The sequence below is a fragment of the Perissodus microlepis genome, chromosome 22 (genome assembly GCF_051167445.1).
Source record: "Perissodus microlepis isolate ML-2025 ecotype Zambia chromosome 22, ASM5116744v1, whole genome shotgun sequence".
Taxonomy (NCBI): Eukaryota; Metazoa; Chordata; class Actinopteri; order Cichliformes; family Cichlidae; genus Perissodus; species Perissodus microlepis.
In genome coordinates this window covers 15,800,636-15,861,193 of record NC_140481.1, presented here as the reverse complement: position 1 = coordinate 15,861,193, position 60,558 = coordinate 15,800,636, and the positions used below count along the sequence as shown (strand labels likewise).

General features: G+C 40.8%; 3 protein-coding genes across 5 annotated transcripts; 1 reads left to right on the top strand and 2 right to left on the bottom strand.

Moving 5' to 3' along the window:
- Nucleotides 1–975: 975 nt before the first annotated feature.
- On the bottom strand, nt 976–10,576 carry rp9 (RP9 pre-mRNA splicing factor). The gene is made up of 6 exons (XM_084919630.1): nt 10,261–10,576; nt 10,027–10,057; nt 9,785–9,914; nt 6,775–6,866; nt 6,298–6,359; nt 976–1,747 (listed from the first exon to the last, which is right to left on the bottom strand). Exons 1-6 carry the CDS (start codon nt 10,404–10,406, stop codon nt 1,537–1,539), a joined length of 672 nt encoding a protein of 223 aa, XP_084775756.1. The 5' UTR covers nt 10,407–10,576; the 3' UTR covers nt 976–1,536.
- A 960-nt stretch (nt 10,577–11,536) lies between these two features.
- Nucleotides 11,537–35,990, bottom strand: rmp24 (ribonuclease MRP subunit p24). The gene is made up of 5 exons (XM_084919292.1): nt 35,347–35,990; nt 29,373–29,395; nt 27,998–28,218; nt 13,037–13,230; nt 11,537–12,733 (listed from the first exon to the last, which is right to left on the bottom strand). Exons 1-5 carry the CDS (start codon nt 35,439–35,441, stop codon nt 12,547–12,549), a joined length of 720 nt encoding a protein of 239 aa, XP_084775418.1. The 5' UTR covers nt 35,442–35,990; the 3' UTR covers nt 11,537–12,546.
- Nucleotides 35,991–36,078: 88 nt separating this feature from the next.
- Nucleotides 36,079–45,595, top strand: LOC146362792 (uncharacterized). 3 transcript variants are annotated; one of them, XM_084919293.1, is made up of 3 exons: nt 36,079–36,571; nt 37,377–37,419; nt 45,276–45,595. In XM_084919293.1, exons 1-3 carry the CDS (start codon nt 36,407–36,409, stop codon nt 45,434–45,436), a joined length of 369 nt encoding a protein of 122 aa, XP_084775419.1. In that variant the 5' UTR covers nt 36,079–36,406; the 3' UTR covers nt 45,437–45,595. The 3 variants fall into 3 exon arrangements, 1 of the variants encoding a protein (XP_084775419.1); XR_014799232.1 differs by lacking the exon at nt 45,276–45,595 and adding an exon at nt 37,803–45,243 and having other exon boundaries at nt 36,080–36,571; nt 37,264–37,419; XR_014799231.1 differs by having other exon boundaries at nt 36,094–36,571; nt 37,264–37,419.
- Nucleotides 45,596–60,558: the final 14,963 nt, after the last annotated feature.

Here is a 60,558-nt window from a genome sequence, read left to right as displayed (position 1 = left end):
AAAACATTCATCATTTACACCATACTTGGTGCAAACTCTCAGTTCATTCGCTGCCTGAAATGAGCCTTTTCCTCTCTCCTCCTTGCTCCGTTTAAGGCTTTTGATTTGATGTCTTTCAGGTAGTTTGAACAGTAGGTGGGTGGAGCTTCTGCGCTCAGCTACAGCTGTGGTCTCCGACAGGGTCATATTAAAGACATCAACTCTCACAGAAATCATCAAAAAACAAACAAACAAAAAAAACCAACAACAACCCTGTCCACAGAGCAGGGACAGAAGGAATCTCCCCTTTTTGTCAGTGTAAAGAAGTTGGACTACACATTTAATCCCTCAGATATCTTAATAGAAGAAAAGGGAAGTACAATTTCAAATGAAAGATCTGTCATCACGATTCTTTGGACGAGGAATTGTAAAAAATAAATGTCTAAGACTAGAGAAAAAGTTCTGATACTTCATTGTTTTATAATCAGTTTTTAATTCACAGAAAGTTTTCTGTTATGGTTTTATTCATCTTACTGTGGAGTCATTGTAAAAAAAAAAGTAAAAAAAAAAAATAAAAAAAAAAGAATTTCTATTGGAATTGGTGAAAAAAAATGGGAACTTTTCTGTCATTTAGTTGTTTATTTTTGACATAGTAATTACTTTGGTGTCGTATGAATGGTCATGAGGGAGGATTTTAGCAGTAGGAAATGCAGTAAAATGTATTCAAATACAGTGAAATTTAAGCCCCCCTTTACATTTTCCAAAGCCATCCTGTGGGCCGGATGGGAGTTCTTGCCAGGCCGATTCTGGCCCATGGGCCTCACATTTGAAACCCGATCTAGTGCACTGCAAAGCCTGATGGTTATACTTAAAGATGACTTGAAAACTTTAGTACTGCAGTGCATGTCTCTGTATACGGCTATACAGAGATCTCAAAAGATTCTTTCCACATTTCTGTGGCTTCCTCAGAGCAAATAAGCATAATCCAACCTCAAATCTTTCCAAATGTTTATGTACAGTCACAAGCATTCAAACATTTTGGCTCGTGTGGAAAAACATTCTAACAGCACCCCAACGTTTACATTTTTTCCACCCATTTTCATTTAATGCACTCTACAATCAAAGTTTTTAATAAGAATGCAATGCCAGAGAAAAATACAATCTCTGAATATGACCTTACCAGAATCGATGTAAGAACATTCTCTTAAACCAGAAGGCTCATTCCATACTCGCTGAAGAGTCACCGCCCATGCAGCAAATCCTTTTTGACAAACATATGTAGCAAGGCACACATTCATACTTAAGCTGCTGTTCCATCGGACTCTGTGCTGTGTGAGCCGACAGAGAGGACGTAAAGGCGAGTTGTTGCCCTGGGGGGGAAAAAAAAATGCGAGGGAGAAGTCATCATGCTTGGTGCATAAACAGCTTTTAACCTGAGGGGAAAAAGCTTATGGGGGCGTCTTCAGGGTGCACAGGGTCTCGCTGTGCTGCATTTCAGTCTCTTTCCTTTTTTACGTGCAAAACACGTAATACTCAAGTTCGCGTATCAGCATGCCCTCAGTCTGAATCGGAGGAGTCATTAGTTTTGGACTTGTGCTTTCGCTTCCTCTTGCTCTTCTTTTTGTCTTTCTTCTTTTTGTCCTTCTTCTTTTTCCTCTTCTTTCTGCGATGGTGATCAGAGGAGGAGGATGAAGAAGAGGAGGAGCTGTCTGAGTCGGAGGCGGAAGAGGAAGTGGTGTCCTGGAGCAGTTGCTGCAGCTGCTGGATCCTACAGACAAAGAGGGAAGGCAGGAGAGAAGAGGATGTGGTATTTAAGTCAAGTGCAGGGAGGAAAGTACAGCCGAGGCATACTGATGCCCAGGTTGGCAAGCATCTCAAATGTCACTGAGCAGCACACTGTCTTTGTCCCAGTACCAGCATTTCCAGAAGGCGGAGTGAGCCACGTGCCCACTTGTGGTTGCGTATTTCTAGTAATACGCAGCTCCCACTGGCACAGATTATAAAGAACAACAAAATAAACTATCACAGCTATGCAGATGACACACAAATATATATCACAATGTCACCAGGAGACAGAGGCCCCGTACAGGCTCTTGGTAAATGCATCGAGGAAATTAATGACTGGTTGTGCCACAATTTTCTCCAGCTAAACAAAAACAAAACTGAAGTAATAGTCTTTGGTGCCAAAGAAAAACGATTACAGGTCACCAGAGAACTTCAATCTATACACCTAAAAACCACAAACCAGGCGAGAAATTTGGGTGTAGTGATGGATGCAGACCTAAACTTAGAAAAACACATTAAGACAATAACAAAATCAGCTTACTATCACCTCAAGAATATATCAAGAATAAAAGATCTGATGTCTCAACAGGACCTGGAAAAACTAGTCCATGCATTCATCTTTAGTAGGCTTGATTACTGTAACAGCATCTTTACAGGTCTACCTAAAAAATCAGTCAGACAACTACAGCTCATTCAGAACTCTGCTGCTCGAGTCCTCACTAAGACCAAAAAAGTGGACCACATCAGTCCAGCTCTGAGGTCTTTACACTGGCTGCCTGTCCGTCAGAGGATAGACTTTAAAGTTCTGATGCTGGTCTATAAAGCTCTGAATGGTTTAGGACCAAAATATATCAGTGACCTCCTGACCCAGTATGAACCTTCCAGATCCCTCAGGTCATCTGGATCCGGTCTTTTATCAGTTCCTAGAGTCAGAACCAGACACGGAGAAGCTGCATTCAGCTTTTATGCTCCTTATATCTGGAACAAACTCCCAGAAAGCCTCAGATCAGCTGAAACACTCAGTTTATTTAAATCCAGGTTGAAGACTCACCTGTTCTCAGCGGCATTTAAATAAAGCACCAAATCCGCACTTAAGCTTAAATTTCAAAACTTACATTTTAACTACTGATTTTATATGTTTTGATTTTATATACTGTTTTGTTTGTTTGTTAGTTTGTTTGCTTGTTTTAATCAATTTTAAATCATGCTTTTTATTTGTTTTTGTTTCTAATGTCTCTGTAAAGCACTTTGAATCACCTTGTTGTTGAATTGTGCTATACAAATAAACTTGCCTGGCCTTGCCTAATGTTAGCAACCCTGTCCAAGTAACTATTAAAACTGCAGGTCTGTGAAGGATTTTATAATACATGACTTGGGCATATATTTAGTTTTCAATTAATCTTTTTTAAAAGGTGTCCATTATTGCTTAAATCCAAAGAGGAGGAGACAATAATGACTTCATCGTCAATTTTGTTTCAGGCATTTTTAAATGGTTTCTTCTAAGTTTTTTGGGAAGTCTCATAGATATCTTTATCTTTACCAAACAAGTAAAACTCATTTTAATTTAAATGTTCACTTTTGTTGGAGTGCTCAGTTTTGTAAGAAAACATTCTGTACACACGTATGATTTGGGGTTTAGTTTATTAAGAACACAACAAATCTTTGGAGATAAAACAGAGGAGATTATTTTTTTAAGATCAGGGACGCTGTTACCTAATCTGCTGTGTCTGATGTAAAGTAAGTGTACTGTGTATAATTCATTCCTTTTTTCTTTTTTTTTGAGAGTAACTATGACTACTGCCGCCAAAGATGTGCTGCCCATGTTAGTGTTTTTTCCATATCTTGTCTTTCTTGTGTTTTTACTATATTCTTAGACTACTATGGAAACATTCAAAAAGACTTACATATTATTATATCTTTAGCACCTGCATGCTTCGATGTATTCCCTTTTACATGAAACACACTTGAGAAGACAAGTGCATTACAAATGAAGGCGCAGACTCACAGAACTGAGACTACTGGTGTCTCTACCTGCTTTCTTAAACTGGGCTAGGCAGCCAATCAGACAACACAGACTGAAGGGCAGGACTCAAAGACAAAAAAGTGTATTGGAGGGCCCTTCAGTGATGCAGGACTCCCTTAGAAAAAATACACAAGCTCTAAAGCAGCGGTCCCCAACCCCCGGGCCTCGGACCGGTACCGGTCCGTGAGTCGTTTGGTACCGGGCCGCGAGAGTTGAGGCTCAGGTGTGAAATGTATAGTTTTCAGGGTTTTTAATCGGTTTTCAGCGTTATTTTGTTATCGTTTTTATCGTTTACTCGGTTTTCCTGGGTCTTTTCACATGTGTTATGAATAAATCTTCTTTTTTTCGGTACCGGTACTAGTTTTATTTTGTTGTATTTATCCGCGACACCTTAAAGACCGGTCCGTGAAAATGTTGTCGGGCATAAACCGGTCCGTGGTGCAAAAAAGGTTGGAGACCGCTGCTCTAAAGGACTCTAAAGCAGGATGAGAAGAATTAGAATAATCTTCAGAAAAATCACAATGTCTTTGTCTAAACAGTCTAAAATGTTCAAAAAATAATCATCAGAAAGAGAAGCCAAAACAGCCATGTTTTGGTCTACATGTCTACATGACCGTTAAACTGAGGTGCTAAAACAGCTTTTTAGTTATAATTCCTTTACTTGATTGTGCTCACACTAAAACCTGCAGTACACAGAAAGCTAGGAAAAAAACAAAACAACAAACAGGATATAAAACGAGACCATGCAGCTCTCCCCTCTCGCCAATCACACCGAACAAGGCCAAAGACTCCTGTCACAGAGTCGGTCTTCTGAAGCCTGAACCATCCAGGTGGTGATGGTGATGCAGGAGGTAAGGTCCTTCTAAAAAAACTCAACTGCAAGATTTTAAAAGGTGATTTTGGGCTACTTGTCCAGTAACACCAAAGACTTCTGGCTATAATTTGGAACAGAATTTGTACTTAACAGATTTAACAGTGTATCTTTAATATTTTGTGACTTTGGGTTACAAAACATTAGATGATGGGTACACGGTGGTCATAAAGAGATGGAAATGCCAACAATACTCAGGCAAACTGGATTTCAATGACGCTCATCTGGTACTCAGGGACCCAAAGAAACACAGATACACAGAGTAGAGTTTGTGTGTACTGACGATGTTATTGGAGGAAGAAAGAGCTAGCAAACGTTGTCCACAGATTTCCACTGAGAAATTGCTTCAACTGGGCATCAATACTATGTTTGCAAAAGCTCATTTCTTAGAAAACAATTGCATCAGCTTGAGACACACTGCGAAAATAAGGCTGAAGGACACTGCTGTGCTACGATCAGTTGTGCGTACAGCAGCTGACAATTCAAGTGCAAAAAGAGACAAATGGCATGTGTGAATTATCACCAGAGTAAATTTAATAAATAACATGAAGCTAAGCAGGATATTTGTGCTAAAGAAGCTGCAGCACGATTAGATTTTGTTATGAAAGCACGTGTCAGAGTACGCTATTCAATGTCTGGCATAAATATTAGTGTTCATACTGCATTTCTGAGTCACGCTGTAACACGTGAGCAGCAAGGTGACAACAAAACTTACACAGCTCCAGTAGAATCCTTCTGCTGCAGCGTGGTAAGGCACTTCTTTCCAGGGAAATTTGTCCTAAATGGACTGTAACTCTGAAAATACCACCCCCCTCTTTAGCTTAGTAAGACTGTTACTGCTTCACGTCAGGCTCAGCCAAACTCTGGAGTGAATTTCTGAACAGGATGGCGGCTTCAGATTTTGTCCCCTATTTCTTGAACTGAAGCGGTGCTCCGAGAGAAAAACGTCATCATATTCAACGCAAAAATGTGGCCCCCCAAAAAACTATTTGGGCGACATATATGATAAAATTAAAAGTCATACACTCAAATAATAAGCCAAAAATATTAAAGAATATAAAAAGAGAACACTTAAAACAAACACAGCACATTTCCTAACTTCTTCATCAATTACCCAATTGTGACACAAGGCTACCGCATCAAGCACAATTTAATAGACAGCACCTTACATGCAATTAGAAAGCAGGCTGGCAGAGGTTGGACTGTTTCACTCCCCTTTCAAAGAAGATGCCAAAATTAATGTGGCACAGACACGCAAGTAAGACTTCAAAGCGCCACTGGCCTTTAAATAACCTTTTTGATATGCATGCAAAAATACACAAGCATGTGTGCGCGCACAATCGCGCACACTCTTCTTCTTGAACTAGCCTCAAATTCAAACATCCTGGTGTCAAACAGTATTTGCTAGAAACTGACACAAGCAGCCAGCAACCATGAGAGACTTTCCAGGTCATCTGAGATTGTCCCACTCCAGCGAGAGGACACAGTGGAAAACTGAGTTTTTAAGTATATGATCTGAGTATTACGAGTCTCGAGTGTGTCCTTTAATAGTGGTGGAAAATTATGAGTCTTTCTCTGGGAAATTATAGCAAAAAAAACATGACCAACATGCACACAGCAGGAAAATGACTGTACATACCTGGTTTCCTTCTCATTCCTTTTGTTTTCCCGAATCAGGTCGTACATTGGGTCTTCGTGTGCCTAATAGAATATAACACAATGTCACACAAAAAGAAGGTAAGGTGCTACAATTCACACTATATCCAGGAACTATACATTCCAAACAGTGTTGTGTCAGCACTTTTAGGAATATCGAGACAATAGAAGGAAGGAAAATATGACACAGTTGCATTTATGGTAATCATTGCAGGGGCTGAGCATTCCTGCAGCGAGCACTGTTTCATTAAAAGTACACTGGAACGAGCTGTGTGCAGAGATCTGCTGCCCAAATGTGTAAACTAAATGTGACTTAACTTTAGTCTCAGACACAAACTGTCTCTGTCATAGCTCCACGACATAAACGCAACTACTAACTTTTTTCTACTGCATTCACGCATTTTTCTACTGCAAGGAACCGTGGGTGGGCCAACTATTCTACAGCAGTAAACAAACTCACCACTCTGAAGTGCTCCAGTTTCTGGTTGCCTGTGATGAAGAAAGGACACTCCCGATCACCTGTCCTGTGGCCGTAGCGCTTGCACCTCCAGCCTTTACAAAAGGAAACAAAAATCATTGTTTCTCTAATGAATCAGACATTTCATTTACATGGCAGCAGATTTGCTATTAAACAGATGTCCCACGTAAAACTGGCAAACTTTAGTTTGCCAAAATAACCCGAACTCATGGTGCTTTCAACAGTAGTTCGATAGAATATGCTCAGTGTCATGGTTATCGTGAGTTGCCATAAATGGCTACGCAGTTGCACCAACTGGTCACCAATCACGTGGCAGCCATCATGTGCATTCAGACATGCAGAAATGATCAAGACAAGCAGCTGAAGTTCTTAATGTGTTTGAACGTGGCATGATTGTTGGTGCCAGATGGGCTTGTCTGAGTATTTCAGAAATTGCTGATCTACTGGGTTTTTCCCCAGACAACCAGTGTTGGGTCTGAAAAAGAAGGAAAATATCAAGGGATTAGCAGTTGACAAAGATTAGCTTTGTTAATGTCAGAGGAGAATGGACAGACTGCTTGAAGCTGATAAGAAGCCAACACTAACTCAATAACCACTTGTTACAACCAAGGTAAAATTTACACACGCTCGTGAAAAATGAACAGAAGAAGATTGGAAAAATGTTTCCTGGTCTGAGGAGTCTTTCCGCTGCAACACTTGGTCGGGTTCAGAATTTAGTGCAAACAACACAGAAGCAGGAATCCAGCCTTCACTGTTTCAACAGTTTAAGTTGTTGTTGGTGTAATGATGTGTTTTATGTCTTCTTATGCACACTCTGTGCCTCTTAGTACCAACTGAGCATCATTTAAACGCCACAGCCAAGCCGATTATTGTTGCTGACCATGTCCATCCCTTCAGAATTACAGTGCCCATGACAATAATCTCAAAAATGACAATCAAGTCACTCTACCTTTGGGATGTCGTGAAATTTACATGGAGGATGATCAGCCGCAACTGTGTGACATTATCAAGTCAACATGGTTCTCTGAGGAATGTTTCCAGCGCCTTGTTGAATCTATGGCTACGTTCATGTATACTAACAAGGATTTTTCCGCATTCATTCTGAAAAACATTTCGGTCCACATGAAAACACCAAAAACAACTTCAAGTGGTGTCACGTGCTTGCCAAGGGAACATGTGGTGTTATAACCCCAACTGTACAGAAATACTGGCCAATCAAAAACCTTACAAACAATAGCATGGCCACAGTCTGACGTCAAAAAGGGAGATTAAGTCGCACACCTTTGATGTTGCAAGACAAAAATCCCCATTTTTGTTGTCCACATGTAACTGCAGAGTTACTGGAAAGCCTCACCCTGAAAGGAGCTTTTCAAAAGCTCAGTTTAGGCATCTAAAACTGACCGAACATCTAAAACTGACCAAAACTTACTGAAAAACATACGTATGCAAAAATCCCCGTGTACATGTAGACAGGCCTACGGCATGATGAATCAAAGCAGTTCTGAAGTCAAAAGGGGTTCCAAGCTGGTATTAGCAAAGCGTACCTAATAAATTGACTGGTGGATATGTATGCAAGCCCAGTCTAGACCACTCGTCATCTAGCTAATAAAGCAAATCAAGGACAACTCAAACTGCATTAAAAGACACAAACTGTAAAAAAAATCCTGAAAGAAATATTATTTTATTAAATTGGATTTTGTTGAACAGCAGTCGGCGAGGGACACAACAACCCCACGCAACAGCAACTCAAGAGTCACACACGAAAAAAAAAAAAACCACGCTGCTCATGATGAGGCGCCTGATTATCAGTGACAGATCATCTCAAATTCACTATCACTTTTTCTGCCCTGAAAACAAATCAGCAATTTATATCCAAGTTTCACACCGATTAACTGCTCAAGTGGCAGCATAGCATCTGTGAACGACTTGAGTGTTTTTAATGCGAGTCTGCATGAATTCTGTTCACCCCATAAAAGAAGTAATTTCTCGCCGTTCCTTTAAGCAGGACGACAAATGTACACGACACAAACACCACTTTTTTGTTTGCGTGTGCATGTTTGTGTCTGAGCTCTTGCTGTTCGCAGCATGAAAATGTGTGGGACAAAAGAATGAATGGACACTGAACATAATGACATTCATTGTTTTGGGAAAAACAGACAGAAGATCATCTATGCAACACCAATTATTAGTCTTCGGGCCATCACTCTTGTCATAAAAACAATAGACACAGTGATAAATGTCAAGATCTCGCAGTTAACATTTATCACCTATCATAACTGCTGCCTACTCACAGTGGAGATTTACTCCCACCTACAGTTCCAGACCTATAAGTGCTGCTGGTACCTCACTAATAAACCGTACTCAAAACATTTCCCAGCATCCATGTGAGCTTGTTTAACAGATTTTTAATTTTTCAAATAATTCATTTTAAGTAAAGAAGCATGAGAAATAAATACTATCAATAAGATTAAAATTTCTGTTACAGATAAAAATATTAATAAGGGGTGGAATGGCTGTACTTGAAATCATTTAGGTTCTCAGCAAACCACATTTCATACATTTATAGGACTTGCAGACACCCTGTAGTGTATGCACTGTAAATTAAAAACATAAACTAAAGGACTGAAACTTGCCAGGCCAAAAAAACTGCACAGCTCTGGGAGATTAATAATGAAAATATGTTACAGTCAGCACTGAAGACAAGCATAAAATTTTAAAATAAGCACGCTGAAGTGAGCAGCTGAGTAATCACTACTGTCATGTGTCTTATGCCCCCTGTTCTAAAGGCAAGAGGCTGCATCCTGGGATAGATTTCCTTCTGTTTGCCTAATTAGCAATGAGTGTCACCTCTGATATCAACACCTAACTCCTGTAGCTGTGAAAAGATTCCAGAGGGATGTGAAAAACTCAGTTAAAGACTGAATTTGCATCAGCAGAACTGTAAACAGCATGTTTATTCCCGTCAGTGCAAACTCGGGCACACTATACCCACACTGCATCACCTTCACCTCCCTCCCTAGAGGCATCCACAGCCCTTTGGTGGGAGCGTGGGCCAGGAAGCTTCTGGCTTCTTCATTTCCTGGTTCTGCAGGGATACAGTCCTCTGGTTTTTCTTCATGCTCCTGCAACACAAACCGATCACTGTCACCAATTCTCACGATTTGTCTTTACCTGAAAAAAGCCACATGCAATTTACTCCTTACTCTTAGCTGTCTATTACTGTGAACACGTTACCTTAATAAATCCCGGTGGAGGTTTCTCATAGCTGCATGAGAGAGAGATTAAAAATGGTTAGTATGCTGCCAAAAACATTAAAACAAAAAATAACAACATAAGTTGCTGCCCCTCGCTTATTGTGGATAAGCTTGATCAACTTGAAAATGAGTGTCAATTAAGACGCATTTATAATTCATGCACAAGTTTGCGGGATTAAAGAGGAAAAGCCAGAGTGGAACTGGAGTTACTCACAATGTCTCGATGTGTTTCAGTTTCTGGACTTCTTGGCTGACTTTTTTCGTGTGCTTCTTCAGTTTCTCCAAATCATCTTTTGGTATCTTGTCCCTCTTGTGGTGTCGTCTGTCCTCCTTCTCTCTTGCTCGCTTTCTGTCCGACATCTTGCTTTGAACAAAATGATCACCCGACAAAAAAATACCGTTGTTATTAAAAGTGCATGAGGAGCTTTTACGTTATTAATTCCGTGAAGATGAATCGTGCTAACATGCAGCTAACTAGCAAACACCGCTCCAGCGCTTCTGCACTTCCTGTGCAGTCAGATTCGATTGTTAAAGTCCGGCGCCACCTGCAGGACACCGGCGGTAACACAGGAAGTGCGCCTGGATTCTCTTTCTCTCTCTTTTTTATTTTTAAACACAAATGACAGTTTCTCTCAGCCGTAAACACTGATAAAAATGTTTATTCTTCCCTTATTGAATCCGTTTCCCAGCCCATTTTCTATGATTTTCTAGTTTGGCAGTTTTAATCTTAATAACAGGATACTGGAAACAAAATGTCACTGTATGTTTTAGATCATCTGTGGCTTGTTTAAGTGACCTTTAACATCAACGGAACAAACCATCAGCATGCGCCTTTAGCATCTTTTCATGCATGTTGCGTTTCAAATGCTTCCATTTGAAGGTAAAGGTTTGGCTTTCCTAAAATTAGTAATAGATTCAGATGGCTCCAATCTGCTTGTTGCATTATTAAATACATTTTGAATAATTTGAGTCATGGTGACATCGGAGTTAATTTTGGATCTAAGTTTTAAATATATATATTACATTGGACTAGTGTCTGCAAAGCCTTTTTCCCCATGAGGGCATTAAAGATCTCTATAAATACATTCTTTTAAAACTGCATTTAGGCATATAGACACGTTGAAGAGGACATGCTGACGTATTTCAGAAGCTTCCGATCCACTCGTATTTTCCCACAGAAAATACTGACAATAACCTGAAAAGGAGAAAATATCCAAAGAGTATCCAACCTGGTACTAGCAAGGTGTACCTAATAAAGTGGCTGATGAGTGTATTTATTTCTTTTTTTTAAGCTAATTTTTCTAAAGTTATTGATCACACTTTTCTTGCAGCCATATCTTAGTGTCTTAAACATGGCTCAGTTTCTAGATTGTAGGCAAGAACTGATAATGCATACTGAATACCAAATATATAGTCATATAATATGTGCATTTATCAGCAGACAGTACATAAAAGCAGCAGTAAACAGAGCAACAAAGTAAAGAGCCTACTTTCACAGACTGAAAGTCACAGTTTTATTTCAGGTATTTCACAGTGAAATATAAATGTGAGGTATTTCAGGATTTAAACAAATGTGTGTTCACTGAACAGCTAATCTACAACCGTAAGTAATCAGACATTACAAAAAACACACAAGTCATATTTAATAGAGCAATGGTGCAAAAGCATGTAGCCAAAGAAAGTATCAAAAGAAAATGTAAGGTTTAGATGACACTAATTGTAAGTCTACAGATGTTTGGCAGATGTGCCTTTTCATTGTAAACAGTGACTGGTGAGTCCCATTCTGAATGATAATCAAATATTTTCATTGGTGATTGATTTGTATGCATTTACAAATATGTAACAATGAGATATTTACATTTATCACTTCTATATTTCACCTTTGTCATAAAAAAAAAAACAGAAAAATGTTCCCACTGGAGAGAACTGAAAGCTGAAATAAGTAAATAAATCAAATACAAAAGTTTGAACATCAAATAGCATGAATTGTAGTTAAAGGTATATATTTTCTATATAAATCTATTTTTGTAACATTAGAAAATGGAGAAAATATATATGTAAACCAGCTCGTCATGCCACAAATGCCACCACAGAGAAAAGCCGGATTTCCTGTGATGCTTCGGCAATTTGATAAATAAATACTTTATAATCCTTCAACATCCACAGTTCGGGAGTTTACAAACGGGGGATGTGTTAAATTAGATGAAAAGAAGTCCACCCGTCTTTCTGACTGTGCAGAAGATGCAGAAACTGACTGACAGCTGAAATAGCGACCTCGGTGCCCCCGGTTACAATTCAGGATTCTAGGAGCGCCGCTCCAATCCGCCCAGCAACTGTCGCGCTGTTGGACAAACTGTGTGCCTTTTCACTGGCTTGGAAACTCAACTAGTTTCTCAAGTTCTGATGCTCTGGAGTACACAGATTACAACACGGGCCTCCTCCCATTTCTTTGTTTTTTAAGAGTATTCACAAAGATAAAGCACATATAATCTTAAGATGCTCAAAGTGAGGAGAGAAAATCTTTCAAGCCCCCCTTCTTGGTGCCCTGGTTGTCCTCTCGCTGGAGAATCTTGCTTAGACGTCGGACAACCCAGTTTCTAATTTTAGGAGGCTTGGAGGAAGCTGAGCCTGAGCCTGATCCTGAAGTGGTAGTAGTGGAGGTGGAGGTGGAGGAGGAGGAGGAGAATCTAGAGAGAAGGAAGAGTTCAGTTAAGAGTTACAGTAACTTAAGATTTTGTTGGTTAGCAGGAAATGTTAAAAGCAAGCTATCACCAGCGACACGATCCGAAAAACGTGGAACCAACACGTGCCGCCCGCACATCTTGTTCCCTTAATGCTGACTTAATAGAAACTCAATCACTCAAATCCCAACATGCCTGACACATCACTGTCTCATATGTCTGCAGAACCAACTAAGTTTAATCAAGCAAGGCAGTAACTAAACTTTTGGCTCTGCGCATATTAGTAACAGCAAACCAAAATAAACTTACCTAGGTGTATGAGCAGGTGCCCTGTCCTTGCCAGGGGTCTTGTGGGCATTCATGCTGGATCTGCTGGTTGACTGTGGGGTTTTGTGCTTGCCAGCACTCCCTGGTGTGTTGTGGGTCTTAGCATAGGTAGCTATAAAATCCCTGTTCACCCCCTTGTACCTGGATGTCTTATTGCAGGCATGGCAGGTGGCCATCTGGGATAAGGAGAAGGAAAGGAACATATCCATTAATAATGCATGCTCTGTGTCTACACTGCGCTCATACACAATGAGGTCTTGAGGTGAAGGCATTCATGGCATCCCCAGAGGAGTACTTGGAAGGAAATCCGTTGAAACTTCTTCGTATAATTTCAACAAATTATGTAAATCCTAGAGAGGAAGGTGAAGCTTTTTGTCATTCTAGTTATTATTTTTCATCAAAACTCACTATTTCCACAGTTTAATGGCTTTCTCTGGGACGCACAACAGTTTGGTGTGGACTTGGGCCTGACTAGCTGTAATAAAAATGGTGCACATGCCACAGGTGACGCAGGCCAACCCGCAAGCCTCACAGATGTCAGGGACACGTACTGACATCTCACAGCTGAGGAAAAGTTAAGTTTACAATGAGGTAGAGGAAGCTTACTAATGACAGGAGATTCACTTAACAGCTGAGGCTCTTCCCACTGGCTGTGCCAAAGATAATTTTACCTATGAACATTGCAGATATGAAAATAGTTGGACTGCTTGAAGCAGGATGGGAAAACAATGTGTTTAGCCTATGAGACGGCAAGGTGGGGCTGTTGCCATGCAATTTTGCCTATTCAGGGTACACTGCAATGTGGAAAGTTTACAACGGGTAACAGATCAAAGACTCGCAGAACTTTGTGCTCAAGAAAAACAAAACTGTACTAATCAATAAATTAGATGTACCATGCTCACATTCAGCTTCATATTCTTATTCTGTGATTTAAAGGTGTAGCTGTGCATGATTCACAGATGCTATCAGAGCGGTTGGCTAGTTCTTTCTAGTTTAACTCTATAACTCTTTCCTCTACAACTTCTCTGATGCTTGAGCTGAGCCTACTGTTTTATGTAATTCAAAATAAGATACACTGCATTCAAATAAAATATAAACTCCATGTAAGGCAAAACAAGTAGCAGGAAAGTTGCAAGGTAGAACTACAGGTCAGGAGATCCTTGCAATTTAAGACAACATGCATACTAACTCTTGGCCTATGACTGTGTGTCCAAGTGAAATGGTGCATGAAACAGCAGTACATGTCATGGTGTGCACACAGGCTGTTAATAAACCATCAATGATTAATCAAGTAAGTTATGGAATCATAATGTGACTCGGACAAACAGATAAAAAACAAAACAACTGACTGCTATTGTAAGCCACAATTACTTTATATATACTCTTCAGTATTAGGCAGGACTTCTTATCAATTGCAGCCCATTATAAGACACCACAGAATGGACTGAGCGATGGTAACAATATAGAAAATCATCCCAGCATCACGACCCTGCTATAATTATAAGATATGACATTTTTTCTGCTGTTTTAACAAACGTCAAATAACTTCAACTAACTCCAGCACAGGAAAAATAAAAATCTTGAACAGAAGAGCCATTTACACTTTTTTTCCCTCTAAAGTAAAACTTTATTTAAAAGTAGCAAATGCAGTGTTCAAAAAACCCTCAAGATCCCTCCAAAACCTAAGCATAAAAAAGCATCCCAGTAATGACAAAAGCTATCCAGAGTTGCCACAACATTAGAACTGGTTTGAACAGACCACCGCTGCAGAGGTCAGCAAGTCTGAGCCAAACTGTTGACAGTCCTGAATGCTGATGAGATGGAAAACTCACCGACACAAATGTAGCCATTTCAGATTCTGACAGGTGTCTACTGCCGAGTGTTGGAGAGTTGGGTTTCAGTGAACCAGCACTTAGTTCTGTGTTCCTCTTCGTTTTTACCGCACCATTAGAGAAGTGTTTACTAAAGGAGCCTGCAAGTCCCGCTTTATAGAGACAAAGCCAAGCAACTGACCCACCCATCTGTGCATAGGGGTGTGGCTCAATGAGGACTGACCAATGCTCTGTGAAGCAGATGGACTAAATAACCCCAGACTTTCTCTAGAGGATGGATCGCAGTATTACTAGTGCATGCAAGATCTTTTGATCAAGTCTATTTGTTAACAAAAGATCCAAACTTAGAACACTTGCATTTAGTAAATACTGCTGAATAATTGATGATTTAAATGCTGTTTATTATTTACTTGTACTCTAGATGTAATGTGAAACAGATTCAAACCTCACAGAATTTTGTGTTCAAGCAAAATAAAAAATAATATAAATAAAAAACCTGTACTGAACAGGAGTAGCTTTGCATAAACACACCTAACATGCACCAATTAATAAAGCACAATAATACTGCACTATAATCATTATTTCTGTTTAAATAAATGTGCTTGGTGTGGCCCATCATGTCATCTGATTGACACGATGGGCTGGATCTGATTGAAATAAGACATTTTAGGTAGTTTCCTCTGGCCTTTAAGCCACCTTTCTTCTGACTGGCTGCCTCTTGCAAACTGAAGGTTTAAATCTGACGTCAACTGTGCTTAGATATAACTCTGTACCCCGAGATGAGGCAAAGCACATGCATTGTGCGTGCGCTCACTAACTGAAACATTAGTCCATGTTTAGTATGAACACTCACCATTGTAGCAGTACATGTAGGACACAAAAATAAGGAAAGGCATAACTAGCTGAAGTTTTAAGAAGTTATTTTGGGTCAGTATTTTAAACATGTGGAATTTCTAATCTATGCATTGTATGTGGTTTGAATATGAAGATTTTATTATTAATGGTTTTTGAGTAGCCCTGTGATGGACTGGTGACCTCTTCTGAGTGTACGCCACCTCCCGCTGTATGACAGCTCAGACAGGCTCCAGCCCTCGATGGATAGATGGATGGATATCTCCTAAACTGCAGTTATCTTATAAGGACTCTAAAATAAATGTAGAAAGGCACATTCAGCTGAGAGAAGACATTCAACAGTGAAAAAAAAACTTTCCTCAAAGTATTCCAAACTTGGAATAACTGGTGCTGTTCAGTAAAGTAGGCACACAAAGTCTGGAGTATCTATAAGCAAAGTAATGCACTAATATTAAAAAGGTGCAGGTGTATAAAGATGTTATACTGGAACTAGTTTTGGGTCACATAGAGACATTTTAGACAAATGGATAAAATAGTTATATTAGTTTTGCAGTAAGAATCCATCCCGCTGTTTCCCCTCAGGCCAAACAGATTAGATCTGATTAGTTATGAATTTCGTTTTCACAGTTAAAATATTTGCATGGCACAAACCACTGAAAACAATATTTGGTTGGAGTTGGAGTAACTGACTTTTTAAATAACATATTTTTTTGCAGCAATGTAAAATAGTTCATAAACACTCCTTGCATACAGTTGCATCATTACTGTGATGCACTTGAATAGAGGGTTGTAAGCTTTGGCAGATTCCTGGCAGTGACCTCCAATCGTGTTTGAGTTACGGGATGTGAAACCGCCAAATTCAATGTGGATAGTTCCAGTTTTAACCTCCCCCTATCCACTTATATAAATGTTGTGATGCGTACTGTTTGCTTTATTGCACTTTCATATAATCTTTCCATCACCACTTCCTGTTTCTGCAATGATCAAACAATTTCTTCCCATACATCATAAAATTTTTATCTAACCAAATCTTAACAGGGGGTATGGGGGTATATCATTAAACAGAAAACTAATTGCTGTTCTGTTATAGATGATATAGCTTCAATTGTAACACATGCTGTAAGTAATAAGAGCTGGAGACATTTAGGTGACAACGCAGATTTTAGTGTTTCAACTTTTGACGACTATGATTACTTCAAATGATTACTCCAGGAGAAGGGAGGGGTGCACATAGTTAATGGTGGGCTAGATCAAACACAGACAGACAGCTGGTTGCAGATGGATGTTTACAACTAGGATGACCTCATGCTGTTTATCCTCTCCTGGCCTCGCTGTCATTAGCCAGCTCGAATGAAGCGCTGATATGACAGGATCTAAAAATCTTTCCCTAATAACAAAGTGTGTGCATGTAAGTGCGCAGCGGAGATGCTAATCAGCAACTGGAAAGTGCCTAGGAAATGACGCTGTCCACTCTCAGGCGACAGTGACGGTAAGGTTGTTGCATAGTGATAAGAAATCATGACAACCTAAAACGCAATCCTAGTCACGTGTACCCGTTTAATTTACGCTAATCCTTCGACATGCGGCGTATGCACTTGCAGAGCCACACGTGAATCGGTGGCAGAGAGAGATCTGATTTCCTCATCTTGGCATTCTGGCAGCAGACAAACCAGCGCATTGGCCAACCAAGCATAAGGCTAATGCGGATAAACAACCACCTATATACACCCCAAGGGATACTAAGCACATTTTATTTATTTATTTATTTTTTTTGCAGAAAGTAAGGTTCCCGTTCAATTTCATGCCATAATTTTAATACTTGCCAGGAGTGTGTAATTGCCTCTAAACTGTTCAGTCTTACAGCAGCTCTTTCTGCATATAAAAATAATAAAGCGAGCCGCGAGCTTTCTTTCTTAACATGAAATGCGAGCTAAAGCAGACAGCCACAGTAACATATACACATCCATGATCCCCTACGCATATATCACGGCCGTTTAGCTCTGTCAGTCACGCAGGCGCATGCCTTCAGTCATGAAGAAAAGACAGCGTGCAATCGTTTTAAAACATTTTAGATTGATAGCGGCACTTATTTAAATCTCCTTGCTATCATTCCAAAGACTGAATAAAGCTCAAGTCATAGATTAATGCACAATTTCCTGAACGAAAGAACGCCAGGTTTAAGTTACGAACGGTATAATGGTTTGAACGTTAAATGAGCAAAAGGACTGTTAGATAGTTCACAAAGGTGAAAACTTTCAATTTAAATAACCTGAGATCAATGAGATCCTGCAGCTGTAATTCTTGTAGGTGAATCTCTGGCAAGCTGACTGTTGTGTGTAACCCAATACTGTGACAAATGAGAACAGAGTTTAACATTCTCTGAGCCTAAAACAAAAAATCTAATAAAATAATCTGCCAGAACTTTTATTTTCTCTTCCAGAGCATACTGTACTTCTCTCCCAGCATACGACAAACATTCCTGCACTTTGCAATTGCTCATTTTCATGATTATAAGAAGTGGTCAACATTGTTTGCCACACACACACACACACACACACACACACACACACACACACACACACACACACACACACACACACACACACACACACACACACACACACACACACACACACACAAATCAATTCTGCAGATGGACCTTTCCTGCTAATAATAGCCTCTGCTCCATAAATACCTCCCTTCCTAGCTTTCTCTCTGCTGTCAGAGGTCAGCTTTGGTTGATTAATCTGACCTCAGCAGTGCAATACTGCCCAAGAGGAGGAAGATGAGTAGAGTAGCAGAGTGAGTCACAGAATGAGGCGTCTGTTAGGACTCCTAAAGTAGAAATATAAGTCATATAATTGTTTATCAGTGCTAAATGTCTATCGCGTGATGAGAAGGTTCTGTTTTTGTGAACATCAAAGTATGATTATCCACATACGCTGTGTGTGAAAGTCATTCGAGACCGCATCAATACAACGCAATAAAGCTGAAAGCAGAAGAGCAGTTGGGGATCAATACGAGGCAAGAAGTATAAACTTTCCTCTCGCCATGGCCTTGCTCTGTGATTGGGTGCATGCAGCCACTTAGTCACACTGTCTGGAGGCAGGCAGGCTGGTAAATACACAGACACCTGATCTGAATGCAGATCTCCTACATGCTGCCATAAAAACATATCTGTTTCTCTCTTTCTTTCTCGCTCTCTTGTCAGTGATAAAGGTCACGCTTTATCCTGCGTCGCACAAGCCGGTCAGCCTCAAGAGCCAAAAACAGCAAACGCCGGGAGACAGCTTCAAAGACGTGAGAAATGATGGTTTACCCGCAGTCCTCAGCAAACTTATTTCCAGTCAGCCAGATTAGATAAAGAAAAAAAAAACATTCTAATTCTTCATAATAACTCCCATATGAGTTTTTATTGACATCTGCTGCCTATGCTAATCTGATTTCTAATACTCCAGAGTGAAAAGTGTTTGCAGGTTCTTTTAGATATGGAGAGGAAAAAAAACTACAGTAATGTATAAAGTCTTGAGGCATGCCTGATTTATTTATATTTTGCTTCCAAGGTGCCAGACTTTCTTGCAACTTTTAAAGTGGTCTTAAACAATAGATCTGCAGGCTTTCGAGCGTCTTTCAAAGTTTTTCTTTAGACATTTGTTGTTTTTCTAAGAGGACTGTTTTCTTATTCATGAAGCCACTTAACACTGACCTATGAATCTTTAACACAAGCAGCTAACTCAAGGGACGGCCCAGTGTTGCATCTACACATAACACACAGCAGAGAACCCAAATTGTAGTTTTAGGCACTATCATGCCGTCACAAAAACACATGGCAAAAATGAAAATCTGGGCTATCTTGGCATGGTGTGCAGTGTGTGCTGACAGAAAAAATCCAGCACACATGTCACAGGACCTGAGAGATCCATCTGGACATTCACTTAAATCTATCTACTACCTCAACCCAGATTGGAAATGGTCTCAGTGGAAGAGTGGCTGTCAAGAAGCCATTCTGGAGAAAGGGGAACAAGGAGAGAAGGCTGAGGTATGACAAATTACACAAGAACTGGACTGAAAATCAGTGGCAACAGATCTGATGGAGTGATGAATCCAAACTTGAAATTTTTGAATTGTAGTCAGTAAATGAATGGGATTATTTTGCAGGGATTATGTTACTTTGGGAAATATCATACAAATGTTTATATTTCTCGTTTTTGCTTCTCTTCATTTCCCTTTTTTCTACTTTTTCCTTTTATTTCACAGCCTTAAAGGTACGGGCTAATTACCCCAAATGTACAGATCATCTGTAATCCTTTTCTTTTTGTTTATATGTATAAAAGAAAAGCTCTTGTAGGGAGGTGGTTATGAGCAGTGATGGGAATAACGGCGTTACAAGTAATGGCGTTACTAATGGCGTTACTTTTTTCAGTAACGAGTAATCTAATTACTATACCTATCTTTACAAGGCCGTTACCGTTACTAACAAGAAAATGCGGTGCGGTCGCGTTACTATTTTTCAACAAACAGACGGTTGAAGCTGGCAAAGTAAATAGTTTTTAAAGGTGAAATGTAGAGGGAAAATCAAAAGTAGTCAAAAATGGCCAATTATACCCTCATTTTTCAAGTAAAGCAATAGTTACTTTTCAAGTAATTAATTACTTGTATCTTGTAACTCAGTTTTTTTTTTTTTGAAGAAGTAACTAGTAACTATAATGAATGAATTTTTCAAAGTAACTTGCCCAACACTGGTTATGAGAGACGTACAACAGTGAGTGTCTACAGCCATCTATAACACATGGTGGAGGCTCTGTCATGGCTTGGGGCTGCGTTTGAGCCAGTGGTGTTGGAGATCTTGTCAAAACTAGAATTATGAAAACAGAAAAGTATCGTCAGAGTTTGCTAGACCATGAAACCTATCTCTAATAATCGGCTATGTACCACAGGCCTTCAAGCTGGCTGTAGTTAAACCTTTACTCAAAAAGCCATCTCTAGACCCAGCAGTCTTAGCTAATTATAGGCCAATCTCCAACCTTCCTTTCATATCAAAAATCCGTGAAAGAGTAGTTGTCAAACAGCTAACAGATCATCTGCAGAGGAATGGTTTATTTGAAGAGTTTCAGTCAGGTTTCAGAGCTCATCACAGCACAGAAACAGCTTTAGTGAAGGTTACAAATGATCTTCTTATGGCCTCTGACAGTGGACTCATCTCTGTGCTTGTCCTGCTAGACCTCAGTGCAGCGTTCGATACTGTTGACCATAATATCCTATTAGAGCGATTAGAACATGCTGTAGGTATTACAGGTACTGCACTGCAGTGGTTTGTATCATATCTATCTAATAGACTCCAATTTGTGCATGTAAATGGAGAGTCCTCTTCATACACTGAGGTTAATTATGGAGTTCCACAGGGTTCAGTGCTAGGACCAATTCTGTTTACATACATGCTTCCCTTAGGCAGCATCATTAGAAGACATAGCATACATTTTCACTGCTATGCAGATGACACCCAGCTCTATCTGTCCATGACGCCAGATAACACACACCAATTAGTTAAACTGCAGGAATGTCTTAAAGACATAAAGACCTGGATGGCCGCTAACTTTCTGCTTCTTAATTCAGATAAAACTGAGGTTATTGTACTCGGCCCTGAAAATCTTAGAAATATGGTATCTAACCAGATTCATACTCTGGATGGCATTACCTTGGCCTCCAGTAACGCTGTGAGGAACCTTGGAGTCATTTTTGACCAGGACATGTCCTTCAACGCACATATTAAACAAATATGTAAGACTGCTTTCTTCCATTTGCGCAACATCTCTAAAATTAGAAATATCCTGTCTCAGAGTGACGCTGAAAAACTAGTTCATGCATTTATTACTTCCAGGCTGGACTACTGTAATTCATTATTATCAGGATGTCCAAAAAACTCACTGAAAAGCCTTCAGCTAATCCAAAATGCTGCAGCAAGAGTACTGACAGGGACTAGAAGGAGAGAGCATATTTCTCCTGTTTTGGCTTCCCTTCATTGGCTTCCTGTTAAGTCCAGAATTGAATTCAAAATCCTGCTCCTCACATACAAGGTCTTAAATAATCAGGCCCCATCTTATCTTAATGACCTTGTAGTACCATATCACCCTATTAGAGCACTTCGCTCTCGCTCTGCAGGCCTACTTGTTGTTCCTAGAGTATTTAAAAGTAGAATGGGAGGCAGAGCCTTCAGTTTTCAGGCCCCTCTTCTGTGGAACCAGCTTCCAGTTTGGATTCGGGAGACAGAAACTATCTCTACTTTTAAGATTAGGCTTAAAACTTTCCTTTTTGCTAAAGCATATAGTTAGGGCTGGACCAGGTGACCCTGAATCCTCCCTTAGTTATGCTGCAATAGACGTAGGCTGCCGGGGGATTCCCATGATGCATTGAGTTTTTCCTTTCCAGTCACCTTTCTCACTCACTATGTATTAATAGACCTCTCTGCATTGAATCATATCTGTTATTAACCTCTGTCTCTCTTCCACAGCATGTCTTTTATCCTGTCTTCCTTCTCTCACCCCAACCGGTCGCAGCAGATGGCCCCGCCCCTCCCTGAGCCTGGTTCTGCCGGAGGTTTCTTCCTGTTAAAAGGGAGTTTTTCCTTCCCACTGTCGCCAAAGTGCTTGCTCATAGGGGGTCATATGATTGTTGGGTTTTTCTCTGTATCTATGAAGCGCCTTGAGGCGACTTTTGTTGTGATTTGGCGCTATATAAATAAAATTGAATTGAATTGAATTGAATGAAAAACCATCTGGAAAGCATCTAACTGGCAACGACTCCCATTTTCCAACAATACATGATCCCTTTAAATCCAGGTATCCCAAACATACTGCTAATGCAATAAAAGCATAGCCGGACATAAAAACGCATAATGGAACACCATCAATCATGGACAGGCCTACCAACAGCCCGGAACACAATATTATTAAAGCAGAATGAGAGACAGAGAACAGAACAAAAGGCAACCAACATTCAAAAAGAGCTCTAAATAAATAATAATAATAATAAAAAAAGTGACAGAAATACTTGTCAAAGTCCCTCAGACATTATCTGTTGAAGTTTATGCAAACCAGGCACTACATGTTTTTAATATATTTATAAAATCATGCAGTTCTGAGTAGTTTGAGAATACAATAGCAACATTTGATGACCTAGAGCTGTCTGCATTTGTAAGTTTAAAACAAACAAACAAACAAAAAGATCTTACCACAGAGTACAGCCTGAGGCTGAGGAATAAAGAAAAGAGCCCAGAGACAGATCTGGATTTAGAACTCTGCCCTGATTATTATAGAGATGACGAATGGCCCGTACTTGGCTTTACAGAAGACATGCAGCGAATGCCATTAATGCACACACGTGCTGACAGATTCAATTTCAGAAACTGTATAATTCAAATGCTGGTGAGTGAGGATGCGAAAGCCGAACAGAGGGAACGCCAAGTTCCAAAGCAGACTTTTTAATAGTTGCATCAAGACGGTAATTGAGAGATGACATGCTGCAGTGGTAACACTTTAAGTTATCTATATGGGGTTTATCCCGCATGTGTACTCAACTACAGACATGATGACAGTGGAGAGAAGAAAGTGTGGATGCTTAAAATAATTAAACTGTATGTTATATTATGCATATTTTGGTTTTCGTTTGCTCTTCAAGGATGTCAGTTCAGCTGGCATCAGTTTCCCATGACTCCTGCCATTGCTACGTACAGTATGTAGATGTTAACATATTTCAAATGCTTTACTTAAATACCCATACACGTGGCACAAGAGTGAGTGTTTCCACCTCCCACTGTGACTCCTCTGTTTGTATCTAAAAATGCTTTCATCTCTAATCATCTGTCTTTCCCAATATTTTTCCCCTCTTGTAATCCTGCTCCCCCTCAGTGGAGCCTTTTCTGCTCCCTGACAGCAAACAGGCAAAACACCAGCTAGACATCGCTGCCTCCTGTTTCCTGTCATGGCCTCAAGCGGCACATTTTCCACTAAAGATAAATGAAAGCGAAATGTGGTGAAGACATGGCCAAGAAAGGAAGGAGAAATGGAGAAAGCATAATGTGAGAGGTCAGATTGTGGTCGGGTAGATGAGCTGAGATAGAACTTAAGAGAGAAGTAACAAGAGAGACTGGAGTGTGTAAAGGTACTAGGATGAGAGCTGGTCAGTGAGGTCAAGAAGAAGTGGTGACTTAAAAAAAAAAAATCACAGATTTGAGTCGCATCAGAAAGATGGCTCCGTGTGCAATGTGCCAAAAACAGAACGACCTATGGTCTGTCACTTTGCTCCTTCATATCTGGTTTATCTTGTATTCTGAAAACGCACTGAATGAGAATGACAGAGGAAACGCACATTCACTAAATGTACCTATACACCTGTCTTAATAAAAGGACCAACAGAAATATTTTTCCTAATGCAGACATGCACTAATCACCCGAAAAAACATAAAAGCACAGAATACATTTTCCTTGTGACAAGCAACTCTGATAGAAAGTCTAAAACTAAACTCAAGGAGGAAGAAGAGAAGAATGCAGGAGGAGAATAGGCTATTCTTCGCTCCATTTAGGGTCTCTGCCTCTTTTGTGGCGCTGCATCCAACCTATTCCCAGATCCACTGCTGGATAACCCGCTCAGCACGCATAAACAAAGTGATTTATCGCAGCACTAAGACACAACTTCACAGGGCTGAGGAAAGCCTGTCATGCACTGGCATCCCACCACAAGGGCAGCACATACACACACACACACACCCCAAACGGCAATAGCAATACAGTGTGAAATCAAGGGGATTTACACCCTGGAGTATAAACGCTGCAAATCGCTTGTGTGCATGACTATAAATTAGTATTTACTGGTCCAGTGGTCCCTTCTGATGTTTGCATGCTTACATTTTAGCTAGAAAAGCTGCTCTTTTAAATTTACTGCAAAAATACACTGTTTTAAGGCATGTGCATTGAAAATGGCACCTATTACAGCAGGGTGCAGCATCCATATAGGGTGCAGCATGCACATAGGGTGCAGCATGCACATAGGGTGCAGCATGCATATGGCGTGCATGTTCAGGATTATTCACACTGCTTCAATGTTAAAGAGTTTAACTGATAATTCGTGCAAAGACTTTCTAAATGCAGGTAAGTGAGAGAAATGCAAATATGAAACTATAAAAGATCGATAAAAATATTGACATTATTGACAACAAATCTCATCCACAAAAAGGCCCCGTAACTGTTCTGACGCTTCTGAAAACAAATGAGCGCACAAGAGAAATGAGTCTTTGCATCTACAAATAGTCATACGCTGTTTAAAATAAACACCTGTCTCCTGCTCAAGATAAAAAAAAAAAAAAAACACACAAAGGTAAATTTACACAACAGACTTACGTGGCTGACCGTAAGAGGAGGCTAATATACTGTGTACACAGCCATAACACTTGACTCTGGCCCACTGAAATGAAGCAATTAAAAAATGAAACAACAACAACAACAGGTGCCAAATTCAATGGTCACTGTGACACATTTCATTTCTCATTCTGTGGATTATTTTTCATGCATTTGAAAAATAATAAAATAATGATTCCCCTTTTATGCTCTAACTATGAAACCAAGTGGATGCCAATCTTTTTATCCAAGCTCGTGCTGAGCCCTTCTTCCTGTCAGAGCTGCTTTGCTCTTTTCATCAGCGTCGTGTCAAGGAGGAAAAGCAAAGGAAGCTTTTCACATTCCACCTCTTATCGTCACGACTCTATCAATGTGCATTTTAAGCATATCAGCTTGCTATCGCCCTTTTACTGAGCACAAGTCTATCATGACCCGCATGTGAGGCTTCACTTGCTGTCTCTTGAACATTGGGCAGGCTAGTGACCATAAAAACAGAGGTTAAAAATACCTTGGAGGACATTCTTGGCGCCGTATTGGTTTACGAGGAAGTCATGTGATGGACAAACATCCACACTGTTCATCGTGATGATTGTTGACAAATGAGTCGGCGGAAACGTGAATAATCACGGCTCAATGTCTTTAAGAGTGGCCTTCAGTATAAAACACACAGCATAGTTCTGTTTAGCTACGAGTTTAATAACAGGGGAGCCACACACGCTTAAGGACAGGATGTCTGGGACTGATTGGACCACATGTGTGACAGCAGATCCATGATCCCACGACCCATGCGCTGGCTTTGGAGGCCATTAAAATACAGTGAACTAATTGTCATGTTAAAGAAACCAGTTTGAGCATGACTTGAGTTTGATTTGAGCTTTTTAACAAGGCGTGGTAGTTCTTTTCAAGCTCCTAAGACTACCACAGAAACCTACACAGATATTGTGCCCAGCCCTTTATTTATTTGTTGTTATTTTATCTAACAAGTATAGCAAGTATAGCTTGTTCACCTTACTATCATGTTGTGTATCCTTCCTTGATCCAGGATCTGATAAATCTCTTTATCAGACCCCCAATCTCACCTTCACAACAGCCCTTAAAAGTAGAAGTGCTGCATTAGAAATTATAACACAAGGTCCCAGCTCTTTTTGCAGTCCATGATTTGACTCCTTTCACCTCATCTACCTGCCTTTCTCCCTCTTGCCCCTTTTAATATTTCGAACTTCATTCTGCATTTATTCCTCTCACTATCTTTCTTTTTTTAAATCCTGCTACCGCTCTCATTCTCTATCTACCTCTTAGCCCTCAGAGTCAACAGATACAAAGTGGAGAGTGGGTTCAAAGTGCTTTGTGTCGTGAATACCTACATACTAAATGAACCAGACCAGATTTTAATGATGCAGCAGCATTTCCACTAAAGCTGCTCTTCATTAGGCTGATGTCAGATCGCTAGAGGGGCTCTTCAGTGCTATCACTGGTGCTGGGGAAAATGACCCTATAGCTGCATGCTCCATCACTAGCTTCCTCATCTAAATGGGTTTATCAGCAGAGTGGGTGTGTGCTGGCCAAAATCTGTTTTTACATTTTATTCTTGCTTGGTGCCATCCATTAAGACGACAGACAAAGGGGACCACTATAACAATTTGGGAGAGGACTGTGGGATGAACAGAGTGAATGTTGACAAAGCACTCTCTAGCAACATTAGCTCTTACAGTTAAGCCTAATGGGACCACTGTAAGGCTGGAGCAGTAAGTGGAGCACCATAATGATACCAGACACTTTCTGTGGAATGAATACTAATGACTTCATCGATTTAAATGGCAAAAATGCCTCAAAAAATAGATTATGAGGCAATGCAGGACTAGTTAAGTTAATAAACTGATCATTCTTTTTCTTCTTTTTCTTTTGCATACAGGCTTCTGCTTTTCTTGTGGGGTTTTCCTGTACTTCATGTGTCTGTGAGGTTTCTCTTCGGATACTCTGGCTTCCTCCCGCAGTCTTAAGACATGCATGTTAGGAAAACCGGTGATGCTAAATTGGCTGTAGGTGTGAATGAGAGGATGAACGGTTGTCTGTCCCTCTGTGTTAGCCCTGTGACAGACTGATGACTTGTCCAGGGTGTACCCTGCCTCTCGCTCTACAAAAGCTGGGACAGACTCCAGCGCTTTCTGGATGAATGGAGTGTAGATCTCCCCAGGCTCATTTATGCTCTGAGGTCAATAATAGCTACAGAATAAGCAGTCAAGTCCACACTAAAGTCCAAGTGATATTTAAGAGAATACAATCATTAGAATATGGTGGGTTATCAGAAGCAGCAGTATTACCAACAATTAAAAAAAGACATATTTCACAAATAAATCACATATCAGCAGCTATCCCACATATCACAAAATAACTACTGACCTTTAGTTTAACATCACTACAGCTGAGGAAACCGTTCAGCGTTAAAGCTGGGATTACTTGGTTAAACCGAGTGAAGACTCAACACGGAGAAGCATGCACCATATAACCAGAGCAAACTCCCAGACATAACCAGAGGTGTGCTCTGCTCTTTTAAATCCATGTTTGCCATGCGTTGCTTCCTTTTTTGGAGAGATTTCTTTATATCTCGCACTGCACTGGACTCGTCCGTGACGTTTGCTCTTGTGTTTAATCTCCCTTCCACTTTGGCTTGGTGTTATCTTATTTTTTATTCTTTGTAAATACATGTGTGCCTTTCTTTTATGCTCCTTTGGCCCTGCATGTTCTATTTAAAGCACCTTGTGTTGCCTTGGTTTTGAATTGTCACTTCCATTGTACTCCTGAACAATATGCTACAGTGCAGTAAAACACATAATCAGGTGCTTAGATTTGTAGTTTGTTTGCCTTCTCACCAGTGCCGACGAGGACTTCTGGAAGCGGCAGAGCAGATTTTTCTGCACCAGGCTGAGCCGTTTGCCTCTGGCCTTCCTAAGCAGGACACTTTGTACCCGTGCTGATGGACGCTGCTTGGGCCTCAGCCGCACATGGTGATTGTCAGGGTGGAGCCACTGGCAACAGTAAGGACACACCACAGTGTTGTGTAGCATACTGGAGAATTTTTGTTTCGGAGGTCCTGAAAGCAAATGAAAGACACAGACAATCTAAAATGTATCTTTTGAACAAAATAACAACCAAACAACCAAAAATTGCTGAAATGGACAGTACTGCACAAAAGTCTTTTGATCATTTGATTGTTGGGTTTTTCTCTGTATGTATTATTGTAGGGTCCACACTACAATATAAAGCGCCTTGAGGCGACTGTTGTTGTGATTTGGCGCTATATAAATAAAATGGAATTGAATAAATTGAATTGAAAGTCTTGAGCCACCCTCCTTTTTGTCTTACATTAGCTTCCAAGTAACTAGATTTTCTTGGAATTTTAAAAGTGTTCTTGAGCAATAGTTCTCCAGGCTTTCTTAAGGTCTTTCAAAGTTTTTCTTTGGCCAATAACTAGTTGTTTTTTTGTTTTTTATTCCTGAAGACTACTTACAAAAATGAAAGAAAGCTACCTCAAAGAGTTCAGGTTGTGTTAAAGAATAAAGGAGATCACACCAGATATTGACTTTCAGACTCGTTAGAATTGTACAAACATTTCCAAATATAAAGAAGCGAGGGGTAGCTCAAGGTTTTTGCACAATACTATATGCAAGCGTGAGACTGGCCCCTTACAATTTAAACAACGAGGAAATGAGATTTATAACAGAAAGGTGATAGTTTGATCTTGGAATTATCATTTAATAGTCCATATTTCTATTTCCATAGAAAAATGTGATCATTTTAATAGAACAAGGAGACTTTAGAAAATTCATTTAGCTATTTTTTTCTACCTCCAAACAAACACCACGTTACTTAGTTTGGGACGAGTCTTTGTGCTATTTAAGGAGAAAAGTCTGAGGAGCCTTACTAAATGGCACCACTCCTGTTTTATGTGGTTTCGGCTGGCATGGGTCTGAGAGTTTGTGTGTCTGTGAGTGTCTACGTGTGGGTGTTTGATTCCACTGGGCAGTCTGTTTGAGACAGCTGGCTGCCTCTGAGTATTTGGCGGAGGATTTAGTGAGTTTTATCAACCTTGACAAGCCAGTGACAAGGTCCTACTTACTACTGCATTCTGTGCGTGCTTATTACACTCTGGGGCAGAACTGATGAAAACATGCAAAAGTAAAACAGGAAGAAGAAATTTAAATGAAACGGGAGTTCGTTAAAGGACTCACGTCTCCGTGAACTTACCGTTAGCCTTCAAAGACCCCTGCCTGGGAATGAGAAAGAGGAGACGAGTTTGAGACTTCAATTATAACCGAGTTTATGTCAAAACACAACAACAAGATCATGAGGCATCATTTTAATAATGTACATCTTGTATATGTGCATTTTTAAAATACTTTATTTGTAATTTAACGTGCATATCATGTATCCTGAAATGCTCCTCTCAATTTACATCACAACAACTCCTGTAACGCTGGACCAGTGAAATAAACAAGGTAAGAGACAGTGTGATGGAAAATACTGAAATAAATACGTTTATTGCTTGCATATTTGCATAAAATAGATTTTTGCAAACACACAAATTACAACATGGAAACAATTTTTGGGGGCGGGAAAAAAAAAAAAAAAGACTATCTATTCCCATTATGTGGAGTGGAAAACATGCAACCGGAAAAACTGGTCTCTCCCAAACAATACGGGGCAGCTTTCCAAACCAATTCAGTGGCTTCACCGCCCATGCGGCTGCCCCCGCTTTGGGAACACTCGCAATGAGATATTTTAACTGAGTCACCACTAAGCCACACTAAAATTAGCTCAGGGCTTAAATCGATAAAGGGACATTTATTGTCCGGCTGCACGTGTGTCAGGGACAGACAGAAATAGGGCTGTCTGTTTATGGAAAGGGAGGAGGGCGCGCGGGGTTGGCTTTAATCTGGAGTTAACCTACGGGCCTTTGCCGCGGCGTCTGGTGGCAGAGGTTTGTTTATACGCTCCGCCGGCATTCTCAACCGCGCCATATGTGAAACGGTGCATCGTACTGATGGATGATTTCAGATACAGCTGAGCACGCTGTGGGCTTTGCAACATATCTGTCATCAGTCACTGCACAGTCTGAATCACTGTCTCTAGATACTACCCCCAATTTAATAATCAGTGACTGGATTAAGCTGTCAGATTATATAGACGACCTGTCAGCAGATAATACAGGAAATGAAGAGAAACTGTATGAGGCCGATGTGGTGGATTGTCACTCTGTTGTGAAGTGATAATGACTCATGGACCTTGAACAATCCCAGAAATGCAGTTAGTTGTTCGGAAAGCCATTTAATCATTCTCCGCTGACATTTAAAAAAAAAAAAAATCCTTTTCAGGAAGTTAATTGATTTACATTTCCCATTGTAGTTCACATCACCACTATACAGTATACATTTTGATAACAAAGGCAAGAGCTTTTTGTTGGCATGAGATGAAAGCAAATCCTCCAACAACCAGCCTGCTAAAAACAACTGAATGACTCAAGTTCGGAGAAGAGGAATGTTTTTAGGGAATCTTTTTCTCCCTTACCACAGCTTCCTGGATGAGCCAGCTCTCCGAAAGGCTGCACCGCAAAGACTGCTTCCAGTGTGCAAATCTTATTAACATACTTGTCATGCATCTCCTTTTAAGTGCATGCTCGGTTGTGGCGATAAACGCTGAAGATACGCGTCCTACGGATGAACTGCTGACAGCTGGGAGATCAACGAAGCGCTAGAGGATGCAGTAGGGCAGTGAGGGGAAATTATGTGTCGGCTACAAGGTAATAATGTGATTATAGACAGAAGTGCTGTCTGAGGCATGAAATGAAAAGCATTATGAATATTTTATTGCTACCATCAGGGAAAACAACAGGCTGCTGGCATATCTTGAAAAACCTTCACCGGAGATTGTAACTCATTCAGATATTTAAACACAAAGGCCTAGCACAGGTAGCAGCTTCACAATCAGTCCTTGAAATACTCTAGAAAGTGTGCCCCTCTACAGCACCGATTCACATGGTTTCATTCATCACCTGGACCTTACAGTGAAAGAGGCCAGCAGGTCCTTCTCAGTCTGAGGATCATTTGCTCCTGCTGAGAGAAGATGTAACAGGAGTGATACAGTACGAGAGGAAATGAGGGCAAGTGTTGGACAAAGGGAACGGAAGAGGGAAAAAGGCCTTTAAAAGGTGGTGACAAACAGCAGGAAAAAAATGCAGTGACAAATTTAACAAGACAGCGATGCTGTGCTTAGTGATGCTGCCCTACAGGAGGAAGACTGGGTTCAAATCTCCTGGATGGTTGAATTTGAACTTCATGCCGCAATCCAAAGACATGCATGTTAGGATAACTGGTGATTCTAGAATCGGTTCTGGATGTGAGCTTCATAAAGTGTTTTGAATAAATGTAGCTTTTTGACTTAAGCACTCGAGTGGTCAGTAAGAACAGTCAGCAATAGCTCAGCCTGCATTGACTCAACTTGGTTTTTTAGTGTTTCCCATTAGGTGGTAAAACCTAGGACCAAATATTTTTTTCGTAGCCACTTGCCCAGAATTCCATGGGCGTCCATCAGCTTGCCACCGATTGGCTAGTCAGTGGAGTTACTCAAGGACTCATGAGAGTGACTACTTCACAAAAATCAAAACTGGTACTGTTGAAACGCAGCGATGAGGGAAATGGCTACACAAAAAACAACACCGTGGTAACCGAGTCTGGAAAAAAAGCAATACATATAGCCTGTGTCGTATACAAATGATGTCAGAGGACTTTCGACCTCCTTGCTGTAATGGCCCTACGCATATTGGAGTCAAGTCAAGTTGAGTAGGTACTAATGAAAAAGAGGCTTAAGAGAATGCAATCCAAGCATATCTGGATTAACCTTTAACTCTTTGCCCTTTGGATAATTCTTTTTTTTAATGAGAGGTTTGTCATATTTCAGGCCTGCTTCTAGAACAAAATGACTGGGTGGGCATCAAAGATCGGTGAGGATGATATCTGCCTACACTGCTTACTGGGGCTGGGGCTCTGAAGAGGCTGAAGTGGTCCACACTGAAGACGTTTTCTCCCGCTAAAAACAGTGTCCAGATGACCAGAATCGACTTTCTGGGCTTTCCTTACCTTGATGATAGAGCATACATCAAGAAATGGCAGATATGAGTTGAAATAAAAATAACAAAAATGCTTTGTTGGCAGGTCAACTGGTGAACAAAAAACAAAAAAAGGCAACAAAATCATTGCTTCAAGCTAGCAAACAAGAGGGTTAGATTTCTCTGTTTACTTTGCAAATGTGGCATATAAGTTGATCCCAGGGTGAGCTGACAACACGTGGCTGATATCCTTCTACAAATCTACTTGTAAATCTGATATAGGGCATTCTATCAAAATATACCTCAGCCTACACTCAGATGCCTTATGCACTCCACATATTCACATGGAGAGGCAGGGAAGTCCCAAAACAGAGCCACGCCACCAAATATAAACTACTGCAGATGGAAATATCAACCTTCTTTTGACTACAATGGTCCTGAATTAGGTTTGTTAGGCCGACTAAGTAGGTGATTTCTTTTGGGAATGTGGTATGTCACAGCCAAAATGAAGAAAACAATCAGAAGTTATTAAGGAACAATCATGCCTTGAAGCCCTCTTGCTTTCGCTATATATTTCTCCCACACTAATTACTCAAGAGTTCCAATAATATTAACCAACACACGGCAATTGTAGCTGTACTTCTAGACTGAAAACCATGTGAGGCCTGTGTGAGGATAATAAAAGACAAAATGAGAAACCAAAATAAGTTTCCAAATTGTTTGTCCAGCAGACGACATGCATATTTGTTTTGGTAATCAGAACAGTCAGTCAAGGTCTAGTTACCAGACACGCAACTATGATTACGAACTTACTGGAAAAAGCTTCACTGATTCAACAACGTGAGCCACAATAAGCACACCAAGTACTTGTACATCGAATTCAACAATAGGTGTAATGCCCCATGCAAACATACATACTAACTCATTCAGTCATCGGCCCGGCAGAAGGTGAAGACTGTGGCAGAAGGCAGTAACACCATCTCCTACAAATATGCGGAGTATGAGCGTATGAGTAATTGCGCACCCACAGAACAAACACTCCAGTGACGCATTGGCCTGCAGAAAGTGGAGACAGTGGAAACCCCCAAAGGAACACATGGACATGGTCGTAATTCCTCAGGATTCAGAACATCAATGCACTCTGATCACGTACACCAATGTATGCCGACTCAAATATTTTCAGTTCCTCTCCAGTCGCGGGTGCACGGTTTGATCAGTTGTGCATTCAACTGAGGCTTTCATTCGTAGCATGAGTTCCTTCCTGTATGCTGCCTCTCATATTATCACTCGGATCACTTAATTAGCTCATGGCGCTAAGTGTACATTTTGGCAGTGGCTGTTCATTGTGTCTTCTCTGCCAGGCACTTTGGCGTAAAACCAGTGAGGTCTCTGAGTTACAAAGCCAAACATTTAGATTTGTGTCCTGCCTGCTGGACAGCTGGTCAGAGTTAAACGTGTTCAAAATGTTCTCAAATACCACAGCTAATCATAGCCGGGGAATCTGGGGAACAGATCAATGTTATTAAAGCCGCAGTGGGTTCACACACATCCGGAAAACGACCCGGAGTGGGGTTTTCACCATTAAAACCTCTGTTTTTCTTTCCATTCATGGTTCTGCCCACAAATTTCCTGGCTCAGGTAAGAGAGAAGACAAGCCAAAGGACACAGGGACATGGCTGAAACCCAACTAATGCACGAATCGCAGGAGTCCACACATATATGCAGAGTCTAAGGATTGTGGAAAGAGCCTACACAGACATATGCACATTTTAAAACATTTTAGATGCATTAATGCTCAATTTAAACCCTAATAAAGAAGAAAAGTCTGTATACCAGCAAGTGGGCACAGCCTGAGCGCATGCATGAGCACGCGCGCGCACACACATACAGACAAAGGCTTAAGAGGATTTCTCTTGAAATTACTTCCAGCTTTCACCACAACATGGCAATCACCAATGTCTGGAACGGCTATCAGACACCAAAATTTTGAAGTTCAAGAAGTGAACTGTAAATGATGAAGAAAATCATAAAGTGGCTATAATAACTAATGTGTTTAATTCTGATTAAAAACTCAAAGACTTAATTACAGGAATCTAAAAAGAATAAGACACCTTGGGAATGCTGGATCAGGGCTCTGTTTGGGTTTGTTTACCAACCATACAAGGATGAGGCTGAGGCTTACATACTGCCTGGCTCTCCTACCCGATGATTAGAGGGACTGTCTGCACCACCACCACCACTTTGTTTACTTCCTTGTGCTTTGATTTCAGAGCTTGTTAGGAAGATGTCTCGTTCTCACCAATTGAAACCATTTAACCAAACTGTAATTCATTTAAATTGAAACTATCACTGAGGCATTGCAGACTTGCCCACAAACACGAGCAGCCACGGCTGGGACTCTCACATGGGCTCATGTCCAGCTACAGTAAGTCACTGTTGTAGAAGAACTACAGCAGGCTAAACTTCAGTGGAAAAGTACAACAATTCATGCTCCACAACTTCAACACTATTGACACCTGAGGCACCACTAAAGACCAACGTAAGCAGCAGCCACATCTTATTTTTAGACTTCACTGTATTATGTGTTTCTGCAGTTTCACTGTACCCCACAGTGATCCGATTATCCTCGAGGTGACTGTAACACAAAAAGTTATAAAAAAGCAATGAAAGCACGAGCACATAACTCATTCTTATTTAAATTAACATGTGAAAAAAGAATGAGAATTAAACAGTGGCTTAATATGTTAGACGTCAGAGCTCAACCAATCCCAAAATGATTGACAGGACATCAGTTACAAAGCTATAGTTCCTTATAATTGCGAAACTATAGCCTCAGTAATAAGGAACTATAGTGGGGGCTACAATCATAATTTCTTTTCAATTTCCCCCAATATGTGTGTATGTATATATATATTTCTAAATAAACACTAAAGATATTTTGAAATTATAGCTCTAATTCTAAAGCCCTGACATCATCGTCGAGCTAGAAACTTTCCCGGTCACACTGGGCGAACACCTCCACCTAGCGTCCACTTGCTAGCATCACAACAATAAAGGACTGCAAGTAAAATATACTTTTAAGTGGTATTCGTGTTTGGTTATAGTGAAGTATCTTACATGTAGAAGCGAGATAACTCCGGGCAGCTATCCTTATACAGCAGAGAAGCGTCCAGCAGAAAGCTATTTGATTTTATCTCAGGAGAAATCTCCATTTTTTCTGATGATGCACGTGAGAAAACGGAAACTCTCCTGCGAATGCAAATAAAAACTTCCTCCGTAAATGATTAGCCGGCTTAACAAGTACAAAGTGGAGACTAGACGGGCGTCCTTTACACTACTGGAGAAGCTGACGCGGAACGACTGTAGAAAATGTATGAATTCTCATCAAGTCTGCATTGAGCTAACTAGCGTTCCAGTTAGCCACCCCCGGTCGCGAGAATCTGACGTTACTTGCATTGGATTATGGGAAATGGAGTAGTTAGGGAACACATGGCGGAGCGTATTGATTTCAACACCATTCTCTCATTTGATAATGCAAAAAAAAAAGAAGACAAAAACTAAAAAACGACAATAAAAAATAATCGCATATCACTTGACACTGGGAATTAATTGAATTTTAAAATTCGAAGTTTAAACGATAAAGGCTATTTAGTCTGAGGTATCATTAATGACTGTACTAATGACCCTGTTTGCAGTCAACACTTACTGAGTTAAATGTCATTAACTAAGGTAAAAAACAAAACAAAACAAAAATCCAAAACGTAATTGCGCAAGTGCAGTCATCCCAGTACTGAACCTTTGATGTCATCATTCCTTGAAGCTTATTGGATATCATGACTTACCAACGTTAAATGGCCATGAGATATGTTAATATCCCCTTTTTCTGTGTTCAGAGCTTACCAAAGTAATAGAAAACCTTGCAAAACCATGAAAGAAACCACACATATATGCGACATGGATTCGGGTTCTTAACCCTGATAAAACTCCGGGTGGATCCAGTGAAATTATTGCACCTGCTCCAGAAGGGAATTCTGCGGGGAGAAAAGAGAGTCAGTGTGTGAAATTGGATATTTTGAAGCGGCAGAGGGGAGGAAGAATCTCCCCAGTGCGCGCCTCTGGGTACCCTCCTACCACCGACATCAAAAGAAGCGAGCCGGTCGGTCAGATATAACGCTTGATGAACAGAACACAGACCGAAGATGACAAGAGAGAAGTTTACAAGGAGGTTTTACACGACATAAGAGATTTTATTCACCACCAGCGACAACACAGTCTCCCTCTCGTCTCAGCGTGTCCAAGCACTGACTGTCGGACCGATGCGTTTTACGCATATCCTTTCCAGGTATGTCGATTCGGTCTCTCGGTAGGTTTCCACGCCTTCGTGTTGTACAAATACTGACATTCAAGTCAAAGGAATACTGTTTAGCCTTCTCTAAATTATCACGGTCCCACGTGAACCTGAAAGGCGCAATAACCTCTGACGACATCCCCTCAGCTGATAAGTTCAACATCATTTCCCTTGAAGAAGTTTAATTTTAATATTACAGTATAATGTGGAGTTTGGGGCATTAGCTTACAGTGTCTATTTTTTTATTTGACTTTGAATTTATATCAGCCACCGATTACTATCCCGGCCATTGCGGATGTTTTAGATATTCAGTTTTATTTTTCAATTTTTTTTCTGTTGTGAATTTGACGGCCCATTAACACAGAAGTTATTTATCTTCACAGGTTGTGGTCACGCGTGCGTGTGCGCGCTTGCATTCGTTCGTTTAGGGAGGCAAGTGGGGGGGGGGGGCTAGGAGGTCTGCCACCAGACGCTGAAACGACATTAAATCACTGGGCCATATAGCTTTCAGAAACTGACCGAGTAAGCTGGAGTGTGAGGGATAGCTCCTCACTTGGTGCGCGAGTAAATCTCCACTTTATCAGGGTCCGGCAGGCGGGCGCCTCCACGCAAGAATGAAATGTTCAAGTCGGTGCCTTCTGCGTAAAGTGTAGTCCACGGATAAAGGGATTCTCCTCTCACTGCAGGACTAAATTGACTCGCGAGTCCGAGGGAGAGTCAGACTGGGCGACACGAAGACAGTCAGAGAGGTTGATATGGTGCTATAAAGTACGACTACATCCTCATCCCCTCTTTACAGGCGTGCAGCAGAAATAAAATTGGACCTGGACGGGGATGGGAAGGTAGGCATTTTTCTTTCATTTTCACTAACACTGAAATGTAGCAGTAAATTGGCAGAGATGAATGTTGCTGCTGTGATGAGCCAAATAAATTCAGCTTGAACGATCAAAGACTTGTGGAATACTTCTCCCCTGACCTGAACAGTAACAATTTTCCTGCAGGGCACAGGAAACCTGAAGCCTGTGGAGACTGATCACATAACTGCCAGGCAGTATTGTGGTGTTAGCAAGTCTCTGAAGGCAGTGTGAAAGTGAGGACATTTATATTTGCAGGAGAACATTAGAAAACATATTGCCGGCAGCTTTTCAGCACACATTTTTGCAGACTGTTAGAATTAGTTTCACCAGAAGGTAGTTGAAATTGTCTGTGCTCTGCTGACTCACAGAGGATGGAACCTGCAGCCCTGACGACACTGATGCACTACTCGTTGAGCCATGTAGAACCACACCTGTCTCCGTAATGCAGTGGTGAGGCAGGTCTGGTGCCAGAGGGACTTTTCTTCCACGTATGGAGGACCTCGCAGTGGGGAGCAGAGACACCCCCCAAGGTGTTCTGTCAGCATCTGCAGGGAAATGCCAATCCGAGCAGCAGCAGCAGCATCGGCATGAGCTATCGAGCCAGCTATCGCTTCTGAAATGCAACACCAACTCCAATAGTGCTGAGATAGCTCAAGAGAAAAGGCACAATGCACTGTGCTACTGTAAATGCACGTGTGCTTAAAATGCATGCACATGTCAGCTACAGAGTGGTTACAACTCAAGAGTCTACTTTAAGCAGTTTCCCCCTACACAGTGATGCATATTACTGATATTAATTGGTCTGCAGTTGTTATATGAGGGCATTCCCCTGCAGACATTTGACTAAACATGTCTCAAGCTGGAATTCTGCTGACTTGAACAGCCCATTCAGTAACAAGGCTAATTATATACTTGAATTAAAAATTAATAGTGTTAAGGTCACTCAGAGAGTCAGTTTGTATGCTGCATCCTTATAACTGTCTGCGTTTGTTTAAATGTTCTGTGTGCAGTCATCTTGTCAGTGCAGTCTTGTTAAAACTGAGCTTATTTGCTACTTTTTAATCAGCAAGTGCTTCTGCCTTTCTCTTTTTGTATCAGTGCAAACACGGATGCCCGTGCATGTGCAGGCAGACCCTGTCTTCGAGTTATGGAAGCATTTCCTTTGTAAATGCATCGTTCAGAGTCTGAGCTCTTCAAACACACCCAGCTTGTGATGCATTTAATCGCAATCCATAGTGTAGATGAATAGTCTGCAGAAAAACAGAGCGAGAGAAAAAGACGATCAAGGTCACAGAAAGAATTTGGTTTGAACGCAAGTTGGATGTTGTCGGTGCTTTTCTGGGAATTATCACACACTCGCACACACATTACTTCAAGGATGGCAGCTCATTCGGCTTCATTTACAATCAATAGTCTGGTGGCTTTGAAATGCTATTTCATAAAGCTGCTTTGAAATGAAAAAATTAAGTTTCTTTGAAGTGATTATTTCCTCCGCTGAGATTATTTGTGAAGAGGGCTGAGTCACTTAACTGTTACTGGAAGCTGCGCTTGTACAGGCCAACAGACTTTCTTCTTGTGCTATTTTCAACCAACCTTCTCATTGCTTATACTACGCTTGTAGACGGGAAAACTTAAAAGGAGGTGATCTGGTTATCTGACCTTGTTACATATTCCTCTTTTATCAACTTTTTTTTTTTTTAAACATTGCCTTACAGCATAATCATTTATTGATGTCCATTTTTAGACAATGAGAGCATGTGTGCTTTCTGTGTACAAGCCAGAGGCAGAACATCATTGTAAGTGTGTGCATGCATGTGTATATTTGTATGTGTTTGTGTATATAAGCGCTGTGGCTGGTGTGTGTGTGTGTGTGTGTTTGTTTGTGAGCCAAAGCTGCTGGTACAGAATACTGCACCATGCAAATCTGGTTGAGGAGAACAAAGATGTTCTACAAACACTGTTTGTTTGGATCGGGACGATCCCAGCATCCAGAACCCGAGAGAACAGTGGCTCATTCACACAACATCAAGAGAAGGGACCCAGAGCAGGGACCAGCTAAGGTCTTTTTATAAAGGTTGTGTATCCCTAGAGAATAACAAGGAGAGGAAAAGTGAGGAATAGAAAAGCCTTCGTCCATTATGTGCTGTTCATAATAAAAGGGATTTGTAGCCAGTTTCTCTTCAAAGACATGCCTGGAAAAACACTAAAATCCTTCTTATAGGTAAACAAAACTTCCCTGGTAAAATGATAATCATTTAAACCTCTTTACATATTACCAAACATGTTACCTTTTAATATGTTTAATTTTAATTTTAATATGTTAATATGTTTGCAAATACACAATAGTCCCAAAAGTATTCACTCATCTGCAGATGTACTTGAGTGGCATCCCATTCTTAGTCCATTGGGTTTAATATATTGGGCCAAGTTTTGCAGTTATAATAGCTTCGACTCTTCTGGAAAGACTTTCCACAAGGTTGTGGAGTGTGCTTATAGGAATTTGTTATCATTCACTCAGAATGACATTTGCGAGGTCAGACACTGATGTTGGATGAGAAGGCCTGGCTTGCAGTCTCCTCCCTAATTCATCTCAAAGGTGGTCTGTTGGGTTGAGGTCAGGACTCTGTGCAGGCCAGGCAAGTTCTTCTACACCAAATTAACTCCTTCTTGTCTTTATCTCGATTTGTGCACTGGCACACAGTCATGTTGGAACAGGAAGGGGCCATCCCAGAACTGTTCCCACAAACTTGGGAGCATGAAATTGTCGCTGGAGGATTAAGAGTTCCTTTCACTGGAAGTTAAGGGGTTGAGCCCAGCTTCTTAAAAAGAAACCCACACCATAATGCCCCCTCCACCAAACTTTACACTTGGCACAATGGAATTAGACAAGCACCGTTTTCATGACAATCGCCAAACCCAGACTCATCCATCAGATTGCCAGACGGAGAAGCGTAATTCGTCACTCCAGAGAAAACTTCCCCACTGTTCCGAGTCCAGTGGCAGCGTGCCATGGGAACCCATTCCATGAAGTTCTATACGGACTGTTCTTCAGCTAATCTGAAGGAGGTCTGCCACCAGTTGGTGACCTCACACACACTATGCGCCTCAGCATCCGCTGACCCTGCTCTGTGATTTTTTACATACCCTACTGCTTCATGACTGAGTTGCTGTCTTGACCAATAACTTCTACTTTGCTTAAATAACACTAACTGTGGAATATTTAGTGGCTTTATATTATTTAGAATATTTCGATATTTCAGGAATGGATTTGATGCACATGTGGCATCCTGCAAGAGTTAACAGAGTACCACACTGGAATTAACTGAGCTCCTGAGAGCAACTCATCCTTTCAAAAATGTTTGTAGAAACAGTCTGCAACGCTTGGTGCCTGATTTTATGCACCATGGAAGTCACTTGATGGGTGAGTGAACACTTTTGGCAAAATGTTTTATTTCAGCTCAGAAACTAAAGTAGCTTTGCCTGATTGAGAGTTCAGAATAAGCCTTGCTTATGTTATACTGGGCTTTACTGCAGCCCCTATGTTCATCTGCCTGAAACAAGCTGTTTTAGCTTCTCTCTGTTTGGGAAAATTTTCTTTGGCTAGATGCCCCTTGTAAACAGAAGGTGGATGGAGCTGCTGTGGTCACAGAAGGAATATCCCTTTTTGAACCAGCCCTCATTTCTTTGCCTTTTCCTTCATTTTTCAAGAAGCTCCACTTTCTGGTAGTTTTTTTTAAAAGTGGTCTTCAGCAACAGTTTTCACCAGGCTTTCTGACGGTCTTTCACATTGGTTGCTTTGTGAAAGACCTTCAGTTATTTTTTGTTGGTCTGTTAAGCCATTTAATACTGATCTATTAATCATTCAAGCATATATAATGCTCCTAACTCAAGGGATGAATAAGTGTTGTATGAACACATCAACATTCAGCAAAAAACCAACTTCATATTTGATCTTAAGGCACTTTGTTACACATAATTTGTTGACAGTCTCTTTAGGTGAAAAATGTCCAAGTTAAAACAGTTTTGATGGGCACAAAGTTGTATTTTTGTCCAAGCAAAGTAAGAAAAAAGTCCAACAAAAACCAGACACAGGACTTGAGAATTGCACCTGGACCTTCAAGTGATCCATGTGAGGGACCAAGCAGCCAAGGCATAGAGGACACAGAAAATCTTTTTCTTCAAAATGGGTTTTCTTTATTTTAATCCTCAAAAACAGTTCAAAAAGACAAAATTCAAAAATATAATTAGTGGGCCCATAAAAGAGGTAAACTAAATATAACTCTACAAAAAGTAATTTCCAGAAACTTAAACAAACAAAGTGGACAACTTAACTCACAAAGTGACCTAATTACAAAGACACAAGAGGGTAGCTTTTATAGTGGTTTGGCCAAACCCTATTACACACAATAGGGGGGAAACAAAAATAAATACCAATACTAACTAAGCACAGAATAACACAAGTAAACCTAAAACACCCCTGTTTCTGATAAGCACATGGTTGGTCCTGCTGAGCAGGCATTTTGTTCTTAAAGTCCTCAGCCACACCTTTTGCCCAGACAGGAAACAGCCACCATCCCAAACCAGGTAACTCAAAGAAACAGAAACATAATTAATATAACAGAAAACATTTTTAGAAAAACCACACAATGCTACTATCCGTGCGCTTCATAATATCAGTGTTAGGTTCAAGTAAAATGATGAATTATATTAGTGAAGCAACTGCAAACCAAACTAATAAAGTGAACGAATGGACTTGTTTTACCTATGTGTGGCTGATGCCATCACAATCCATCTACTGTTCAGCAAAGCCTCATTAGAAATAGTCACAGTGGAAGGGTGGCTTCCAACAAGCCATTCTTAATGAAGGGAAATAGGAAGAAAAGGCTGAGGTATGTCAAACAATACAAGAACTGGGCTGTAAATCAGTGGGAACAGGTCTGATGGCGTAATGAATCCAAATGTAAGATTTCTGATTTGTCAGCTGTCTGTAAACATCGTGGATGCTCTGTCAGGGTTTGGGGCTGTATGTCAGCCAGTGGTGTTGGAGATCTTGTCAAAACCAATGGCATTATGAAGACAGAACAGTGCCATCAGATTGTAATCCACCATGTAATACCATCTGGAAAGCAACTGATTGGCAACAGTTTCATTTTTCAGCATGACAATGATCCCAAATGTACTGCTAGTGCAGTAAAAGCATATCTGGATAGAAAAACACACAATGGAACACTATCAGTCATGGATATTTGCATGTTTGAATAAATTGCTGCATATTCTCCTCATTTTTCCTAGCAAGATAAAAAGAAATGAGGGTTGGTTCTATACTTTTTTTTTTTTTTTTTTACATATGAAAGGAAAAGCAGAATAGTACCACTTTGTATGTACATGGTGTGATATCTTATGAAAACATCACACGTCTCTTATTTATTTATTTTTTTACCTTTTGCTGTGCTGTGTCATATTCGGAGTGGTTTTCAGTGTTTTTTTTTCTCTTTTAAGTCAAAGCCTAGATAAGCAAAGGGTGGTTGAAGAGCCAGTCTACATTCTCAAGGTCCTCACGCATACAGACACAGTTGTACAGGTACACAGGCATGTTACACATGCACATAAGGGAATCTGTGCTACACTGTGGACTCAGTGATGATGACCTTTGCTGATCTGATATTAAACAGACTGGGTAATTGACATTTTTAATCTGATATCTGTATCAGAATTTTTTCAGCTATGCCCTGATTTTTTTTTCTTGTCATAAGCAAGTTTATACAGCAATTTTGTTAATGAGCATAAACCGTCTATTGAGCAGGGGCAAGAAAGAGGCACTAGCATTATGTAAATTAGGATATCGAGTATGCAGATTTTCCTCGTACCATTTCCTCATGATCTGCCGGCAAGGATTCTGTCTCCCTATCAGAGAGTGATCAGAATAGCCAGACCATTGTTAGCGCTGGCACAATACAGCATTGTAGAGCCTCCTTTTGTGTGAATCGTTCAATAGTGTAGGATCTTTTCCAATGGCGAGGTTTTGGTGAAGGGATAGACGGCGCTCGGCGCAATCATTGTTCTGTTTATGGAGAATAAATGGCACTTATTACCTATAATCAATACTTCACTTACAATTCCAAATAACTGCACTCTGTGTCTGCAGGATTTCTGTCTGGCAAAGTCATTTCAGCAGTGTCAGAACCCATTGTTGCTGCCGTAATGAAAGGCAATTCACGTAAATGATTAAATGTAGAATCAGGGTGGCTTCTTTCTCACCAAAGCCAAGTTGCCTTGGGCAGTTTCCAGTAGTATGTCAACCATTATTAGTCACCGTTTTTGTCATATGTCTTATTAACGCCCTGCAGTCTTGATTAGAAAAGGAGCTGGTGCCCAGTAATGCCATACATACTTGTAGGCAGTCAGATATTCATGAAAACACACTTAAAAAGGATTGTTCTCAAGTGTTAATGGAAGCCATTTCTGTCTTCCTAAAAAAATATCTGTGCAATTATATTTGACATTGTTACCTCTAAAACTTTCAAACTTCAAAACCTCTACCTCCCTCAAAATATTCAGAGTCCCAGTTGCATGGTATTCTACTTTTCTTCTTACGTGCTTTTTTATTCAGAATAGAAAAAAAGGTTAAATGAATTGAATTCTGCCCCTGGCTTTCTATTACTTTCTTTGCTTGCTTTGTCCTTCAGCTCCTTTCATGTGTCCTCTGAGTTCATCTCCCTGTAGTTTTGAATCTAGGTTGGACCCATTTTCATACGCGGAACTAGGCGAGGGAAAGATAATCGTGTAATTGCCAAACCATAGTGCATCACCAAAGCAGGAGCCTGGTGTAACCGGTGAGGCTGATGTAAGCATCTTTGAAAGGGTTAGGAGACGGAAGATTTAACCTGACATGAAACACAGCACATCAGAAATTTAGAAGAAATGTCATTGAAAAAAGGCTTCCGTTGATTATTTTTCGTTGTTTTGCCTGCTGACGCAGATATGAGGACATATCTGTGAAACCGTGACATTTTCAGACCTTTGTTTGTGTTACACGCCGCTTAGAGTTTGCTCAGGTTTGACCTTTTAATGCCTGTTACATGGCAGACTCCCAGAGAGAGAAGAGCAGAAAATGATCGAGAATATCTGGAGCTTGGGGGTAGTTTGGGAATTGATTGCATGCCTTCTGCCTTTCTGATGACAAACCACTTACCCATGAGACCAATACATGGAATAAATATTTGGTTTGCTGGCATGCATGTGTAATTCTTCCCCCTCAGTTACACCCAACAGATTAAATTTCTTTTCACTGTGTAATGCACAGCTAAAGTAATGATTACGTTTATTCCGAATGACGTGCGCCAATTCTACCACGGGGCGTCTATATAAGGACACCTCGCACAGATCTTTCTCTGTGGGCCCATGGCACTAGCAGTCATTAACCTTCTAGTCAGGCAATTTGGGGCAGAGGAGTGTTTCTCTCTGGAAGTCGAGCAAGCTGGATGTGACTTGTAGACAGGAAGGCCAACATCTTCTTTACAAGGTGAAAAGGGACATTTTTATTGGCCGTTTGATGAATTCGGTGTCCGCGGTGTGGCACATCGTCCTTGTGTCTCTGTTTCTTGCTCTCATTTGCACTCCATTAGTATTTTCCTTCATTCTATTGCTCCCATTCATTTTCCCCTTAGGTCACCGCTTTATTCTCTGGTCCCACCGCTCTCTATCGCCCTCCTCCTCTCATTTTCTCCCATCTGCTCCTTATGTCGCTCACACAGAATGGATTGTAACTGACTTTATCCCCACCCCCTACCCCACCCCCACCCCGCCCCTTCCCCCAAATTTTCTTCCCCTGTGTCTCCTAGTCTTCCTCTCCACAGTGGATCAGCTGCTGGCCAGGGCTGAAGGTGACTTGCTGGCTGGGCCAACGGCTGCAACACAGGACATGGGTCCTGCCTCTCCTCCCCGCTCGTGTCTTGTGTTGCAGCCAGTGGAGCTGCCTGTCTGCCCACTGATGACGGAGTGAGCTCCAGGAGTGGACGGATCTTATCAGCCGTGGACCTGCCGACACAGCTCCACATCTTACAGCTAGCTTGAGCCTAATCACTGTCATTCTGTGTAGTTATCCCATATCTAAGTATGTCCTCTCCCACAGTTTAAAGCAAATAAACTACTTCAGCAAAAATGTTCCTCGTTGTGTTTGTAATGATAAAAGTGGAGTGTTTTTTGCATCATAATGGGATGTCTCACCAAGCGTACAGCTGCAGTCCATTGAGAACAGCTCCCTGTTAACATTTGCACTGTGACATCTGAAGCAGAGCTAGACCCATCAAGATTATTATACTTTTCAAACTATAAACACGAGGCAAGCCAAATAGCTTTTTATTAATCTGTGTCTCGCATCAAATGAAGCAGCACTTCTGGCATTTACAGGGAAGAAATGTTATTATGAAGCAGTAGCTCTTGACAAGGTCAACAGTGGTGCTCCTCTATGCGAGGCGGGCAGATGCTGTGGAGGCACGCACAGGGTGTCTGAGCTCCTTTAAATGCATCCTCTGTTCCCCACATGTAAATGAACAGTATAGCTGAAAATTAGATAGAGCAGAGACAACTCCAGGAGTGAGAGATAAAGAAGCAAAGGCAGCGGGAAAAGGACAGACATGCTGTACAGTGCCTCCTGCTACCAGATATATCCACTCACCTTGTGCTGTCACTCAGACTTGGTCAGCGTGTGTGTGTGTTTGTGGGAGACAGAAAAATAGAGAGATAGTGGGGTGAAAGGAAGTGTTTGTGCACATCGGGTGTTCTGGGTTTCTGTGTGTGCAACTTTTTAATAATGGAAAGTGTGCGAGAGTGCGTGTGCTTCAGAGTAGACAGGGGGTGTCACCTGATTAGAATGTAAATCTGGACGCGGGTTCTTGCTGTTTTTCAATCTCCCCCCACACGGATTGTTTACCAGAGGGATTGAAAGGAGGCTGTGTGCTGAATGCTGCGCGAGCTGATATTGGCTGACTGTGTTTACTCTGCGTTCATACACATGTCTCAGAAGTATAAAGATTAAAAAATATATTTAACATACCTTCAATGACCTGATCATAAAGTAGCCTTAAAGGGAAATGACTCCTTATTTTCATTGCCCTGGGAACGTTTTTTTTTTCTGCTTGGATTCACTGTTTATAGCTGACTAATTGAATGCAAATGAGCTCAGCAGTCTCTTTCTGAAGACTAAATGAAAGAAAAGTTTAACATCCTGGAAAATATGCTCTGTAAAATATGAAAGCGCTGTTAGAGCAGCTTCTAGCAGCAGCATGTCGGCTTCACTGAGCTACGGGGGGAAACGGCAAATCTGACTTTAATTGTGAGAAGATTCACCTACCAGCAACACTAAAAATGTGCAGTTTATATGTCTGTAAGTTTTGTTACATTGCTGAACTATTTCAAGTTTGGGAGTGACGTTTTCCTGCATGATCCGTTTGTTATCTGCCTTGGGTAAAAATTTGTTTGTATAGATTATACGAAGAAGATACGATATACTAATTTGTGAGCCTAAAGTTGTACTGTAATGTTTTTTTCCTCATCTTTGACTGAAAACACACTAAAACACGACTGTAACCGAAAGCTAACGCTGAAGCCAGAGAACTAAATGAAAAAAAGGAAAAACCTGCACACAAAGAAGAAGTAAGAAGGGCAGAAGAGCAGATCGGTTCTAACAGATTGCCAGGTTTTAAGGTTGGATTTGCTGTGCTACAGATTTTTCTACATCAGTATACTTTGTGTCTGCAATCAGCAGTTACAGCTTGAACGAGAGAGCTATTCCCCTCCCACTGTGGTCTAAACTCCCCATCCAACAGCCTACTTGGTATGGTAATGCCACAGCAACAATATCGAGTCAAGAAATGCATTCAGTTCACAGCAGGAGAGATGGAGACGGGGTCTGAAAGCAGGATCAGGAGTTGAAGGGTCTTGTCACAGGTGTCTTATCACTTTGTGTTATATTAGATATTTGTGCAGTGGTAGGCACCCCTGGCTGAATGTCACGGCACCGGGTTAAGACACTGACATTTGATTGATGATGACATGAGGTGAAATAAAGCCAGGGTTGTGCTCAAAGTAAAAGAAAACAGAATTTGAGTGGGAGTGATAAAGTAAGAAAAAACGAGTTTCATCACATCTGCTGCGGCACAGCTCAGGTCATGCTAACGGTTGCTGTGTTGTTCATATTGTGATAAATATCAGCAAATTTAGCACGTGTTGACTGATATTTTGATGACAAAACTGTTTGGCAATCACGATTTTTCACACTTGTGGTCGTGGCATCTATTATTTCAAAATGTCTAAGAATAATTCAGAGTGAATAAGAGATTTCCACCTGTTTTAGGGCGGAGCCTTTGGTTATCAAACCTGAGGCAATGGCTCAGTCATTAAAGAAGTTAAAGAACTATTTGTGGCAAAGCGGATAAGATGACAAATATGCACAACATTATTTCCGTCTCTTAATCTCATAGAGGCAGCCCACTAAATTATCAAACACTTACTGTAAAGTAGCATTAATCAGTACAGACACTGGAAAATCACCATTCCAGTCCATGCATCTGTGCATGGAGCAAACTGGTAACAGAGTTGTTTTATATAAAAGAATTCATACAAATCCTCCCTTTATTATGCAGTGTCAGCACAGAGCATCATGTGCCCCAATCTCACAAGCGGAGAATAGATTTGTGGTCTGTCACATCAATGTAGTGGCAGCTATCCTATTCACGCCATGCTTACAGTGGTAGTAATCCTGTAAAATGCTGCCATTCATATCAATATGCTCTGTTCAGAATGTCCACTGGCATTTTACAAGCGTCCTACTGGAAAGCATGCAAACTATCCTTTCATTCTGTCTGTTCTTGTACAATCTCTCTGTCCTCTCCCTCTTTCTCAGTCAACTAGAATTGTATTAATTGGAAAATACAAAAAAAGAACAATCTAAAATTAATTATCATGAGCACAGTTTGGGGATATAACTGGTTACAGTACAGGAAACTGCTCAGTTATGTGAACTCATCATCAATGAATGTGGGTAAAACAGAAACTACAGTTTTATCATTTTTGGTGATGTTGACCACATGTCCACTCTCAAGCTTTGTGCCATCACCCAAAAGTTAAATGTTACAGTCAATAAAAGATATATCAGTTTATAGCAATATCCAACCTGATTACAGACTACAGCTGGACATAGACAGGTAACATCATTTTGACTTACAGTCACCTGGACCTGGAGTTGTACTGTGAACAAACTCCCAAAGCCCAATTCGACCAGAATAGGACTAGAAATTTTGAACAAACTAAAAAAATAAAGTACATCAGCTTCTTGGCTGGAAACTCACGATATCCCAGCAGACTGGTGGTTGAAAAGTTAATCTTTAGGCTACATTAGCAAACGTTATTGATGCTATTTAGAGAACAAATAAACTTCAGACTTTAGAAGTCACAGCGACGTCCCCACATTATCAGAACAGTTTGAACTTTTGCTGTGTTTCGGTTAAAGTGTGTTTTAAATCTGCACCACTGATTTGTGTTATGAAATTGCCTCTTCGTCTTCTTTTTGCCGCAGCAACATTAGTCTTATTAGTCTATTAATGACAAGTCACGCTGCTGAAGCGGCAACACCACTGTGTGAGTGCACTGCAGCATCATGACATCAACAACACTGGACATTAAACCTCTTTTCATTCTATCCTGTACTGTTGTCAATAGACACGTTAGGAAAATATAACATTTGAAGACAATTTTGAAAAATATTTACAACATAAAAAACTTAAATTAATACTGCACTTGTGAATATTTTGTATTCAAAAGAAGCCTAAAAAGCTATTGGGGACTTTCAGCATCATCATGCAGTCCACATGTGCACTAAGCTCCTGTGCAGGGCCAAAAATCCTATGGTAATATTCTAAGAGGTAAAATATTGAGCCGTACATGTACCAGTTTTGTGGGTTTTATCACAAAATAAACAGTAAGTTATCTATGCCTCCCTCTTATTTACTTCAGGTGAATTTCTGGTAATAAAAATGGTTATGTGCAGGAACACTGAATTGTAGGTATACTCCAAGTGATATAGTGATAATAATCACATAATCAATTATAGTGTGTTAAATATTGCCAAAGACAAAAGAGTGGACAACGAGGCCTCATAAAGTCAAGCTTGCTCACTGTGATAAAGGATTGCCAATACAGATCAGGCTCATTTACGAGATGGAGTATGTGGCCACGAAATCAATTCCTCAGTCTATTCCAGGAGCTGAAGATCCACACACACACACACACACACACACACACACACACACACACACACACACACACACACACACACACACACACACACACACACACACACACACACACACAAGGTCATAATGTGTTTTGTGTTTTGGTGCCCATTACAAAGGGTGAGAAAGCCAAAGGAGGAGAGGTGGGGAATAAAAAGCAATAAAAGGAGAGAAAACATACTGAAGAAAGGGCAGAGTGTGCAGCAGAGAGCTAGTCCTCTATTAATTATATGCCTCTGTTGTTACTTTACAAAATGTGAGACAGCCACAACTTGGGCTCCTTCAACCCTGGCGATACAGCTGAGCTACCTTTTTAGCTATAAGACATACACGTTTTACTTGTGACTGACAGCAGCCTGAATTAAAGGGAAGTTTTACATGATGGTATTGAGACCTGCCATCATGTATGGTTTTGAGACGGTTGCACTGACAAAGAGAGAGGTGGTGGAGCTGGAGTACAAGCAGGAGGAAAAGAGGAAGACCTCGGAGGAAGTTTGGACATGGAAAAGGCTGGTGTGACAGAGGAAGATGCAAGGGATAGGGTGAGATGGACACACATGATCTGCTGTGGCGACCCCTAAAGGCAGAAGCTACTGCATTTACACCCAACATCCAAATGACTCTGGTGTTTTAGGACCTCTAAAATTGAGACTTCTGGAAATTATGATGCAGACCCCCCAAATTCTTTTCTGACTGGTTCTTATGAGTCACCAGCACCAACATCAAGCAACATTAATGGCTAGACTTTAAATCTTAGATGATTGATTCTGTCTTAGTAGTTATTTTTTTTCTCCATTCTCCATTTCTGGTGAAGCATAATCTTTCTGGTACAACTCTAAGATCCTTTTCATCATCTGAGTCAGGCAGTCATCGCCATGTTTTCCATAGCTATGACTGCCTTGTACTTGTGCACCCTTATCAGAGAAAATTCCTACATGCAACCGATCTGCTACCTGTTTACACGGTAAAAAGGTGGTCACTGTGCTGTACTTAGAGGCCTGTTAGCATAGGCTTGGGATTATTTCTGGAATGGTAAACAGTTTGTCTGGGCAAAGATCAGTTTCATCTTAAAGCACCATTTTTGTTGTCGAAAACAACAACAAATTAGTGCAGACGCTTCTCGAGCTTTTAGAACAATGTGCCAACAATCACTGGGGAGATGACACAGGAGGGAGTCTTTCAGAGAAACTTAGCATTGCTAAGAGGTTCTAAAGAGACACTGTAAAATAGAGAGAGAGTGCGGGAAGAGGAAACTAACTATTAAAGCAGAGACATTAGAGTGAGAGATGGTAGGAAAGGGACAAAAAGATTGGCAGCTGAGAGAGATAAAGACAGACAAGCAGAAAGGGGAAAGTAAATGAAGGGAAAGAGAGTGGCAAAACAGAGATAGTGAGTGGCAAGGAAGGAAAGGCAGCAGGCTTAGATAAGCAGTGAAAGGGACGAAGTTAGAGAGGCAGACTCTCCGGTCTCAGAGAGAAAGTGGAGAATAGAGTAGCTGGGGATAATTTATTAAAACTGAGTGAGGCAGCCCTTCAGAGACTGTCGCTACTTTTCAATGAGTTTCAGACAGGGTGACTGAGAGTGACACATCAGTCAATAGAAACAAAAACTGTGCCCAAGTCTTCAGTGAAAGAAACTTCTGAACAATGTACAATTATCTGGCAGTGGAGGTCTTTGAGGCTGTACACAACCAGAAAACACAAAGACACAAAATTATTCTTTATATATCCCAGTGGTGTTGTAGTAGTCGGTATACAAAGAAGAGTGAGGGCTCGACCGCCAGCACACACTTTTTCCAATTTTTGGTTCCCTGTGTTTTCAATGAGCGTGTTTACCCACTGCTGAGAAAACAGACAAAAATCTCAATGCAAGCAAAGAGACTCTCCCAGTCATTCTGAAGTGCAATAAGCAGCTCGAGAGGAGGAATAGCCAGGAAACATTTTGAACCAGCGCAGCATCGGCAGTGCACAAAACAACCATTGCCGCTATTATAATGCAAGCCCTCTGAAATTGCGTGGCATTTATCTTTCCCACAAAATAAAAACACAGTGGACAATAGATTTTGTAGCATCCTACTGAGAATTATAAACAGCACCACATAGGCTGGTTATAAGATGTTGAAGCAGTAAAATGTGCTTTCCAAGTTTTAGCTCAAGACATCTCACAGGTCCCTCACCTTTAGCCCTGCTCCAAATGGGCTGTTTCAGTGTCTTAACTTTAAATTGAACTGCAGCTGCTGACATCTAGGAAGAGGTGAGTGATGGAGAATAGAAGCCAGTGACAGCAGCATAGCACATTCAATTGGCCGGGGCAGCAGGGACCCACTCCGAACTGGTGGAATATCTTCAATGTTAGAATACATAATAAAACACCAAGAACTGTGTAAAAGGAGCTTGAATAACAAATAACTCAAGACAATGAGCTGAATGGCTCAGTCAGTGTAGAGTAAAAATCAGATGCCAAGCTACTTGTGACAAGTAAAAATTGAATTCTATTTCTACTTTTAGTGATTGATTTCCAGCAACCATTCACCAAGAGTTTGAGCGTACATCACGCTCAACCAATTTCAATTGAAAGGCGACTGCACGGGTCGTATGGTCAGAGGCAACCTGTCCAAACAATTTCAGTCTGAATCACAGTGACTGCAATCACTCTCAGACGGTTTGGCTAAGCTTTACAAATAATCAGCATCTAATTTATGAATGCACAGATTCCCAACATGGTGCAAGTAATCTGAGTTAGTCTACGTCTATGAGTACAACTCATCTGCGAGTCACTTTGCATTAGGGGTGCTGACTCAGCTGGTTTTATTCTGATTATATTCCTATGTAAAAATAACCTATATCATTTTGCAGTTACGTCATTGTCCTGCAGCAACTATGTCTCTGTTTCGAGAAGAGTTTCTGAATACCTGTTTCAACTCCACAAGGTTCCGGCTGGACTCTGAATGTAAGTAGTTGACAAGAATTTTTGTTTAATATGAATTTCTGTGTATGTAGACACAACAGATTTCTGAAGATTTATCAGGTAATTGTTGTATTGACACAGACTGCAAACTGGTAAAAGACTGATAGCAGACTGACTCAGTCTTATTGGTGTTTTAACACATCAAAGTTGCTTCGAAGACAGCAGGGGAGTGGTCACAGATTGGTGCTGAAGCAAGCATTTCAAAGAAAACATGACTGCAAGTTGACCGCACACAGTCTGACCATTGTTTTCCAGAGTGTGAGTATAGCATAACTCAGAAGAAGAAGAAGAATATCAGATAAAGTCGTGGTTATAATTACAGATTTTTACACTACAGTTCATGTAAGGAACTGGTGGTTAACATGCTACTCACTACTTTTTCACTATTTTATATTAACAGTTACATATGAAATATGTAAATGGAAAGAATACTCTCATTGGAAATTTTGCTGGAAAGAAAAATACAGTACTATGTTGGAACACAAAGAAGTACAGGTTGATTAAAAGTCGGCTGAACATAAAATCTAAAATGCAAACACAGAAAGCCACGGCCAGTCTTTGTTGCCTGGTTTCAAACTAATCTCATAAGTTTAATAGAAAGTGAGTTGCCCGAGAGTTGCCACTCTCGAGTTATTTATTTTTAAGGGAGTAGTGTATACTTCTTTTTAAGCATCCTTAAGTCTGTAGCGCAGTTTTAATAAAACATTTTGGGGTTGACTTGAGAGAAAGGTGGTGAAATGTTAAAGTGAGGTTAAATGTCACATGATATTTGGATGCAAACTATAATTACCATATATCAGTATCGTTTTGAAAATGTTGCCAACAGAAACTAAGATGGTAGAATTTCAAGTATAGTTTTAAAAGATAAAGGACATTTTTATGATAGTTTGACCTTATTTGACTTTGAAGAGGGGTCAGAGGTCGAAAGTGAGATGATATTTAGAATCTCTGATATATCGAGTCTATATGTTGTCAATACAAACAAAAGCAGTAAGGAACATAGTTTTAAACATTGCTATTTAAAATGATTACAAATTGACTTTCAAATCAATCTATTAACCTTGAAGGAGAGGTCAGAGGTTAAATTTGACAAAATATTTAAAATTGTTATACAGTACTTTCTATAAAATGACAATACACACCATACCTAAGAATAATAGTTTCTAAGTAATAAGGCTTTTTGTCAGTTTTTAACCAATAAATCACAGAGCTGACCTTGATGACCTTAGATGATGTAAGCCAAAATGTAATGGATTGCTAACATAACCCCACTCTACACCCCTACAAAGGTTTATCGGAATTAATTCAAAACTTTTCGAACTATCCACTCCAGATTCTCAGATAATGGGAGTGGATGGGCTGCTCTCGCATTCAACATCAAAATATTTGGTGTGGTTTGCTCAGAGTCAAGGTATTTTAGAGTTAGCCGGAGAGAAGAAACAGCAGTGATTTGAGGATTTCATAACTCAGGGATTCTTCCACCTGTCTACGTGCACTCACACTCGGGGTTGCCCTTGAAAGGTTCATTGAGTCGATGAAGCGATTCGGATCACAAATTCTTCTGTAAACTCACTGGACTGTGTCGTAGGAACAGGCAGTCAGACATTTTGCAGTGTCCCTGGATGCTGCTGGAATGTGACTTTGATAATGCAAATATCAACATACGCTAAGCCTCGCTGGGCTGATGGCTTGTAGTTTGGGAAAATTTGCTTGTGATTTTAATGAAACCCCATATTTCATCGCTGTGTTGACACCTCAGGTGAAATCAATTCGATGCTCCCTTTGGTTATGGGGGACAGATTAAAAATCCGCACGACATTTCAGGGGATGTCTCTTTGCACTGAAAATAAATAGACCTGAACTTCATTTCCCAGACCCAAGCTATTTATCTAGAGTAAATAAAAGTTTTTCATTTGGATGCCATATTCACAGCAGTCTGCTGTCAACCGACAGGAATAAACTACATCAGAGAAAAATGTCCTTTCTCATCTTCTGTCATGGATTAGATGACCACTGTTTCTCTCCATGTCACCTCCTATAAGTGCAAGTGCTCCAGCTCAAGGGTGTGTGTGGTAGAGAGGAGTCTGTGTGCTGTGTGTATGCAGTCAGACAGGCAGGGAAAAGCAAGGCTCTCAGTTAGGTGAAGTGGAAAGAAATGGGTAAAATACAGTTAAAACAGAAGCACTGAAAGCTGCCATTCACAGGAAGGCAAGTAGAGCCAGCGAGAAAAGAAGGAGCAGTAAAAATGGAAACAGCAATGCGTGCATTTGAGAAAAACAAAATCCAGAGAAACATAAAAGAAAACTAATAATAATAATGGATTGCATTTATATAGCGCTTTTCGGGACCCCTCAAAGCACTTTACAATTCCACTATTCATTCACTCTCAAATTCATACACTGGTGAAGGCAAGCTACAGTTGCAGCCACAGCTGCCCTGGGGCAGATTGACAGAGGCGAAGCTGCCATATTGCGCCATCGGCCCCTCTGGCCAACACCAGTAGGTGAAGTGTCTTGCCCAAGGACACAACGACCGAGACTGTCCGAGCCAGGGCTCGAACCGGCGACCTTCCGATTACAAGACAAACACCCAACTCCTGAGCCACGATCGCCCCTAAAAACTGACATGTTGAAGAAAAGCTAGACTGCAAAAAAAGCCCAAAAGTTCATTAGGGTGGGGGTGGGGGGTAGAAAGACACAAGACAGAGGAGGAGAAACAGAGGACAGAGAGTGATTCAAGCTTCAAAAGATGAGAAATGAATCTGCAGTTGACAGCAGATAGGGGTCAGCTGTGATAAGTGTCCCCCTCTCTATCCTCAGTGGGAGTATAGTCCAGTGCTGAGTTATCAACTGCCAGTCCCCCGATCAGGTCCTACAGACACAAGGTGACCTTTTCTGATCTGCCTGTTGGTGGCGGGGAGCTGCAGACTGCTGACAGTGACAGGTGCTCACTTTCAGCTCGCAGCTCCCACTGGCATGCTGTCATTATGGTTTATTCATCCGTTCTGAAATCACACAAAACTTTAAAGGGTAAAAAAGGTCCCCTGCAGGGCAAACTCAAATTAAGCTTTACTTGCACAAAGATAACGTATGATAATCCTTGCTGGGCTGTAAAAATTGCTGTGTACATTCACTGAGGGAAATCTCACCAGTTGAGTCAAGGGAACGTGCAAATATTGACACCCTGTCAGATTCACTCAGAAATGATGCGAGGCCAATAATGAGGGTGTTCCTTAAAGGGACAGGGTTTTAAAAACGGCTAAGACGAGGGCTAAAGTGATGGATTGCTGCATTTTCCCATCTGTCTGGGATAATGTGTTTTCAGCAGAGCCTGCTTTTCTATTGAAAGACATAATGATTGTCATATATCAGTTAAATGTAATTTTAATGTGTTCAGGTCGTCAAAAAAAAAAAAAAAGATCTGGAGGGGTAAAGTAAGACTCATTATAATTTACTTTTAAGGCACAATTCTCTTCACCATTATCAATACATTCAGTTTATCACCTTGCAGTACATCCAAACCACTCCAAAAAGACTAAAATCGAAAGTAATCCTGGTGGAAATAATGCATGTGCCAGACAAAGGAGCGAGATATTTTCTGGAACTTCTAAAAGCTAAACCTGATAAGAAGCTGCCGTGTGATGGCTGCTCCAACTGGAGCGGAAAGGAAGATATTAAAAATCCTCAGTCATGCACCAGCAGTTGCCAGTCTCTCATCTGGGAGCAGGACTTTGGTGCCGCAGCCGCTGATGACACACATTATGTGTCGACTGTGAGGGCGAGGATGTTTTTATGAGGCCAGCGGCCGTGAAAGCACCGCTGCGTGGACCGGCTCTGAACAATCGTATTGTCCTGGGGCTTTTGATTAATGTGAAGGGTTGCTGGGGAACAATTCCAGCAGTGTTATCAGGAGCAAACAGAGGCAAACAAGGGGCCCTCAAGCTCAGCAGGGGCCCATCAGCAGGTCCATATGCTGCCTGGCTGCCATTCCCACTACTGGACCGATAGTGTCTGGTGTGGGTTATGTCTCTGTTTACCTACATGTGCTTGTTGTTCCTGTGCTCACAGCTGGGATGGAGAGAATTGTGTTTCTGTGTTTACCTCGTGATTCAAAATCTCTCTCCCTCTGCACTTAACTGCTGATTGGTTTGACCTTGGTGTCAAAATCCATTTGTTTTACCAACCACATCTCAAAAAAAATAAATAAAAAATTAAGGAAACTTGCTCATGTTCACATCATTCTAAATATTTTGAAGTGATATGACGGGATACGTGCAGTGGCTTATTTGCCTGATCTGCGGAGCTCCTTTGTAGACTGTGCAACCGCAAACACTGTCGTTATTTAAAGTCAAGACGTGTGCTTTTATCTTTGGCAGCTGTGCGATAATTCCCTATGATGATAATCTCGCTTGCTCCTAATTGCAAATATTACGCCATTTCCCTACAAATTAGGCTGATGCATGAACAGCCTTCTCTTCAGCTCTACCAGTCTGGGTGTTTGCTACCCATGTGATGTCCCAAAAGAAAGAGACCCCCCCCCCGAACCTCCTTTTCGTCAGAATAAACCACCGACAGCCGTCACGGTTATTCAAGAAGGAGCTAATTAAAGAAATCTGACAGTCGTACTCATTTCTCAACAGATCATGTTTCAAAGGAGCAGACGTGGCATTCTGCCTGGCACACAAAACTCTGCGCCCGTTTCTGGCATAGCAGCTTCGTCTGCATACACCTCTCCTCTGTTTTCCCGCTCACCCTTTTCCACCGCTCTCCATCCCTGTCTGTCTCCCTTTCTTAGCACACAATCCCCTCAAACTGTGGATGAGAAGTGAAACAAACAAGTTAGATGGCTCACTGGACTGAATGTGATGAGTTGCCTTGGTGACGGAGGGACAGGCCTAAGGAGTCTGGTGCTGGATGAGAGATGGAGAAAAGTGAAGAGGTGGTTGTGTTTGTATGTGTCTTTAAGACACTCCCACTGGGCCCCCCTGGCTTCTGAGGACTGACTGCTGAGTGGGCTGATTGGCACATAGACAACACCCTCCAATCTTCCTCTCCTCTCCTCTCTCTCTCTCTCCTCATCTCCCCTCTATTCTTCCTCCTCTCTCACGCCGTAATGCTGATGATACGTTCTGCTCCGGGTCTACTTCAGCTGCATAAACAAGTGGATGGCGCTTTGTCCTGCAACCTTGGTATCATCCAGCATGCACGCTTCAACGAAAAAAAGGGATGCACAGAAACACAGTCAGTCTTTGGAGCAACCACTGATGAGAATGGCACACTTGACCTCAGTTTTGTTCCATGCACAATCAGAATGCAGTTCATCGCACAATTCCTGCTCCAGCTTCAGCTCAGCGTTGCGTGACAGTAAAAACAACATGTCAGATTTGAACAGTGGCCTTTCCCTCCACCGCCTTCAGATCCATACATGCTTATTTACCACACCACATCTTTTCACAGTACATGCCTTTACTTGCTATATCAGGAAGAGCTCAGGTGGTACTGGGGTGGGACAAAATAACTACATCCCCTCCAAAAATCCACTTCTTTTTGTTATTACTGATAGATTGACACTAAATACCAATATTTTATTCAAACTTGTCCCAAATCAATTCCCTCCATTAAGTTTACTTAGCAAAGTCACTGCTTTGCCAAGTAGCCCTCATTGTGCTGCTTATCAAATGAGAAATGAATGGAAGTTAAACCTGTGGTGAAAAAGAAAATCACTGGGGCAAATGTCAGACAGCAGTTTAAAGCCAATCATAGAGCTAAATGAGACATCATTAAAACAAAAATAATGATACAACATCATTATTATTACATTATTACTGCTGTTTCTTTTTAGGGACATCTATTCTCCTCTAGATATTAGGTATTGTGTGTCACAGCTATAGAGTATAACCTCTACATTGTGATATGATCATAATCATGATTATATCATGTAATAGTATTGCATTGTGGGCTTTTGTACTAGTGAAATTGACAATATAATGCCAACCTGCAGTACCTTTGCACCCCACCAGTGAGCCCTGGTCCACACTTTGGGAGTCACTGATCTATGCTATGCTCTCATTTTGTCTCTTCTCTTCTACTCGTCCCCTGAACAAGTCACATAGACGACTGCTCCACCATGAACCGCACTCTGACCACTCACAGCATAAAAGATGGATGTAGCCACCATCGTGTGACTCACTGGTTTTGGGCTCCACACAGTCATAAACTGTGTGAGTGTAAAGTACAGATGCACACATCGAAGTAATGGACTAACAAACAAGACTCTCACTCACCAAGAACTGAAGGACAAACTCCTAAGATGGTCTGTACCACACAGGAAGCCATACTATTACTCAGAAAATCCAAGAGCACGCTCATAGGCACAGCAAAGAGGTCTGGTTTGACTAAAAGTAGTTGAGCTGAGGCCTAGCGGATGATGCTCAGCTCCTGCTGTGTGTGTTGGGTCACCTGTTAATCAATGCAGCCATGATTGTAACTCTACTATCCAGGTGGATACTGCTATCAGGCTTCTCCTGTATTGCTTTATACGAGAATGCTAATTGCTTTCTGCTATAACACAATTAAAGCTTGGAATATCCTTCCAAATAATTAGAAAACCTGTGCAGATTTCCATATCTTCTCTCATGCTTAACCTTGTGAGTATTAATTTCCTCATGATTTCTTGTTTTATATAATTCTGTACACCTGCGATTAACATTTTGATATGCATGTTGTTTTCAATTAGTTATTATTAGTTATGTGCTTGCTAGTGTGTGTGTGTGTGTGTGTGTGTGTGTGTCTCCACTGACTGACTTTAATTGCATCTCACTGTTTTTTTTAACCTGCCCAGGGACCACAGATGGAAATTAGCTAGTAGCTAAATCTGGCACAAAGCATTTTTCTGTTTTTGTGTGATTAATGAATTTTGTACATTCTCCCTGAAAGAAATGAACAGCAAACAAACAAACAAACAAACAAACAAACAAACAAACAAACAAACAAACAAACAAACAAGCAAGCAAGCAAGCAAGCAAAAAAATAAATCACCCTACTTAGAGTTCTTATGAAGGGAGAATCTATCCATTGAGGCCAAATTATTTTTGTACTGTGCTCTAAATATTTTCTTTAATGCTATAAAGTTGGGTTGGTTATAATATAGAAGCCTATGGGATTCACTTCATATTGGAGCTAGCCTCAAGTGGATGCAATTTTTGTCTTCATCAGCTCCAGAGATTGTCATATGGTCCTGGCGGTGGTCTCTTTCCTCTTAAAAGGGAGTTCTTCCTTCCCACTGTTGCTAAATGCTTTGTCATACAGGGTTTCTCTCTCTACAGTGCTTTCAGACAACTGTCACGGTGAATTAAGGCTATATTAACAAAACTGAATTGAACAACAGACCGCTAATGCAAAATGAAAATCAGCTATTGTTTCAGTGCTTTTTCTTCAGTGTCAAAATGTCACAAAAAAGGGTCCATTGAGATTTCAATTTGTAACATTTGACAGCCGCAAAAAGATCTGTGATACACTTTCATGTGACACAAGATGCAAAGCTAGCTGTACCTCAAAAAGACCAAACTGTCTGCAACAGCAAAGAGAAACTGTGATCACAAAATAAAACTAATCAAACTGTTAGTGTTAGGGTTACTAACTCAAAAGTCTCTTTTTTGAACATTTAATGCATCACCCCAAATCGGTCATGACAGATGGCTGCCCAACCCTGAGTCTGGTTCTGCTGAAGGTGTCTTCCCATCGCTACCAACCGCTTGCTCAAAGGGGGTCGTTTGATTGTTGGAGTTTTTACCTTACAATATAAGGCACCTTGAATGTTGTGATTTGGCCCTGTATAAATAAAATTTTATTGAATTACTTCCAAGCTT

Excerpts from the sequence above, each read along its gene's own strand:
- LOC146362792 (XM_084919293.1), top strand. The coding sequence starts at position 36,407 with ATGAACAGAACACAGACCGAAGATGACAAGAGAGAAGTTTACAAGGAG. Across the intron at positions 36,572-37,376 it reads TTTACGCATATCCTTTCCAG|GCGTGCAGCAGAAATAAAAT; the intron begins GTATGTCGATTC and ends CCCTCTTTACAG. Across the intron at positions 37,420-45,275 it reads ACCTGGACGGGGATGGGAAG|TCTTCCTCTCCACAGTGGAT; the intron begins GTAGGCATTTTT and ends TGTGTCTCCTAG.
- rmp24 (XM_084919292.1), bottom strand. The coding sequence starts at position 35,441 with ATGGAGATTTCTCCTGAGATAAAATCAAATAGCTTTCTGCTGGACGCT. Across the intron at positions 28,219-29,372 it reads GGGGTCTTTGAAGGCTAACG|GACCTCCGAAACAAAAATTC; the intron begins GTAAGTTCACGG and ends ATTTGCTTTCAG. Across the intron at positions 13,231-27,997 it reads AGAAGTCCTCGTCGGCACTG|ATGGCCACCTGCCATGCCTG; the intron begins GTGAGAAGGCAA and ends TCCTTATCCCAG.
- rp9 (XM_084919630.1), bottom strand. The coding sequence starts at position 10,406 with ATGTCGGACAGAAAGCGAGCAAGAGAGAAGGAGGACAGACGACACCAC. Across the intron at positions 9,915-10,026 it reads CTCCACCGGGATTTATTAAG|GAGCATGAAGAAAAACCAGA; the intron begins GTAACGTGTTCA and ends TTTGTGTTGCAG. Across the intron at positions 6,360-6,774 it reads AACTGGAGCACTTCAGAGTG|GCACACGAAGACCCAATGTA; the intron begins GTGAGTTTGTTT and ends ATATTCTATTAG.